A 72089-nucleotide genomic window follows, 5' to 3' on the forward strand; every position below is an offset into this window, starting at 1 on the left:
GTAGTGGCTCATTCCCAGCGCTGTAGTGACACTGATGTTGTTGGTGTGTGTTAGTGTGTGGTGTCGATTCGAGTGGATCAGACACAGCAGTGCTGCTGGAGTTTTTAAACACAGAGTTCACTCACTGTCCACTCTGTTAGACACAGTCAGAGTAAAGTCAGAGTCAGAGACAGTAGCTCATCTGTTGCTGCACCGTTTGGTTTGGTCATCCTCTAGTTCTACATCAATTGACACAGGACGATGTTGGCGGGATATTTTGATTTGGTTTACTATTCTCAGCCAAGCAGTGACACTGAGGACTTTAGAAACTCCAGCAGCACTGCTGTGTCTGAGCCACTCATACAAGCACAACACACACTATCACAGCACCACCACATAATTGTCACTGCAGCGCTGAGGATTATTCACCACCCAAATCATAGTTGCTCTTTGGAGGTCCTCTAGGGATCCTGGCCATTGAAGAGCAGGGTGATATGGCGATAGGAATATATGCAGAGCAACAGGTGGGCTACAGTGTGTAATTGTAGAACTACAACGTGCTCCTGTATGGTCAGTGGAGGTGGTAAAATGGTCAGTAAGTGTAGGTCCAAGGCAGGTGTTATCATTCAGTGTAGATGGATTTGCATGTTAGAAACTTAGGAGATATAGTGAATCTCTATTACTAACATTGCTATTTAAATATAGATATAAAATAGTCCCCTTTCCTAGTTCTAAACACTTTGTTGGTGCTCAGAAAACCTCAGTATCTACAACTTGTCAAATTTGGAGTTATCATTGAAGAGTTAACATACCCCACTGTGTCATTTAAAATAGGACTGGTTGCACAAGTAATTTTTGAAAAATCTTTATTCCCGTATAAAATATTCATTCCTTTGGAAAGAAGTTTTGGGGCCTGCGAGGGAGTGTGCACATTTATAAGAGCTCCTTTCTGGTTTGTAACGCTCCTTAGTGTCGCTATATTCAGTAGGCTTGCTGTTTTCTTGTGCTGTCACCAGTACCAAGTCTGTGGATCAGGATACATGCCTCGAGATGTTTACTTTTGTACTTGTAGCAGAGGTGGTCCTGAGCTGTGACATCACACTTTCGCGTGCAAATGCAAAGACTTCTGCTGTTCAGCTGTTACTATATTGTTACTGTTATTTATAGTGCTATTCTACTACCACTAGCATTACTACATCTTATATATTGTATCATATCATGATGAACACTATACTGTAAGTATTTTTACATAGATATGGATGCAGAGCTGGCAAGAAGGCTAAACGCATGGCAGAGGGGGAATATTCAACCAACTGAAGGAGATCTTTAACAGCACAATGCAACAATGCTGCCCCCCTTATTCCTCTTCTTGTACTGGTGGTGCATAGAGAGAAAGGATTATTTAGGGCTCTATGATTGCCCCCTGGTGGCCAATACATATTTACTATCATCAAACATTCTGCCATGGAAGGATGAAAAACAATCAGTGATCAATGCAAAACGTAGGGTATATTTATATATATTTTTTTCTAATATATGAAACAAACACATAATGGCAAGGGTAAATATCAAGAAAATGCAACCGAACAAAGATGGTGGGGTCCAAATATGTACCCTCAAAGTTATAACATTTTTACATTTATTTAAGAGAATATGTATATTTAGAATTATAATTATGTTAAATTATAATCATTATGATTAAATTATTAATTATTTAAAACTCATACCATAAAATAATGTGAATTGCTTTGTGGAATCAGTATAAATGGAACTGTCAAGTTCCAGTTCCCTGACTTATAATGCTGAAGACCACCCCAGTGCTGGGGACCACCCCAGTGGCAAGTGTAGTTTTTTCAGAGATTGCCAAAAATATGGACTACAATTTGCAGACTATGCCATATTTAATTGTGTTCCCTATAGGATGTGTTCAAGACACACTGCCTGGCCTGAAAAAAAAGAAAAGATCACACTAATGTTTTATGCAATGGAGTCCATCGGCATTGCTTCAACAACGTTATGCAGTGTCACAACCTTTGCATTAAACAGGAGTGTCCAAACATAATCTTAAGATTAAAGGTACTACAAAAGGTTCCTTGAGCTATGCATAGAAGAACACTTTATTAAGAAACATGTGAGTGTGACAAACTTTTAAAAGTTTCAAATCCATCATTTGATCTGTAAAAATGTATAAAAACCATATTTGCTAAATTGTTTTCTTTATGTACCCAAAGGTGGTGGTTCAATGACATTGCTCCTTGTAGAACTTTTTTCTTCTCCAGCACATCCCAAAGTCTTTCATTGGGGCCGAGGTTAGACTGTGTGTTGGTCACAATTCCTTGTGAACACAGAGCTCTACCATAATTTGAGGCTGGACGTTAGCCTTAGCACTGTCATCCTGGAATATGTAAGTGCCATGAATGAAAACATAATCCATTGGTGATATAACCTGGTCAATCAGACATTCTGCCCACTTCATTTTATTATCATTTATATAAGGTTTCTGAGCCTTGATCAGAAGCAACACCAGATTATAACACTGCCTCCACAGGCTTGCACGTTGTTTCTTACACCCTGATGTGCCCAACTCTCTGAAATTGGGCACCTCTGAATTTATCATACCACATGACCTTTTTTCATTGGTCCAGAGTTCGATATTTATGAGTCATAGAATACTGAAAGTTGACTTTGTTTGTTTGTTTGTGTGTTTTCCTCAATTATCCAAAAACAAATGGTTTAATTATAGCCACACACCTGTTAAGTTCCAATCCTGTGAGTTCTCATCTCATGAATATGGACATATTTTATCTTAATAAATAAGTAAATATAGCTATTAACATAGTGAGTCCTAATGTCAATTTTTTATGATTCACCAAGTATTTAAGTGATCTATACACATTAAAAATCCTGGCTTTTCAATGGTTCTTTAGTAAAGTAAATGGTTCTATATAGAACCCTAAACACTCAAAAAAACTTTTGCATGATTTGAATGTTTTTTGCATCATGAAGTGTTCTTCAGATTGATGGAGAATGTGCTACACGTGGTTCTGTATAGCACCTTGTAGAGAAGTGTTCTATATGGCACAAAAAGGGTTCTTCTATTGTTACGATGTCAAGCTTGTTACAATAGAAGGAGCAGTTTGTGCCATGCAGAACAATATTCTGAAAGGTGCTTTGTAGAACCATCTATAGCACATTGTACTTTGATCTGAAGAAAGCCTATATGATGTAAAAGGAAAAAAAAATTAATCATGCAAAAGGTTCAGGGTTCTATATATAAATATTTTATTTACTAAAGAACCCTTGAAGAACCATGTGTTAACTTTTGTGTTTCTTTACATAAGAATGAACATCAATAATATTTTAGCCAGTCACTCTGTGCTGTTCTTTGTTTTTTGCTGGTATCTTTATTCTGAATTTGTTGTGTCGAAAATAGTGATTTTATTTTATTTATGTTTTATTTATTGCCAAAATGTAAACTTTTTTTATATTCCAGTTACTTTTATTCCACACTTTTTTTCCTTGAAGCTGATGGTTTACCACTATCCTTCAAGGTTAATAATAAGGCATTGGACAGTTCTAAACCAATTCCAGTCGTTACTACAATCTATTGAGTTGTTATTTGCTTGATGCAGGCCAAAAAAAATGACCATTCTGTAATCCAGCAAGTCACATTATTTCCACAAACAAGAGCTATGTTTAAGAAATGAGAAGCTATTAAATTGCATCAGTTAGCATTAAAAAAAACATTATTAAGAGCTGAAACATATCGTTGCAATCATAATCAGACTCTCTAATATCTGCTTATTTAAATCCAAATGCGACTATAATGGTTTTTGGCCAGGCAGTGTATTTTCTCGGAAATTTCCCAAAACTTTAACCCAGGGTGTTCAAACTTTTGCACAAGAGCATATGTGAGATTTTCTAAATTTTCTTTATTGTACAGCCCTCTTAGAACAATCACATGTAATCAAGAACAATCCAAATAAGATGCACTTGTTTTAGCTCTTGCAGATAACTCTTGCAGTGCAGAGTGGAAACATTTCTAGGGATGAAGTGTATTTTCTTGTAGTTTGTAGTATAAATTACAGAGTGAAAAAAATTATGAAAAATAAATGATTATTAAAACAAGACCAGGACTGGCTCCTGCTGGAAAGTATATAACTACAAAAATAATGAAATTAATAATAGGATAGGTAGTAGTGTTATATATATATATATATATATTTGCAGAAAGTGAAATGGAGAGAGGGATTTGCATATTATTTTTAATTGAACTGATTTCCAGTGTTTTCCAGGTTGAACTTCTATAATATACACTTGTTTGTTTCTGTGCTCACTTTTATCCAAAATGTCTTCTCACACTAGAGGTAGAGTGCATAGCCTGTGCTTTCAGATTTGTTGGTGAATATACCAAATCATATTTGTTGTCTTAAACTCTTCCACTTTTCATCATTTTCTTTTATCTATCTCAGGCATTCCCTCTCTCTCTCTCTTTCTGTATCTGGCTCTTTAAATGTTCTTTAATTGTCTGCTTTTGCAACACTGCTCTTGTATGCTTACCTTATCTCAGGTGCCTATTATAATAATTATTATTTATTAAAATGTTATTATTTTGTTATTACTTTGCAATTACTTTGCTATTTATAATGTACCAGTTACATGGCCATGCATCAGAGACTGTTTATGCTCTAGGAATATAATCACAGGCGATGATTACAATATGAGTGGTTCCCGAAAGTGCTCAGAACCATGTCATTCTCTTCGGCATCTGAATAAAAAGACAAGGATAAATGTGTTGTTTGGCAGTTTTCATAAAGACAGTGAAATAGCAAAAGGGAAGGAGTGAGTGTGTGGGTTGGGGACTTCTACAGAGCAAGCCTGTGGTGGTCTTTGTTTCTGTTATGATGGCTGAGACAACCACTAATACCAGTGCAATGGTTTTAGAATAGTTTCTGAGTGAAACTTAATATCACTGATGATGACTTGAGCAGAATAAAGGTTTAGCCATCCAAGAAACTCACAGACAGGCATTGTACATATCACAGGACAGTACTCATCCAATCAGATTTGTGCATTTTAATGAGAGCTGGGACAGGACAGAATGACAGACTCCTGTTCTAGGGCCAATAAAAATAGCACAGGTCAAGATATAAGTTATTTTTGACACTTTCAGGACAACAGTGTTGTGTTGACTAGTTTAGTAATGTATGGTCTGTTTAGGGAATAAGTGCACTCTTCAGCAAAAAGAGCCAATCAGTTGGATGCTTATGCCACAAGCTAGTAATGAAAAGCGGTAAACTGCAGCTAAAAACAGGTCATAGGCACATCATGTTGTTTTATTTTTTAATTTTACTAGAAATGAGGGAAAAAACATTTTATTTTGAGTTTTTGATATTTATAATTCCGTCGGGAAACTGACAAAGCCTGTTGAAATATATTGAATTGTAACCATAATTGTAGATTCTTTTGACAATCAGTTCTTGTTAATAAGACATAAAATGTTGATTAAAACTAGTAGGCTACACCTGTATGCAGGATATGGAACTGATCATAATGCAAATAAGACATTGTTATGTTGCAGACTGGACCTTTGAATGACTTTTAATTATTTAACCCTGATTTAGGGAGTCTCCATGAAGCATTGGAAGAGTAATGCAGCTGTCTAACCTGGCTGTAAGGTATGTTTCCCCTAAAGAAATCACATGGCCTGGTTACATTTTTTCCCCATGAGATAAAAGCATATTTAATTTTAAGCCTAATTGATATTCATTGCATGGTGCATCTCTGCACCTGCTCTCTCTTTCCACCAACATTACCATCAGCCACTTGAGGACAGAATAGGTCAGTTATATTTTGTTTCGCATGTTGCCCCAATACTGGATATATATTATTATGATTATTATTATGAATGATGCTGGGGTGCCATGGTGGCACTGGAGGTAGTTTAAGTGTCACATAGCCCAGGGTCCAGGGCTCCTTGGAGTTATGGGTTCAAGCCCCACCTCAGGTAACTGTATGTGGAGTTTGGTGTGTTCTCCCTGAGTTTGTGTAGGTTTCCTCAAGGTGCTCCAGTTTCTTCCAATAGTCAAAAACTCATGTTGGTAGGAGGATGTAAAAAAAAACAGATATACACAGTAGAAAACGTATATATTTACAAGAAAAATGTGAAATTAACATCATTTTGCCATAAGATTAATATGTAAATAGTGTGACAAATGAGAGAATGGGGAAGGAGATATAGATCAGAATAAGCATCCTTTATTTATCCCTTAAAACACACACACACACGCACAAATACACCAAATAATTGCCCGAATGCAATCCAAAATCAAAAAAACAAACCTCTGAAAATCACAGAGAATATAGAGCTGCAAGGCATGCTGGGAGCTCTTCAATGAGCCTCAGCTCCTCCCAGTTCTTGGCCACTTGTACTGCCCATTTGTGTATTTAACAGTGACAAATGTATTTTTTACAATTGGAATATTTTTTTTCCAGTAAAAAGATAAAAAAAAAAATACTGTTTTGTCTGTGTTTTCACAGTTTTTCACAGTAAAATTTGCAGACATTTTTCACCGTGTAGAAAGTTGGAGATGGAAACCCACCATGTGACATGCAGCAGCTCAGAACCAGAACCTCTGACTTTGACATTGCTATTTGACTGTAGGGGAAAGTACAGTCCAACTGCCTCACCAGAAGTTTAGGGATGCACAGCTTGGTGTCAATTATACTCTCCACCTTAAGAGCTACTCTTCTCAGCACCTCCTCTGAGATGGACTGAGCATCTGTATTCTCTCCAGGTGGTGCTCCAGGAGAATAAATTTGAAGGCTGTGTTCTGCTTAGTGATTCACTGCTGAAGTGCAAAGGCATCCAAGATCTTCCTCTCCTTGTGCCGAAGATGCATCTGGACAACAATTCATCTGGTATTCCACAGTCCACCATGAACCTTCTAGTGCTCAGGAGAAAAAGGTGAAAGATGAACATTAACACTGTTTGTATGCATGCAATTTTGCTATTACTTAAATATTCCATTGCTTGAAAGGTTAATTTTTCCGATGCATTCTCAAAAGCATTGCAAACAAATACTGTGAAGAACATTTGCAATAATTTGAAATTGATTATTAATTCATAATCTGCAGGGTGGCACTGCTGCCACACAGCTATTTCACATTAAGAGAAGCCAGTTGAGGTGGTTTGGGCATCTGATAAGGATACCGCCTGGACACCTCCCACAGGAGGTATATTAGGCACGGCCAACTGGTAGGAGTTCCCAAGGTAGATCCTGGAGCTGCTGGAAAAATTATATCTTGGTCCCACAGATTAGGATATGCCAGGAGGAGCTGGGGAGAGCTTCTTTACTCACCCTGTTGCCAGCACAACTCTGACATGGAGTAAGTGGAATATAATAATGATGACTGAAAACAGATTTATAAAGCTTTTTATCTGAACTAGAAAAGCTCCCACCTGTTCTGTGCCTGAGAAATCATGTTTGTAAAACTGAACTCCAGGATAAATGGACTGTCAGTTAAAAAAAAAAAAACAATCATGGACTGAGAGCTACACTAAAAATAAAATCAAATACAAGCTTTCTTTTGACAGAGTTGATCAAAATATACCAGCCAGTAATTTGTGTGAATGAGGGATTTGAATTTTTGTGAAAAAGCTGTGAAGGCTATGTTGCCTTGTGAAAATCTTCAGTTGCTTGGACGGTATCTCACATTGTCTGTTGTCTCACAATGTGTCTCTTGCAAATCAGGCCATTAGTGATATTTGTACCATATTCTATTAAAACTGTAGATATTAAAATTGTGTTGATTTCATATGCCCCATTTCATCTGAAGGACTTTTATTGTTTTTTTTTTAATTGACACAGTTCTATAATGAAAACTTACAATTGTTCACCTCCTCTTCTGGAAAAAAAAATGTAATGTACCTTTAGGGAACACAACTGGACTTTTAAACAATTGTACAATTAAAGGTACATTTACACAGTTTATACCTTTAGTGCCAATAATGTACCTCTACCTTACATTTTTTAGATCTATTTATCTATCCACTATATAGTTTTATATAAAGGAGGAGGTTAACACAGAGAGATCAATTAACTACACACTCTTTGTTTACAGCATTAAATATTTTCATTCATTCATTATCTGTAACCGCTTATCCAGTTCAGGGTCACGGTGGGTCCAGGGCCTACCTGGAATCACTGGGCACAAGGCAGGAATACACTCTTTCACAGGGGAACACACACATTCACTCACACACTCACACCTACGGACACTTTTGAGTCGCCAATCCACTTACCAACGTGTGTTTTTGGACCGTGGGAGAAAACTGGAGCATCTGGAGGGAACCCATGCAGACACAGGGAGAACACACCAATTCCTCACAGACAGTCACCCAGAACGGGACTTGAACCCACAACCTCCAGGTCCCTGGAGCTGTGTGATTGCAACACTATCTGCTGCCCCACTGTGCTTCACCATTAAATATTTTTCAGCCTAAAATTCTAAAGACCCCCACCAGCCATCAAACCGGTAGAATTATGAAATTCCCTTGAAATCGCCTGTAGCAGTGTACTCTGGTTGGTACGAGAGTATTCTCTAACTCTGCTCCAATGGTACTGCATCTTAACCTGGAGCGGTACGTAGTAGTCTACTGAGCAAAATGCTGGCTTGTGAATATAGGTTTGCTATCTTCAGCAATGTGGGCTTCAATTTCTTACTTGCACTCACTAGAAGTGCTGTGTAGGCATTGTGTAGCCTCTTGTCCACTTGAGATCCAATGTGTTGTTGGATTGAGATGACCCAATCATCCATTATATATTTGGGTAAGTGGGTCTAAGACATGCACAGTATTATTCAGCTATGATGAACACAAAGAAATCATCAAACATCAGCGCCACATGTTATATATGGTTCTTTTACACTTCATGGAACCGATAGTGCTCAAATCCAATCCGGCTTTTTTTTTTCCTTTACTTTTCCATTAGGCACACTTGATACCTGGAACCAGGTTCCTTTTTATTGCTTGTTTACTCATGGTTTTAAGCCAGCAGAGTAGAGACTAAATTGTGATGTGTAAACCTTGCAGAGCGGTGATTGGCCAGAGAGTTGTTACTGTATGCCATGTAATGCAGAATTGTAGCACAAAATACGTGTTTGTATAAAGTCCAAGCTACAGTAATGATTTGTTTTTATTCAGCTCACAACAGCAGCTCATAAAATGATGCTGTGGTCTTTTGAAGGGGTACAAAGTCTAATTGGAGTGGTGGCCGATGAAAGAATCCAGTGAGGGCCAGATGGTGCAGCAAGGAACAAAAAACCTATACTAATCTGGGCTGATGCTACGTTCATTCCCAAAAGAGCCAACAAAACATGAATATATAATGAGTAAATGCCAACCCATTTTCTCTGTTTTTTCTGGTTAAAGCCTGGGGTTTCCATTAGAAACATTTTTCTGTAATGTCACCTGCTACATGTCAGGGGGAGTAGTTGTGGTAGTGAAAAATCTAGTGCCTGATACCAGTATGCAAGTCAAGTAATGTAGGTCCACCGCAGTGGAAAAGTGTCAACAGAGACTCAGGAGGCATAACTCTTCACATAACTCCACACTTTTAACCGTTTTTAGATCACAAAGAGACACACAGAGAGATCAATTAACTACACACACATTGATTATAGCATTAAATATTTTCATTCATTCATCCATCCATTATCTGTAACCGCTTATCCAGTTCAGGGTCACGGTGGGTCCAGAGCCTACGTGGAATCATTGGGCGCAAGGCAGGAATCATCCAATACACAGGTTATCATTCAATACCTAGTTTTAGCGGTTAATAAATATGATTTTAAATAATGTGTGCTGTTGATTTAACAAATTCATGCAATCAAGGAGAATCTGAACAAAACATTGTTATCTTATATTTATATCTTATGTTTATATTTGTTTTATATTATTATTTTTTGTATTTACTGTGATTATATATAGCTTACTGAGAAGGCATTAGTTTAAATATATATATATATAATGTTATTTATATTATACACTCATCAGATGTAAAAATGGCGCATAATAATAAAGGTACTGTGGCACATACAGAATTTAGATGGGCAGAACAATACCCCTCTGCTTGCAAATCAGTCGTGGGGCAAAATAGGATTGCAAAAAGATTGTTCTGCCATTGATGAGAAATTAACAAATGTGCATTAAAAGTTTCATTAATTCCATTCACTTTGTTTATGTGCAATTTCTTGAACAAATAAAAAAAATAATATTGTCTCGTTTGCACCATTTGCCAAAATTGCATTCACATTTCTTAATCTTATATACTCATGGGGTACACCTCCTCTGGTTGGTTATTTAATATTATATTGTCTAGAACTGAATTGTCTATAAAAAACTGTCTTTAAAATGAACAAGCTCATGAAAACTTATTTTGTCTAGTGCTATGTACCTACCATTACACTGAGTGAGTAGGGAATGTCAGACTGTTTGCTTTAAGGGTGTAATAGGTATTTATGTATTTAGTAGATTATACAGTAAAGTGGCTATAACCAAAACATATAGATAGAATCTAACATTGCCTTGATGCATGGCTAATTTGCTGTGACACTTGAGATTAAATTGAAATATACTGAAATGAAATAGAAATCCTGTGCAATTAAACAAAAAAAGAGACTTTAACCTCCATGATTTTAGTGGGGCACAGCAACAATTTACTGGGGCTTGTGCCTCAGTATATTGGGTCTAATGATGCCACTGCACCAAACAAGTATGAGATTTCAAACTATTTATTTCATATAATTATGATATTATATATAATATTATATACTGTTATTTCCTTTCAGTCCACTTTATTTGGGACTTGACTGCTTCTTTGCTGAAATTTAGAGCATGCATAATGGCTTTAATGGCAAGCGGTGCAAAAAAGAATACAATTCACCATCAATGGACAGTTTAGTCCTCCCAGAGACTGTCCATCCTTTTGTTTGTTTGTGTGTTTATCTTTTTTTTCCCAAATAGAGTTGTCACAAAGGTACCTGAAGTAACAAACATAAAGAGTTGCCTATGTTGCAATTGTTCCCTAATGGGGCTCTGATATGTTCAAGCCTGATTGGTTTATGGTGGGTAATAATATGGAATTGGCTCACACTAATGATGGTAGGGTTGATGATGGTTTACCTTTTTTTAGATTGCATCATTGCATCATTCGCAAAAGCATTTAATCAAAATGTCTGTCAATTCCTCTGCTTAGAAAACAGAATCTGTAACAGTTCTCATTGCCATGACTGTTGTATTCCTGTATTCAAACCCACATAAAAGCTGGGATATTCAGGGCAATTCTTTTACACACACTGTCCCACAGTGTTAAGCAATATAATGTGTAAACTGCCTCACAAGAAGACAGTAATTACAAAGCATAGTCTACAAGTTCTGATGCCCATGCCATATATGTGTGCTCTGGGTGTGACACAAAATTCCAATGGGCAGGGAACATGCTGTTATATAACAGATTATCCTTAGGGCTTGCTTTAGTGGCAGTTAAAACTCATACATGTAAAAAATTGACTTTTAAAGGACAGGAGAAAAAAATATAAAAAATTGCATAGAAAGGCATAGAAATAGATGTCACAAAGATTTTAAGGGTTATGATTTTGAAGAATAATATCCCTGAACTACACAAAGGAGTGTCAAGACATTTTTACCACAAAAAGTAGCAGACACAACTTCTGAAAATGCTTCATTAATGTTATATTATTTGCTCTAAAAGTGCTCATTACATCTAATTGCTTGTTATCCCTGAATGAAACACTTTAGGATCCATAGGATGGGTCTGCCACATAGTGATGGCCATGTTTAAAATAGGAACCAATGTGCTGATAGAGGCTAATGGCTGTATCATAATTTGAAAAAGAATCTTAAGTGAAAGTGACATAGCTAACCTTAAAAGTGTGAGTTTATCAGGCGAGTATAGTAAATATTAACACACTACACCATTTCAGGACATGATGAATTGTTGCTATGACAATGCCATACCAAGCTGAAGCTGCAACTGTGTCTGCCATATTTTATGAAAACTGAAACTCAAATACCTCCCTCCACATTGCGTAGTGCACAGTGTAGGTCATAAAATAACAGTCTCTGCACTAAAATAGTGCACTGTATATCAGATAATAAAACCATTTATATTTGATAAGCTTCATGCCCTAACATGTAGTAATATAGATGTAGTAATATAATGTAAAGTGTAGTAAAATTAGTTTTATAATCTATGAAGTACAACATGTAGGGATTAGGGCACTATTTGAACAGAACTCCTCTGTTTCCATTTCCCATTGAACTGTGAGAGTTGTGTCTCCATTAAAATACTCAAAAATCGATTGGTTCTAACCAATCTAACTTAGACACATGTAACTATACTTCATACTACTCACTCAAACGTAAGTTAGAATTACTATTAAGTGCACAATTCAGACACAGCTCCTATATTGCTCCTATAACTGTTACCAGTGATGTAAATTTGTAATAATGTAATGGCCAAACACCAGATAGCCAAAGGTTTGTTGACACCTCATCCAATATTTATTCTAAAATTAATGGTAAACTGATTGTCCCAATTTCACACATTAGTATCCACTACACTCCTGCAAAGTTTATATGTTAAAATGTTGTGATAATTTGATTGCGTTCAGCAAAGGGAACATTTTTAAGGTCAGGTACACATCCAAATATATTTGTTGGTGCTTCATCACTACAGAGAATGGCTTGGTTTTGGAAAATTGGAATATGATGGGAGGAACCCAATTGACGGATAATCTTGTACTAAACTACTGCATAATTTGGTTTGTCATTTCTGTCTGTGTTGTGTGATGTTTTGTGTGGCTTAGTGATAAGGATGTGAAAGCACAACTGTAATGGTTCACCTAAGTGGTGAAAAATAAAAAGAAATCAAAATGAAAGAGAAAATAGATGCTATATTACTGACCATATAATCATTGAAAACAATGGATGATGAGACAGGAAAATTATATTGATAGACAGAACATTCAGGAAAGAAAGGATGCAAAATCAATCTGCCAATGCACCCAAAGCACCAAAAGGACAGTGTATGGAATAAAGAAAAAGAGAGAAAAGGAGTATTACAGTGTTACCAGGACCAGGAAGAAATGTCTGATGAAGAGCTCAGAGACTGTTTCAGTGAACTTACAGCCAAGGCTGGTAAAAACTGGTAAAACAACTGAGAGCAGAGATGCCAGGAATTTACTTTTAAATTAAAAGCATGCTATTGTGGTAAAAATGTACAGTTAAATGAATAAATATTGTACATATATATATATATATATATATTAATTACAGTGTGATACATATTATGTGATACATATATATATATATATATATTGTAATGACAAACTCATTTATGATTGATACTGAGCAAAATGTACCTTGGCGTTTGACGTGAAGAAGTGACCAGCAGGTGCTCACATTCATCAGATTAAACTGACAGTTGCACCTTGCAACACGAACATCGCGTACTCACAACCAAGGCTACAGAACCAAGCTTACAAGGTTGCTGAAGCTGATAAGACAGGAGAACAAGGCTACAGAACATTGAGCAAGCTCTGTTTCACTGTCCTTACGTCATCGTCAGGAAAAGACAAAACTGTGTGTAACCTTCTCTCAGTGTGAGTGTGTCCGCTGGTTTCATCCAACAACGCACGCTCTCCCTTACTCTTAATAAAATCTTTTTTGTTACTTGACACAAGAACTGCCTGTCTGATGTTTTCAGGGTAAAACTTCCACCACAAACTTGGCGTCACGAACAGGATGACCACGTCGCCTCAGTGAGCGGAGGGAGAGGCTCTGAGGACGCTCTTCGCCTGGAGCAGGTGAACCACTACGGGACCTTGCAAAACCAAGGGAAGACCCTGTGGAGAGACCCGACCGCCGACCACTGAGCGCGTGCGTCATCTGAAGAACTAGAAGTGGTGAGTGACCCTACGCTGTTCTCACGGAGAAGTCACAAGACAGATTAGAGAATATCTAACAAAAGTGTATGCTCTGCTAAAGCCCCCTGTAGAAGGGGAAGGAAAATGGCAATCATACTGAGTTAGATCAGAGAATCTCGCTATTTTACGACGGTAGAATAGTTCATCCGCTCTAAGAGGGAGTGGAAAACAGTAAGCAGGTCCGGACCTCCTTGTGATTTTCTCTTGGTTGTGGGAGCCGTGGAAGGGACCAATAAACAGGCTAGTAGAACTGTGTCAAGAGAACAAAATGGGTGGCCACCAGAGTAAGTATATTTATAGGGAGGGGGACTGGACATCAGCTTTGTGCCACGATATGAGAAAACATTACGGCAATGATGTGACCAAGTATATGCCCTACTGGACGCAGGTTTTCGGGTTTCCCCCTCATGGTTCAATGAGTATTAAATTACTGAGTACGTTAAGAAGTAGAATAAAAACAGGCCCAACGGGAAACTTAAAGAGTGATAAGAAATACTGTGAGGAACATAGAGAGGGAATGCTAACCACACTAACTTTTTGGGAAGAGGAAGCAGAGAAGCGGGAGAAAGACCGCACTCGAAATGTACGTAATGATGTCCCTACTAATCAATTGCCTCAGTGTGTATCCAGGAAGGTGGACCCTGACCTCGACTCTGCGCCACCGCGACTTCCCGACCAGAACCCAGCACCAACACCAGCACCAACACCAGCACCGACACCAGCCCCAGCACCGACACCAGCGCCAGCACCGACACCAGTGCCAGCGCCAGCCCCAGCATCGACACCAGCGCCAGCACCAGCCCCGACACCCCCTGTCCAAGCACCTGACCGACCAGAGGGGTTGTATTCGGAAGCCAGAGCACTGATGGAGCGCACCACTGCTGACAACCAGACGAAGCAGCCGCCTCCCTACGCGTCCACGGATTCAAGCACGGATACAGGAATGTCAATTCCTCCCGCATCGCCTCGTGTGTCCAGAAGGACGACGAAACAGTGTCAGACTACGTTGCTCGGCTCACCATGGTCCACACTGAAAGCTGTGGATTAGATAAACCAGTGACATTGGCGATCGGAACCACGGACCGCTCCACATGGGAGTCTTACCTGGTCCAAAGCCTCCTGCTGGGTCTGAAGCCTCAGATTCTCGCAGGCGTAAAGACCACTTGCGTGGGTTACTCAAAGCAGCCCCTGACGATCATCGAGGAGCATGCCAGACACCACGAAACACTACTCCGCGAGCAAGAAAACAAGAGGAACAAGAAAAAGGCGGACGTCCAAGAACAAGCCATGTTAACCATGGTGCAGCAGTTCCAAGCCCAGACCACACGCAGAGGACATGGGAGAGGCAGAGGAAGAGATCAGAAAAAGAAAGAACGCGACGCGCCTGGAGGACCTGACATGGAGCGACACAATCGATGCTACAACTGCGATAAGCCAGGACATTTAGCGCGCGATTGCCCACAACCACCAAAGAATCCAAAATACCCAACCAGCTGGACACCAGCGGATGGCGAGGAGGAATGACGGGCGGAGGAGGGGAACGGGAACACCAGGGAACACACCGACGCATCAGACAGGGAAGTACAATCACCTTATTTACTTTATCAAACGCAATTGACTAAGAATGCTTTAGATTTGCCTATGGTAACCCTCATTGTAAAAAACAAAACGCAATTGACTAAGAATGCTTTAGATTTGCCTATGGTAACCCTCATTGTAAAAAACAAGCCATTGAAATTTTTAGTAGATAGTGGGGCAGCTCACTCAGTTATTAAAGGGAATGAAATAAATGTGCCACTCACAAACAAATCAATAACGACCATTGGAGCTGGAGGGAGAATGACCAAAGAGCCAGTCTCTGGCCCGCTCCAATGTAGATTGGGAGATAGAAATTTTCAGCACAGTTTCCTGATTTCCATGTGTTGCCCAGTAAACTTACTAGCCAGAGATCTCATGTGTAAACTAAAGTGTAAGCTGGAAAGTACCCCGACGGGATTGTTGGTGGACTTTGCAGAAGATTTTCAGGGCGTGAGGTACGGATTGGGAGAGCCTCTGTATGTATATGAATGGGAGTTGAAGAGCGGGCATGGAAATCTAGGAGCGATGCTATTAAACGAAGCTAAAGACTTAAATATGGAGACAGCAATGCAGTGGATGCAGCCTGATCAGCTGCATGTCACAGCCACAATAAGTGAAGGGCCAGATAAAGAATTCGAACTAAAGTTCTTTAAGGAAGTGCAGAACGAAATTATTAGGACTAACACAGTGTACGTGGGCGATACCCTCGCAGGCGCAACAGTCACCCTAAACAGGGACCAAATTGAGCTGTTTGAAGTGTACGACTCCATTCCTCATGTGTTGCTGGGAAAGGCTCCGCATGAGGAATGGAAGAACGTGGGTACATGGTTAAACACAGTAGTGTTGAAGGTTACAGACTGGCGTCCTGTGGAGGGACCACTGCCCATCATGCACAGCCGTTGCACAAATATATATAAAATAGTCACACCTTACCTGTTCCATGCGCACAGAGTGGTCACATTGGCAGCAAATGATACACTGTCCATGGTAACAGAGGTAGTTTTGCCAACAGACCTAGCAGATATCCCAGATACCCTCTGGGCAAAAGGTAAAAATGATGTGGGCCTCATTAGGAATTGTGAACCCGTTGTGATAACCCCAAAGAGCACATACAGACCCAAACAGAACCAGTACCCCTTACGGAAGGAGGCACTGGAAGGTATTAGGCCAGTACTCGAGGCACTAAAAGAGGCAGGAGTAATTATCCCATGCCCATCTTCCCCAGTCAGAACACCTATCTTCCCAGTTAAGAAACCAGGGGGAGATAACTGGCGTTTTGTTCAAGATTTGCAGGCTGTAAATGCTGCAGTTCACGCTAGAGCCCCAGAGGTACCCAACCCACACACCATCTTATCATCCATCCCGCCTGACACACAGTGGTACACAGTTGTGGACTTAGCAAACGCTTTTTTTAGCGTTCCAGTGCATCCTGATAGCCAATTCTGGTTTGCTTTCCAATTTGAGGGTAAACCCTACACCTTCACCAGGCTATGTCAGGGATATTGTGAATCCCCTACCATTTACAACGGAGCGTTGAAACAAAGCTTAGATGGTTTAGTTCTTCCAGAGGGCGTTTCCCTCCTACAGTACGTGGATGACCTGCTTATAGCTGCCCCCACGAGAGAACTTTGTGTTGTAGCATCTCATGACCTCCTGCTGCACTTGGCTAAGGAGGGGCACAAAGCGTCTCTTAAAAAACTGCAATATTGTAAACAAGAAGTGACTTTTCTGGGCCACATCCTGACAGGTACCACCCATACACTGTCAGCAGAACGAGCGGCAGCGATTGCAGCCATACCTAAACCGCAAACCAAAACACAAATGCTTTCATTTTTAGGAACTACATCTTACTGTAGAGCGTTTATACCATCTTATGCTCAGGCTGAGGGCCCCTTGCGAAACTTAATACCCACTAAGGGAACTAGCTCTTCCAGACTGGTCTGGACTGCAGAGGCAGAAAAGGCATTCACTAACCTTAAACAAACACTGCAAACTTTTCCAGTTCTAGGAGTCCCCGACCCAGACAAACCCTACCACCAGATGGTGGATGAAAAAGAGGGCTATATGACTTCTGTCCTGTGCCAACAGCACGGACCACACAAACGCCCGGTTGCCTATTTTTCTGCAAAATTGGATGCAGTTGCACAGGGACTGCCAGCTTGCCTCCGAGCAGTGGCAGCTGCGGAAAAAGCAGTCTTAGCATCACGGGACATTGTTGCTTACTCTCCACTTACACTCCTAGTACCACATGCAGTTCACAGAATATTGCAGGACCAGAAGGTCTCACACTTGTCGGCGCAGCGATGGCTGAGGTATCACACTACATTGCTTGACATGCCAAACATCACAGTAAAACGCTGCACCTCCCTAAATCCAGCAACCCTGCTCCCTACGGCCGAGGACGGGGAACCACATGACTGTGTGGCAGTACTGACTGAAACATGCACACCCAGACTAGACCTGAAAGACGAACCTCTCACTAACCCTGATCTTGTTTTGTTTGTAGATGGATCAGCTTCCAGAGACCGACACGGCGTGAATAAGGTTGGATGTGCGGTTGTGACTGCTTCAGAGGTCTTAGTGGCTAAACCCTTGCCATCCACATATTCGGCCCAAGCCGCCGAACTAGTAGCCCTAATCGAGGCATGTAAACTCGCAGAAGGTAAGTCAGCGACGGTTTTCACGGATTCCAGATATGCTTGGGGCGTGGCCTCAGATTTTGCTGCAATCTGGAAACACCGTAAATTCCTGACTAGCAATGGTACACACATTAAACATCACCAGTTAGTGGCCGAACTCCTGGAGTCTATCCTACTACCCAAAGAATTAGCTATAGTTAAGTGTGCGGCTCACCAAAAGGGAACTGATTACATCACCAAGGGTAATGCAAAGGCAGACCTTGCTGCGAAAGCAGCAGCACTCAAACCCCACATCCAAGCCTCCGCTATTCCTGTGACTAACCTTACCGTATCTCTTGCAGATATCCAGTCTTCAGCCACGGCAGCTGAAATAAGGAGGTGGAAACAAGACAAGTGTTCACTGACCCCACAAGGTTGGATGCATGCGCCAACAAACAAACCCTGCCTACCCAAAGCATACGCGAGAGGCCTGATTAAGATTGTACATGGGCGTAGCCACATGTCCAAAGGGGGGATAGTGGACACTTTGAGAAAACAGTGGTACGCTCCAGGCCTCACGAACTTAACCCAAAAATTTTGTTCTCAGTGTCTGATATGCGCACAACACTCTGCGAAAGCAGCACATGCGCAAACTTCCACAGCAGGCCACCCGCCCGCAACAGAACCATTCCAGCACTGGCAAATTGATTTTGTAGAACTGACTCAGGCAGAGGGAAAGAAATACATGTTGGTTTGCGTATGTATGTTCAGCAAGTGGACGGAAGCTTTTCCCACAGGTAAACAGGACGCACAAGCTGTTACGAAAATGTTGTTGAGAGAAATAATCCCCAGGTGGGGTCTTCCAACCCGCATCTCGAGCGATAACGGCACCCCATTCGTACAACGAGGTCTGATTGATCTGACCAAGCACCTAGGTATAGACATGAGAAAACATTGCAGCTACCACCCTGCCAGTGCAGGGGCGGTGGAACGAATGAATGGCACATTAAAGAATGGATTAGCCAAAATGCACCAGGATACAGGGTTATCCTGGGTCAAATGCTTACCATTAGTGTTGTGGCAGATGAGAACCAGACCTCAACCAAAAACAGGCCTCAGCGCTTTTGAGATAGTGTTTGGAAGACCTCCCAATATTGGGGTGGGACCACCCCTGCAGGACCAAGTCCTACTGTCCGACACTTTGGTAGCTTACTGCTCAAAACTCTAAACAATCTTGTCTGATATCTATCCACAGGTAAAAGCTGTCCTGCCGAGCCCAGCTGACCAGTTCGTGCACGACTTCAAACCAGGCGATTGGGTGCTGATTAAGGATCTAAGAAGACAACACTGGAAAGACGCCAGGTGGAGAGGACCGTACCAAGTGCTCCTGACTACACACACTGCAGTTAAAACAGAAGCAGAATCAGCTGACTTACATCGCAACATTGCCACTCCCGGACGAGGATGCCTTGGAGTTGGGAGACCTGTTAGATGGACCACCTGTTTCTGTTTAATAAAACACTCGCTTATGTTCACATGTGCATAGTGAATTTGTAGAAATACACTTACTCATATACAATGCAGTGCACGCGATTGCCTAGTAAAATTCAGCGACAAGCTGACTTAGGACGCTTACACCATATTATCATAGCCATATCTAGTGGGACTGTTTTAAGGTAAATTTTGATAGTATCATAGGGGGGATTGTAATGACAAACTCATTTATGATTGATACTGAGCAAAATGTACCTTGGCGTTTGACGTGAAGAAGTGACCAGCAGGTGCTCACATTCATCAGATTAAACTGACAGTTGCACCTTGCAACACGAACATCGCGTACTCACAACCAAGGCTACAGAACCAAGCTTACAAGGTTGCTGAAGCTGATAAGACAGGAGAACAAGGCTACAGAACATTGAGCAAGCTCTGTTTCACTGTCCTTACGTCATCGTCAGGAAAAGACAAAACTGTGTGTAACCTTCTCTCAGTGTGAGTGTGTCCGCTGGTTTCATCCAACAACGCACGCTCTCCCTTACTCTTAATAAAATCTTTTTTGTTACTTGACACAAGAACTGCCTGTCTGATGTTTTCAGGGTAAAACTTCCACCACAATATATATATATATATATATATATATATATATATATATTAATTACAGTGCTTCTTAATCTTACCAAAACAACCATTTGTCCTGCCACACTGAAGACAGTTAGCATATCATTTTCAAGTCACTTGAGCAATGCTCCAAAAACATCTTTCAAAACACTCAGTTTATTTAAAATAAAGTTTTGATTTCACTTGTGATACTTTTAAATATTTTTCACCCAAGAAAATATAATTTCAACAAATCATATCATATTAAACAATTTATAAAACCTTCAGTGACGTAGAAACAGTTGTTTCCACATCAAACCTACCATTGCACCTTAAATGACACAGAGGTTTGGAACATAAACAAACGAGAGAATAGCATTTCCCCAGAACCATCTATGTATGTATTGCTTAGAGAGAGAAAGAGAGAGAGAGCTACTTGCAACATGTCTATAAAGCATGATAAATGCTAGTTATATAGAATAGTCATATATTATATCATATATATATATATATATATATATATATATATATATATATATATATATATATATATTATATCTGTTGGCTAGCATTCTGCAGAGGCTTTCAAACCAAACCACACCAAAAAAATATATAAATAAATAAGTAATCAGTGGTGTTTTGTGAGCAAGGACATAAATTATTCAGGTCAAACACTGTAAACATAAAACATTTTCTCTAAAAAATGTAGCAGATAAATTTTGCAAAGTGCAGATCCGACCACTGAATTCAGCTTAATTAAGCTAGCTAATATTTTTAGCTTGCTATTTTTCAAAAACTCCGTCTCTCTGCAAACCAAATTTAATAAGCTTTTGAGCGCTAAAATAAAATAGTGTAATACTTTATGATAATGTTTGGTAGTTAATAGGTAACTATGCAGAAACTAATGATTAGTGCTGCATTAACACTTAAATCTATTAACTACCAAGGAGTACTGATTAATTAATTACTCAGTAGGTAGTAGTTCACTATTCAGAAAACAGTAATTACTGAGTCTTACATAACTCTTGGAGAACTACTTATTAATTATGTCTCCATCAGAGTAACTACTCATTAACCACTTGTCACATCAACATCTTACTTGCCACCTGGACAACTATAATCTAAATACCTACTCGCAAAAAAGTGCACCTATGAAGTCCTTTAAAGCGGTTACAGATAATGAATGAATGAATGAATGAATGAATGAATGAATGAAAAGATTATGAAGGAATACACACTGTAACTCATTAATAATGAACAGGGTGTTACTGTATTCTTCATTAGGGATTATTGATGATCAGGAACATTGATAATTATGATGATGATGATGATGGTGATGGAACCTGAGGAACAAGAAAGCTTTAAAAGGGTATGTGGTGGGCCTTGAGCCTCCTGTACCAAAATTAGTCTCTAGAACGGCAGACAGCATCTACATTTACCTTCAGCTGAATGGGAAATATTTTCAAACACTGCATTAAAAGTATAAAATAACTGCAAAACAACCACCCAGCCTTTAAATGCAAATTGTTCTACTAGAACTGTCAGTGGTGATAATGCTGAAGATCACAGTCAATGCTGAACAGAAAATAGAGGCACTAATAAACATTTACAAATAACAGACACAAATTACATAACCCATAAAGTGATCTTCTTGTTGGGGGTATGAAGGCTCAAGTAGAAAAACAAAATGGTACCTCCTGAAGATTCAAGTAAGCACTTCCAAGAGCACCTTTTAATTACATGAAATGGTGTCTTATGGACTGGAAAACTTTATGGATGTCCATAGCAGGGTGACATACAGCTTGGTGAACTTGCAAGACCAAGGAAAATAAACTCATAAGCCACACAGGGACGAGACACTGGGGAAGACTGTTGGTAGAACTTACCCTGAGCTCTTTGAATTTTTCATTGTGTCAGGGTCCCAAAGCAAACCTATCAAACAAGCAATATGTGTAGGCTGTCATTGTGGGAGCTGCCAACAAGGCGGCAAGGATATGACTCTTGATGAGGACAGGGTACTGGAAGCAAGAATGGGAGGCCTCACCTGTTTTGCAGGTGAAGACCAAGGACCACACTGGCATGCCAGATATCCTTGGTTATGCGGTAGGGCTGAGTGGATGATACTTTCCAACTGTTGCCATCTGCTGGAGCTGAGAGGTGTGCACAAACCATAGGTTAAATTTGTACATTTTTTTTAGGGGTCCAAGCACTGCAAGTGCTGGAGCCCTATTGTTTTTGGTCTGTTTCATCTTCTTCTTATTCTTCTTTTTCTCAGATGAAACGCGATGGGCAGCCCAAACCGTAGGTCCTACAGACTTGCCGTTTGGTCAACTGGTAGTAAACTCTCCTGCTACTCAGGCGCAAAGAATCAGCCTGATCAGCCTGATGGTGGCCCTATATCTCCTACCCCGTGTGGCATAGAGACGAAATTCTTTTTTTCCCTGATTCCTCCGGACAGACCCTACAAAAAAGCCTCAAAAACCCATAAGCTCCGCCCACTTAGATTTTGAGCTAATTTGCATAATATGCGAAATCGCACAAATTTTTGAGCGCAAACTAGTCTCTGGAAATGTACTCAATATGGACACGTGGTATCAGTAGAATCCTAAGAACCTGATGTTTAATAATTATCAAAAAAAACTTTGAATTTTATCACTGCTCGGCTTCCAGACTTCGCCCAAAAACAGAGCTGGAGCTCATGTTCCAAAAATCAGACAAATACAGCTATAACTCGCAAACGCATTCTTCGAATGTTACGATACTTCACATGATTGATCCCTATATGGGTTGGAAGCCATAAGTACTTGGTTGTGCAACTGCAAGCATAGCAGGCGCTATAACAACAAAGAATTTGTTACACTTCACAGTATTGTCCGATTGACATGCTGATTGGTATGCATGTAGTGGGTGATGTCCTGAATGAGATTCTATGAGGATGATGTCATATTCGAAAAAACATGGCCGCCATCAGCCAATCAAATTTCAGCAGCTGTTTCATGACCTTAACAAGGTCCTATCATCACGAGACTTGCATAGTATGTCCATGGCAGCACTTCCTAAGCCCATAAAAAGTATCATAACGATAGCCATTAGGGGGCGCAATTCAAATTTTCAACAGGAAAATATGTAATATCTCTGCGAAAATGAAACATATTTACAAGCTGTTTAATTTATTGCATACTGTGCATAGAGTCTTACAACTTTGCATTTACAACTATTGTCAAAAAATGCATAGTTTATGCACTATAGTCAGGTATGTGAAAATGGAACTCCTCCCAGGAAATTTGTCTTATCAGTAAACAACTGGTATTTTTGAAATCTGTATAGACTGTAGGTAAATAATTATCAAAAAAGCTTTGAACTTTTGACACGCTGTTGTGGCAGTTATTTAACAAATATGTCTGGGCGGGGCTCGATGCACTCTTTGAGCTATAACTACAACAAACTTCACCCAAATCAAACAAAACTTGATACACATATGTATGTTATTACTTTGAAGTAGTGTGCCAAATTTGACCACAATGCACAGAAAGGGGGCGCTACAATTAGACAGCTACTGGTTGCAAAGGTTATTAATTGATTACACCGCCATCTAGAGATGCAGTACCAGCAAGATGAGACAGATATATTCTGAACATCATGGGAAAGGCCCTTGTGCATTTTCATAACATATGCCTAAAGCATTTTTGAGTTACAGCTGTTTATTATGCGATGTTTCAACGGCAATCTGCACATTTCTATTTAAGCAGAGGCTGCAATCACACAGTAATGAAAGTTCCACATTTTTTTGATAATTACTAAAGTTCAGGTTCTTACGATTCTCATGATACCACATATGTCTATATTGGATTTTGATCCAAGGACTAGTTCTTGCTCAAATATATGTCCGTTACATTTTATATATACCTGCAGACTCATTATGCAGAATCCCCCCTCAACCCCTCCCTCTCCTCCTCATACACAGACTGTCACCTCTCCCCCTCCCCTCCCCACTGCCAGTCAGAGAGGGCCAGAGGACACAGACAATTGACTGCAGATCTAAACAAATCAACAATAACATTATGACCACATCTTTATTTTACTTTCAGTGTTTTCAGCTCCACTGTCCACAGGAGAACTTTGTAGATCTAAAATGAAAGAGAGGGGTCCACCTCTTGCTCTGCATACTTTCATTGCCCTTTTTCACATGTTCTTCAATGGTCAGGACACCTACACAGCAGCTATGCTGAAAATGTATGAGCTATTGCCTCTGCCTTCATTTCTATAATGTGGACTAACAGAGTATGTGTGTGAACAGTGAGTGGACAAAGGTTTTAAAGTCTCTAGCAGCACTGCTGTGTCTTATCCACTCATAAGAGTGCTACACACATTGACCTATCACCACAATGTCAGTGTCACTGCAGTGCTGAGAATTATCCACCACCTAAATCATATCTGCTTTGTGGGGGTCCTGAACATTGGGTCAGAATCCAGGGTGAAACTCCAGAGTCAGTTCTGTGCTCTGTGCTGTATTTGTACCCCAAGCCCCACATTCACCTGTCTGCAGACCAGAAACTCACCCACTCATTCACTACCACTAACTCCTAAAATCCTGCTCTGCTGAGACACCAGAACACCAAGGATCATATGTAAAATCTCTACAAAGTCTATACTAAAGTGTGGCTCCTGTATGATGACATGTCATATGCTAACCTCTTGCTCTGCAAAAGATTTCTCTCTTTCACACTGGTTTTCAATGGTTAGGACACCCATACCGCAGGTATGACTCAGGTGTTGGAGTTGTAAATCCCTCAGCATCACTGCTGGACTGAGAATAGTCCACAACCAAACACATACAGCAGACAGTGTCTTGTGTCCACTGATGACAGACTTGATTACAAGCAACTCCACATCATATCTGCTGTTTGGGGGTCCGGAACATTAGGGTGAGAAACCAGGGTGCAACTCCAGACTGCCTTCGGTGCTCTATGCTGTCTCTGTCATGAACTACTCTTCCATCTCATGCTACACCTCCAAAGAGATACCAGAACAGCATGGAACACCTTACAAACACTACTTAAACTTCCCCAAAAAGCCCCTACTATCTCAGGACAGCTTACAAGCTAGCGCATTGTTCTTCTACAAGCGAATACAAGCTTGGACCCCGGGAATTGTCGCTTGCGGCTATATTTTTTTTTTTTGTGTTTACTAACGTTTTGGTTAGTGTTTGTTTTTGTTTAGTTTCTGTGGGGTTAAAAGCTAAATATTAGCCTACATTTTGTTTTAATGAGTTATTAATTTCTTTTTTGGTTAATCTGTGGTTATCACAGTACATCAGGTGGGGACATAAAAGCCCCGGTGTTGGTGCATGCGTAATGTCAGCTTTTGGCAAATGTGAAGCTTAATTGTTTGGCGTGCTGCTGTGTGCTGTGGCTGCTGGAAGAAATAGGTTTGTAGAATTTTCTGGTGGGCTTCTTGACATTTAAACATCTGGCTTTATATGTAAATGGTGTATTTTGATTCATTTTTAACTTCAGGTGTTTGGGAGTGTTAAACAGAGTACAAACACATCTGAACCTAGAAGCAAGTTTCCAGCCTGGCTGTGGGTGAGCAGTATTTTAACTTATTCTGCTTAATGGTGCCAGCAGCATAAAGCCAATGTGTTAATGTCCAGTCATTTCATTATTTCAGTTACTTGGACTTCTCCAGAGTAATCAACCATATGGTCTAAGTTATGTGTGGAGTGTAGCCAAGTAGTATTGAACTACCTCAGTGTCATCAGCTCCGTTAGCTGAACGTGGGTCAGAATAAGTTGATTTTAATTAGGTAGGTGTCCTTTTCATTTGTTTTATTTATCTTATATTTTTTATGTTCACTCACAATAAAGGTTTTTTTAATATGGTTGGATCTGACTGTTAAAATATACTTAATTATTTTTAAGGAATTTTGCTACTGTGATGTCTTCTGTCGTTTAGAGGAACAAGGACTGGCTGTCTGCATTTTTTTTATTTTTTAATCTATATAATCTATAAATCTATATAATCGATAATCTATATTTTATTTTTTAATCTATATTTTTTAATCTATATATATATATATATATATATATATATATATATATATATATATATAATTTTGAGAGATATACTTGGGAATATCAGTATGGATCTGCCTTGTTTCAATAATATTTTTATATGTATTCTTTGTTACTTATTGCACTAGTGTATGGTTCAATTGTACTAGCATTCAAGTGGTTGGCTTGGGGCAACAATCTCTCTCTCAGATAGCAATAATAGAGGTTTTCTTTTCTTTTGTGTGGATTAAGTGATTGGGTGTACTTGTATTGCTGGGTTGTCTTTATTTATTTATATACTTATTTTTTATATATTTAGGTAAAATATTTTGAGGTGTATTTTTATATATTTTGTAGTGATTGTGTGATTGTTAGTGAGATACTATATTCCACCATGCTTGTAATTTTTTAGATAATGCTAACACTCCTGTTGCTATTGTCAAGCTGTTGTACAGCACTATTTTAAATGTTAATAAATTCTGAATAAAGTCTGGTCAGTGTGGAACAACATTGCTTAACTCATTCGAGTACTTCCAGCCTGAGATCCCCTACCCAGTAAATTGGAGTGGCATAGTCTGGGTGCCTGTAAGAAGGTTGTGCAGTATGAGGGTTGCTTGCCAGCACTGCCAACATGGTCACAGTTAGAAAATTCGACTTCTTTACCAAGTAACAAGAGAACAGTTGAAGTCATATTTCTCAGAACAGAAAAGAGGTTAGCTAAAGAAGCTGAATGGAAAAGTGCCTACACTGCACAAGATCATAATATGGCCGATAAAGGGACTGCACAACCCCTGTGAGACTTGTATAGAACAGGACCTAAAGGTTTTGAGTCGTCAGTTTGAACATACTATTAATGAAGGGCCTGGGTGTTCTAAACAAAATTTTTGCTATCCTTCTCAGATTTAGGGGTGGGGTATATGCTGCCCTGCATGTCATCATGAATATGTATAATTCAGCTTGGCTAAAAGACAGAGAAATGTGTTTGCAAATATTTCTCTGGTAATATTCAGATGAAGAGATGAAATCAACAAAGCTAACATTGGTGACAAACCAGCAGGATGCACTGTGCAGCTGACAGTGTGTGAAACTGCTAATCTTCCTTCTTTCACTTACCTAGAGGAGGCTCCATAACAATAGTTATGCTGATGAAATCCTCACATCCCACAACGACTTTGACCAGCTGAAAACCATTACAGCAAATGTGGAGCAGATCCTGAAGGCGAGAGGGTTTGAGCTTAAGCCTGGGGCTTTCTCTGGGCAAAGTGCGAGGAAGGAGTGCAGCAAAGAACAGAACATGGTTTTGCCAAATCAAATGCATGAGAGTGATAACAAGGCACTTGACCTGGGCTACATATTGAAAGAAAGCAAGCTACATGTCATGAATGCAATGAATTTCTCAAAGATAGAAGAAAGAAGCCCCACCATGTTTCACAGAAGAACCCTGAGCAATCACATTCACTGATGGAATAAGCATGCTAATGGAGCAGGGTTGTACCTTAGGTGGATCTCAACTCAAGCCCCGATCATTAGACTGGTAGCATCCAAAGCCAAATTTACTCCATTGGAACACAATGGTGATGCGATCAAAGCAGAAATGTGTGGAGCAGTATTTGCCTTGCGGCGTAAAAAGTACTTTGGGCTTACCAGCAGGACACAGGTCAGGGGTTGGTACCATTTTGTGGACAGCTGAACAGTCCTTGGTGTGATACAAGAACCAAGGCAGATCCAGAACCAGTTTCAAATGGAGAAAAAGAGAACACCTGTAGTGTCTGATGTCTAAAATCTTGTAAATATGAAGTGGTCCAGTGTTCTCACCAGACTTGTCAAAGTAGTTGCATAGATCTGGAGGGCACAAAATCCGCCCAAAGTGGGAGACAGTCTCTTGACTTGTCACCAGAAAGATCAGAGCTGCATGATTTGAGTTCACAACAGTAGACCTTTTTGGGCCCTACCAAGTAAAAGATGATATCAAGAATATAGTAAAACTCAAAATTTGGGGATTGATTTTTTTTTTTTTTGCTGCATGGCCAGCAGAGTCGTATTAAACTCACTTTCATCAGAATGTTTCATGATGGCCTATCTAAGATTCACTGCAATTAAAAGGCACCTAAATAAAAACTGGTAAGTTTTAAGCACCAATTTCACTGGAGCAAAATATTCCCTACAGGAACTACAAGTTCTTGGAAAGCCAGAACAAAGTAGCCCTAGAGGTGAATGCTGCAAGAAACAGAACAAGATGGATGTGAAAGTTTCACCCGGCCAACTCTCCACATAAGAATGGTGCTGCAGAATCCGCTGTGCGTGTTGTGAATAAAGCACTCCAGAAACTCAGAAAGGAGTCCAAGCTCAATTAAAGCGAGTTCCACACAGCCCTTCACACAGTAGACAACTTTGCAAATGAACACCTATTTGATGCCAGAGTGCAAAGCCAGTAATACTTTATTCAGTATGTTAAACCCAATACATTCCCACTTGGTTGAGCATCTCAAAGTGAAGATACAAAAACTTTTGACTTCGACAGCTACCCTTACAAAAGGCTCAGACTTATTCATTCAGAGGTGACTAAGTTCTGGAAGTCGAGGAGCCAATTTTCTGGTCCCAATTTATTTATAAGATCCAAGTGCAGAGGAATGTCACAACAGGGGACATTGTCTTGTTATGTGACCAAAATGCGTTAAGGGGACAATTCAAGCATGTCCGTGTTGTCAGTACCAACCCAGACAGCAAAGGCATCATGAGATTTCCAAGCTACTGCGTTCCATTGACAAGGGTTCCAAATGCAAAACAGGGTACTGAACTGATGAGGGAAAGAAAGGGGTAATCCAATTCACTGTCCGACACAGAGATGTCAGACAGGTCGTTGTCTTATTATCAGCTGAAGAACAAATACAGAGCGAAATCAGAACTACACCTTAGTTGGTCAAAGATTTGAAGCGGGAAAATTTGCCTTCAAACTCTCCCATATGTATCCAAAGAAAGATTGAGTGGAAGGTGTAGAGTCAAACTCAACTTTTCAAAAAGAAAGAAGAAAGGGAGTAAAAAATAGAATCAAAATGAAAGAGAAAATAAATGCTATATTATGTGACCACATTCACTGAAAGCAATGGATAACGAGACGGAAAAATTCCAAAAAAGAACCAATCTGGCAATGCACTCAAAGTTCCAAAAGGACTGTGTATGGAATAAAGAAAAAGGGAATAAGTGAACGTTGTGCTAACTCTCGTCACATAAAGAAAAACTCCAAACTTCAAATGTCTGCAATGCTTCAGTTCATGGAGAAACTGTGCAAGGCTGATACATCTGCTGAGTCTGGAGGCAGCCAGCAAATATTTTAACCACTGAAGGAACCTTTTTTCTAGTGGAACTTACTGCTGTGCTGTTGTGAACCATTTTAGCTCTATAGTGAGAGAGCTGTTGAGCTGTTTTATATGGGTGAATGTGTTGGTTCCTCAACTTACATTTGTACAAGATAGGGTGTTAAGTCTACAGGATTTACCAGTGCTTTAAATGAATGTGTTTACCTGTCTTTTTGTGTTAGAATGAAACAAAAAACAAAGAACAATGTGTGTTTCACTAAGTGCTAAAACAAACGTTCCAGCATAGTTAAAATTTAATACATCACATTTACAAGTGTACAAGTTTCAATTTGAAATGAGGAAATGCATTAAGGTTTAATATTTCTTATGATATTTACAAATTTAATTTTGCTTCTCTTCTGTGTATTGTCTGTTCAAGGTTTTTCACCTAGGCCTATTTATCTGAAAATACCAAAACATCTACAAATAATGGTGTATAACTGCAAAAATGACTAGAAGCTATCTACAAACATTCTTGTAATTTCTAAAATAAAACAAGAATAAATAAATCATTTTGGTTATTTAGTAGAATTTATTTGGAAACTCTGTGTAGGTGGATCAATCCTTTTCAAGTTGGGAAAGCTGCACAAATTGAAAAAGAACCTCCAACTTATAATAATGTACACTACAAAACTAGTTAAGTATTGGTTTCCCAAAACTGAGATGACCTAGAGGTCATTGTGACACAGCAGGCACAAATGCTGATGTAGAGTTTAAACAGTTAAATAAGAGAGTTTAGACAGTGTCTGTAAAACATGTATAATATTGAGTGACATCCCATTCTTAATCCATATGATTTTATATGATGTCTGAATAAGTTGCAGTCGTTCCTAATTGCTTCCACTTTGTTATAATACCTATGGCCATGAAAGTGATTAGAACACCTGAATTCAATGATTTTGATGGGCGAGTGAATACTTTTGGCAATATAGTGTATATCTCTGTCATTACATGATCTATGCCTAGGTTAAAATAAATGCTATGGTCATGTCTGGCCTTTAGACCAGTACATCATTGTCTCTTCTGTCCAGTGAATGTGAAAAATGGTTTCTGGGTGGTTTTCTGGATCACCATTGGATTATAAGATAATGTCACAATAGCCAGTTTTTATAGTTGACATATTTATTATTATTTAATAAAATAATATAATAAGGCAAGGAAGGGAGGAAACCGGAGCACCCGAAGGAAACCCACGTAGACACGTGCCACCATGCCCATTATTATTATTATTATTATTTAGACTATTCAGACACTGTATTTGGAATGTATAAAAAATAAAAATCCTAAATAAACAAAGCCTGAATATAATATTTATGGTGGTGTCATGTTCTTCTGCTTCCCTGTGTAATTTTTTATCTTATCCTTTTTTTTTAATTTATTTATTTATTTATTTTTTATTATTAATTTTTTTTAATCATTCATTCATTGTCTGTAAACAGACCGTTTTCTGGGAACACACCATGAAGGGGGCACCAGTCAATTGTATAGTCAATATTCAATATTTGATATTTAATTAAGTGTATAATATATAATATATATAATAATAAAGCGGTACCACTTTAAAATAAGACTACATTTATAAAGGCTTATAAATGGTTATTAATTAATTTGTAAACATCTTAAAAGTTATTAAAAATCCTTTGTAACACAGAGATAGGAAGTGCAACTGTGGACTATTTTATTATTAGAGTCAGAGAGCTGAATAATCTTTTCACATTTTAAGGTGCACCACATTACCACTATTGTATAAAAAGGCACTCTGTTGGTGTTTAATTCATTAAATGGTTAAAATTATTAACGAATACTTGTTGAAGCTGACAGGGTTAATGTTGACTGAGGTGGAAGACAAATTAAGGTTAATATTCGGCAAGATCTGACGTTTAACAGTTTAGATGGATGTGGGTTTACTATTTGGCAAAAATGGTCACTGTGGCTTTTCCTATCTGTGTGCTATAACTGATTTTAATGATATTAATGACTATTAATGTATTAAATATTAATGTATTAACATAATTAATAACTATTAATAATCAAATTGTTAACAATTTATAAACCTTTGTAAGTGTAGTTTTATTTTAAAGTGGAACAAAAAAAGGTTTGTCTACAAAACCAGTCCTTGGTGATTTGTTTGTGTGTGCACTGTTTTTGTACGGAATTCTTTCTAGTGAGATTCAATTTTGGGGCCAAGAATCCTTTGATGGATCAATCATAATAAAATAATTAATTATAACTAATTCTGCTAAAACTCTCTCTCTACTGGTAAAGGACTAGATTAAGAACAACACAAACTGCGCAGTAAGAGATGAGCTACTGTACCTGATTTTACATCTACAAGGTGGATCAACCAGGTAGGAATTTTTAAAGTGTGTACAGTGAGTGGACAGAGTGTTTAAAAACTCATGTTGCACTGCTGTGTCTGATCCACTCATCCACTCATCATGTTAGTAACACACACTAACACACCGCCACCACATTAGTGTCACTGCAGCACTGAGAATGATCCACCATCCAAATCATACCTGCTCTGTGGTGGTCCTGTGGGGGCCCTGATCATTGAAGGTGAAATGGGGATAAGAGTAATCAGAGCAACAGGTGGACAACACTCTGTAATTGTAGAACTACAAAGTGGTCCTGTACGGTGAGTGGAGCTGATAAAATGGACAGTGAGTGAAGATACAAGGTAGATGTTCCTTATCGAGTGATCGTTCAATGTAGACCTGACAGTACCAATATAAACCTTTTATTATAGTGTGTAAATTCCCATATTCATTAGTTGTTCATGTCTGATACTAAAGCTTCTTTCATAAAAATAAATAAATAAAATCATGTAGCATCTAGGCTTGTCACTGCGAACACGAAGCTTCTGCTTCTGTCTTTCTCATATGACCGTCATCATAAATGAGAGCTGAATACATGTCTCGGTACCTCTGTAGATGAGCTAGAACCTAAATTATGGTGGTCAAGGTTTTTGTGAAATTAGTAATTGTCTTTTGCTGAATCCCCCCCACCCCCTTCCCTTCAGTCACCAATATCAACTCCCCCACCCGACACTAGCATTCACACACACCATCCTGTTCTGTTCTCGACTTTAGAATGCACTGTTGCCATGGCGACAGGATGGCGCACACTCTCTCTGTCTCTCGTTCTCCTTTTCCTCTTTTTTTTGATATATCCCTCTCTTTTTCTGCGGATCTGTGGAGACATTACTGCTCCTCTGATTTGCTTCAGTTTGTAAAAGTGATGTGCAATTTCTAAGCTTTTATTTATTCTAATCAAATGCATCCACAAGGTGTGTTGCTGTAACCTCTGCTTCATTACCAAACCTCTCCCTACCCCCTTCTCTCTCTCTCTCTCTCTCTCTCTCTCTCTCTCTCTCTCTCTCTCTCTCTCTCTCTCTCTTAATATTATATTAACAGGTTTTCCTGACCCTTCTTTGTTTATTTAGACTTTCTTCAGGGGCAACCTTAGAATTGTCACCATGAAATTCTCCTTCTGAGAGAAGATAAGAAGCGAAACCTAGAAAATCTACTCCCACCCACGGACAAAAAAAAAAAAAAACGGGGGAGAGAGAGTGAGAAAGAGAGAGCAAGGGAGAGGGAGGGAGGGAGACAGTGTGTGTGATAGCAAGAGAGAGAGAGAGACAGAGAGAGAGGGAGAACAGTCGATGGATGCTGCTTGGACAGATTGGTTAGTACATTCTTCTCTGACAGAGACCGGAGAGCTGCTAGGATGGATGGAAAAGGCAGACACATTCCTCCAGGTAAGCACACACATACAACCTAATATCTCCCTGCTTCAGGTTTTGACCACTGAGCCCCAGGCAGATGCTAAATGGTTGTTAATGAAATGTTCTGAAGTAGGGGATATGTAAATATCTACATGCCCTGTCTACATGATCCTTCTCCAGTGGTTTCATTCCTCTGAGCATACTCATGAATTAGGATGAGTATACATGTACATGTTCTTCAAAGATAGGTGTCTATCAATCTATCCAGCATCTATCACAACCAAGCACTGTTGTCTGTTCCTTGGCCCATTGAGAAGCGGTCACTGGTGAGACATCTGGAATGCAAATGAACCCTTTGTACTGTACCTTGAATTTTGGGCCTAACATGTAGTGCTTACCTTAGTTACAGCATGTTCCTTTTTATATTGCTTGTTACAATAAAGCCAAAAATTCAGGTTTCATGCTTGTTGGAGCCATTAAAGGAACACTGGGTAAGATGTTTTTTTTTTTTTTTTTTGGCAAAGTGTGCAAGCACTGTCCTAAAATCAAGGGGGAGAGGGAAGGAGAAGGGTGGTTTTCTACCCCCTTCAAAAAGTTACATAGTGCATTTTCTGCAGTGCTGAGCCTGGAGTAGCAATGAGATAGGTTGTATTCTCCCTATTACAGGTCAGTGGAGGAAACTGTAATTTTAAGGTAAAAGTATGACAAAGTATTGCGTTAAGTATCACCAGCATAAAAGCAAGAAGGCTAATCACCCAGTTGTGCACAAAAGAAGACGCACTTTTTAATAATTATTATTTTTTATAGAACTGATTAAAAATATCATGAATGTGTCAAACCCAATCCATATTTTAATGTATATTTAGCATTTAATATTTGCATTTTGTCAAAACACACACAGATTTTTTCCTCATAATACGTATATCAGTCGTGCTTGATTTCTTCTATTACCTCTATCTCATTCTATCCATTCATCTGTTCTCTGGAACAGACTTTAACTGCTGTTTTTGGCATTATGTCTATTATATTAACTATTATGCTAATGGATTTCAAATCCAGCGGTATGGACTTCCTCAATGGAAACAGGATTCCTGACTGGAAATATATTTGGTAAATTGGTCTTGGCTGTTTATCCTTGCTGACGTCAATGGGAGCTGCTTTCAACATAGAGGTTTCATGCTGGAGGTACTTATAGGATCACTGCAGTACTCAGTATGACTTGTCAAGCTTGTGTCAGCAAAAGAAATGAAAAAAAAACAGAGATGGCAAATTTGCTCCACGTCATTATAAAAGATGTGTGTGCAGACAAATGTACTATAAGCTGCTGATCTATTGGCTTGGTTGCTTGTTTCCATTGAGGAATATCAACACTTCAGCATGCTTGGGTGTCAAATGTGTGCAAAGTAGAATCAGAGTGATGCCTAATGGTCCATATGGTGACTGTGAGAATGTAGCCTCTGCTTTGCTGATTTTTGAAGTGCCATCAGCGGAGGCAAAGTGGCATGCCACTAATCACACCTAATATGGACTCAGGTGTAAACTTTGTGTTGAAATTTGAAGTCGTGTCTGTGGTTGGCACTGCAGCTACAATATAAATAACATGTATAACATTAGCGCTAACAACATTAAGCTTTGGGAAGACAGAATTCCACTAGTTCCTAAAGACATACTTAACTCTTAAAAATTAATAATCTTTTAAATATTATGACACACTCTTTTATATCCAAATTATACATTTTGGTGCATACTAGAACTAGACAGAAGACAAGTGGATCAGACAAAGCAGTGCAGCTGAAATTTTTAAACACCAATCACTTTCCACTCTGTTAGCCTGAATTGTTGGTCCACCTTGTAGAGGTAAAGTCAGAGTCAACTGTTGCTGCACAGTTTATGTTGGATGTCCTCTAGTCCAGAGGCCAGAGGTTTGGACCGAGACACTGTTCAATCTGTATATAGGCCTATAACTGGTAAACTACTGAGAGCTATTTCATTTTTAATTTTCAACAGAGGGTTTATTTTTACTAGCTACTGAAGTTTTCTAGGTACAGTTTTGGGAAATTCACATCTGTTAACAAATAATGTCTTTATTAACAAATAATGTCCTTTAGCCAAATGAGCAAATGAGATTGCTTGTTACAGACAATGAAATACTCCTTCTCTAGTCCTTCAATAGTCCCTGCACACTTCCTTCATGATGCTATTGGCTGTATGTTTTTGGCTGGTGGGCTTTTTACTACAGGGGTGACATTGATTGTGACATTGAGGTGTTTAGCAGCACTGCTGTGTCTTATCCACTCATACCAGTGCAACACACACTGACACATTACCACCACATCAGTATCACTGAATCTACTATGCAGAGCAACAGATGGAGTACAGTCTGTAATTGTGGAGCTGTTTGGTCAGTGGAGCAGAGAGATTGGACAGTGTGTGCAGAAAGAAGGAGGTGGTCATAATATTACAGCTGATCAGCGTAAATGTGTTAAACATCTTATTTTAGGATTAGAATCTGATTTATACATTTTAATATTCTTGAAATCTTCCCATAACCAGGCTTACTATTCACAAATATTGGCACTGTATGAACACACTATGAGATGTACTGTCTATGCAGCCTCAGTCTGTGTAAATCATGTATCACGTGGTGTTCTGAAAACTGCAAATTTAATACTCCTTAATATTTTCACCACACATAGAACATGCATCTGAAATGCAAAATCCCCCTTAACAGACTATATGCAAGGACTGTGAATCTACTACAAATCTTGACTTAATTACTTCTCATGTAGCTGTAATGCCTTCTGTCAAACCAAACTCATGGAAATGCCTTGAGAAATGCCAGCTGTTAAGGAATTAAGCATTAATTCGAGGCCAAAAAATATCTGCCTGCTTTCCAGGAATTTCTCAGAGGAAGTGAGATCTCTTTAAAAGGTTGGAGCAGCTTTCACTTCACCCAATATGAGTGTGCATAATAACCAGAACATGAAACCACATCTTGGCATCTAATATTTATACCTCCTGTGATCGTATACACCACCATTCTATTTCTTTTAAAGTCACCTTTATATCCCACATATACTCAGAGTTGAGGATTCTTCTTTCATTCAAAATCTTGTCTTTCCTCTGTTGTGGCTTCCTCTTCATTTCTGCTCACCCTGCATTTTTGTTCACCTGCTTTTTTCATATATTTCCTCATATATTTGAAGGGATGCCATCTAAGGGAAAGTGGCACCACATTAACTGCAACTATTCTTCCTTTCCGGTGGAAGCAGGATTTAAAATATTTTGCATTATAGATGTAATGCATTGCATTGTGATGTCTGTTTCTTAAGATGGTGATAGTGATTTATATTTTGGAAAATAAAAATGAAAATAATTCTAATAATAAATAATGCATATGCTTATATGAAATGGATTGTGCTGAGAATGTAACACATGATGCATTCCGGCTGAGGATTTATTAATAGATCCTAAAGTCTCTTCCTTGTTTTATTCTGTTTATTATTTCTTTCATTAATTGTGCAAAAATAAATCTGAGATCTAAGATTTCATGGTGCACTGAATTGGGGATAGGCAGTATAATAATGATAATAATAATAACAATAATACATTTTATATAGTGTTTTCAGGGTATTCAAAGTTGCTTTACATGCATAAACATAATCAAAGGAAACAACAATGAAATAATTCAATAAATAAAGTCAATGAAATAAATTAATATAATAGAGTAAAATAAAACAACAACAACAGACAGCAGAACTGAACAGCTACATTAAAGACAGATCTGAAGAGGTGAGTTATGAGAAGTAATCAAATATGGCCAGGTCATTGCAGCCTTGGGTGTGTTTGGGGAGAGAGTCCAAAGGGAAGGATCTCTAACGGAATAGGCTCTGTCACCCCAGGTCCGGTGCTTAGTCCTAAGAAGCATGGACAGGACTTTGGAATCAGAGGATTGAAGATTTCTGGAAGGAGAGTGATGGTGAAGCAGGTCAATAAGACAGGAGGGGACCTAGTTTTGGAGTGCTGTGTAAGCTAAGAGAAATTTTTTAATTGAAACCGGTGTGAAACAGGAAGTCAGTGAAGTATCTGGAGCACGGTTTTATGGTGATATATGTAATATGGTGAGATGTTAACATCATGATACATAAAGAAATGTTGACAGTATACAACATGTATCACAGTATTAAGCTGGAAGTTGGTAGTTAGATGGAACAGGTGAAAAAAATAGTACTGCCATATTTAAAAGATAATATTTTTATATCATTAAACACCTTGTACTTAAATGTTTAATGTACTTAAATGCGAAATCCGGCAAGCAAAAAATAAGAATTTGTATTCATTATTATTTAAGGAATGTGACAGACACTCTTCTACAGAGTAATTTACAAATTGTAATCTTCTTACGTTTGGAAGCTAATGTAGCATTAGGCTCTTTTTGGATATAGTTTTGTTCTAAACTGGAAACTTAAGCATTGTGTCCTGTTTGGAACACAGGGATGTTTCAACCTCTCTTGGGTGTTCTTCAGCATGAACAGCTGTAGGTGTTTGCTCAATGAGTACTGATGATATTGATTATATATTCAGAGAACGATATTTTGAAATAAGGTGTTAAACAACACTTAACTGGCTACCTTTACACTGAACTGCTGAATCAAATCCAAACATTAAGATGACAGAAATTTGCACCGATATGGTTTATCACTGCATGGATAATATATTGTCAACAAATTTCTTATATGTAGGGAGTGGGAATTATGAATATATTTTATCATTGGCTTGACAAATTACACCACATTGTCTGTGCATATTGTGGCTATAACCAGGTATAGTAAAGCTTCCTGCTCAAGGTTTACTGCCACAAACCAAGAATTGAATTGAAGTTTTTTTTTTTTATAAATTTCTGCTGTTAGCAGTGTTTTGAGGCATCATTCTCATCTGCTTTCACAATTATATGAGATAAAACATGTGCACTGATAATTTATGTAATCAAATGTAATCACATTAATCACAAATAGGGCAACAACAGAAAAGCTGTTCAAAAGCAAATTCATTACTGTTGCTAATCAAGTATTTTAATGCAATGTAGGTTCAAGCATTTTTTTCCAACTTGATAGCTGCTTTGGAGAATAGCAGAAATGGTTACGTGGCATGGTGTAGACATATAATCTGACTTGTTTAGCGAGTGTTGAGAGCTAAGGGTGTGTACACACTGTCTCTGCATTTTCTAACAAAAACCTATACAAATCTGCCAATAAATTTCAGAAATTTCAGTCCATAGACACACACACATGCACACAAATTTATCAAGACTTTCCACAAGGGGTGTTATTCAGTGCTTCGCACCAGTGCCTTGTTTATTTTTGCATTACTGGTTCTCCTTCATCTGTTTTTAACCTTAAAAAGAACAAAATTTCATAATGAATGCTTTGCATCATGAAAATGTTTTCAGTTATTATAAGGTAGATCCTTAGGTATGAAAAATTATTTTATTAGATCTTTCAATCAATAAACAAATTTATCCATATAAAAAAATTGACAATTTGCTGTGATTCATCCCAACAGTATCATTAACTGTAAGTATTTATAAAGGAAATTTAAATGTAAAATAAAGAATCATTTAAAGATCCACACAGTGGTATAATATTTATTTTAGTAATTTAAACATGTAATCAGAATAATACATTTTAAAATGATTGTATTCCTTGTATTGTTTCATTTGTCTTTCGGGGCACAATGATTTTCATGATTTAAACTATTGTAGCTGACAGTGTATCATGAAAAATCTTGAGGTACTGTGATACTTTATTTTTGTCCTATCACCCACCTCTACTGTGATATTATATTTTTGCCATATCTCCCACCTACCTGGATACTTACTTAGTTTCTTAGTTCCGATCTATCTGCCTGCAGCCATGGTGTGGTGTGAGCGGGGGATCCAGGTGCTGCTCACCACAGTCGGGGCCTTTGCTGCTTTTGCCCTGATGACGGTGGCCATCGGCACAGACTACTGGTTGTATGCTCGGGCCTTCATCTGCAACAGCACTGCCAACTCCACTCAGGACGACCCCCACAACAAGGACAAGAAAGACCCTGGAGCCCTCACCCACTCTGGCCTCTGGAGGATCTGCTGCCTAGAAGGTATGTGTGTGTGTTTGTGTTTGTATGTGAGACTGGGAGGTTTGTGTGTATGTGTGTGTGTGTGTGTGTGTGTGGGGGGGGGGGGTATGTGTGCATTCGTGCATAAGCCTGCCTATGGCTGTGTGAGAATACACCATAGCAAAACGGGGAATAGTCTAACATTACAGTTGTTCTTGTCCACTTTATGTAGAAGGACAAAATGTATTGCAAATGCAGGCTAATATACAGCTTGCACTTTCTTACTTACAGAGTCATATTTAGACAGCCACTACAGAAAGAAGTTCATGATTGCAAGGCACTCTTTGGAAAAAAGCACTGATTGCTGTAGATTTGTGCACTGTCCATTTTAGAAAAGAGCGCAATATACTGTCGCTGCCTACAGGTACAGGCATACAATTATAGGAATACAGGAAGATTCCTTTCATGCAATACATATAAGAAAAATGCTTTGCAGCATTGTGTCAAATATCAGAATAGGTTACTTCAAGCAACACTAGGTAAAATTTGTACCTTAACTTTACAGATTAAAAATAATTTGTGATGCTTCACTGACTTGTAATAGGGAGAATGGGGCATCTGTTTTTGCTGTTCTGGGCTCAGCACTGCAGAAAATGCACTGTGTAGCTTTTTAGGGGAAGGGTAAGACTGGTGTTAAAGTGAATTAAACTATTCAACTATAGGGGGAGCCCAGAAGAAAAAAATACAAAATCTAGTATTAGTAACTAATATTCCTTTAAATTAATATATTATCATATTATTATAGGATTCCAAGTAAATTTAAAAACAAACCTGAGAAATGTTTACATCATCTTACATTGCCACAGTAAGGAATTTTGAGAAATTAAAAAAATATATAATAATTATATTAAAAAATGTAAATAAATACATTTAAAGTAACTTAAAAAATGTCATAATCTTTATTGTTTCACAGTAAGGGCAAAGATAAGTCCTTTTCATATTGCATTGAATATTACATAATAAGTGCTCACTTATAGGTGTCTTTTGTCCAAAACTCTGAACTGAAGTTCAAGCTGTGGAGTTTCAGGAGTGATTTTGTGTTGAAATTAATTTTGCTTGAAAATATATCATTTCATCAGTTGCAATTTCATGGATTAATGGACATTTTTAAGAGAAGCTTATATAAAAACACATGGGACTGAAAGTAAGTGAATTAAAAATAACATCCACTTATTCATCTTTCTGAACGGACCTCCCTTTACTGAATATTAATATATGATTATGGAAGAAAATAATGTTTCTGGTTGAGTTTTCCGGATGACTCAATTTTAATACCCGTTATATTCCAGTGTTCATTTTCACAGCTTTTGATTTTGTTTTAATCTTAGTTTTTGACTAAAATGTGCATTAATTTTAGTCTCATTTTATAAATGTTTGTTAGTTTAAGTCTAGTTGTAATCAATGAAAAACTAAAAAATGTAGACTAGTTTTTGTCCACTAAATTAAAAATGCCTATATTTTTCATATATTTTTACTTTTTATTTATTACTCATTTTCATAAACAATAGCTTAAATGTTGTGTTTCATTTAAGAATACGTTATCATCCAAAATTATGGTAGAACTATAGCCACTTTTTTGTTAAAATACATACAAATATGTATTTAACATTAACAACTTTAGTTTAAAGTGCATTGCACAAGACACTTGTAGATCAAGACTGATTTGATTTGGTCACTGATTGATTTGATCATTGGCCAGGAGTTGATATGAGCAACTTCCAGATCTTAAAGAAACGATTCTATGGGAGTTGACTCCACTAACTACTCTACCAACTCTAACCCACACTCTGGAATCGTATTACACATGGCACAAAGAACACACAGCAGTAGCTGCTGCTTAAATAAAGTAAACGTTGATAGTGATAAGGATAATTTCTTTACATTGTGATTTTTGTTTTCAAATCAGAAATCTGATAACAGGTTATTTATCATTCTTTCAACATTATTGTTTTGTTCTTAAGTGCTCGTCCTTCTATTGATTATATTTATTAAGTTCTGGACTAGCTTTCATTGTGAAAATTATTTTTCAGCATTCTTTCATTCATTGTCTGTAAGTGCTTATCAAGTTCAGAATCACGGTGGGTCTGGAGCCTACCCAGAATCACTGAGCGCAAGGCAGGAACACACCCTGGATGGAGCGCCAATACTTCACATATCCACTCACATCTATGGACACTTTTGAGAAGACAATCCACCTACCCAAAGTTTATTTTTGGATTGTGGGAGGAAACCAGAGCACCCGGAGGAAACCCACACAGACACAGGGAGACTGCAACATTACCTGTAAAGATATTAACTGTAACATACACATAAGGAAAACTAGATTCATAAAAGTATTTGATGTCTGGACACAGAGATGGAGGCGGCAGGGAGCATGCTGCGTTTAAACACACCACAGCTTGTACTCTGGTCATGTCTCAAGAGGCAGATTTCCAGCAAACAGTCTCTCTAGTTTTCCCCATTTGCATGAGAAACCAACAGAAGTGGATGTCAATGGCTGCTATTATGCGATGAGTCATCACAGGTCATAGGTGCCATGCAGTGATCTCGCTTTTTTCCGCATAATCAAACAAAACACAAACAGATCAGCTTGCCCCACTGCTCTGATCCCTCTCTTATGCAGCTGCTCAGTTTTGAAAGCAAGAAGAATCCAAACAATCACTTTTAAGGATTTATTTTAGTTAAAGTTGAACATCTCTATAGTATCATTATTTGGATGGGATTAATCAGCATGGCATGTTGTGTAAATCACACTAAACCCATGTTTCTGTAGATTATGTTTATGCAACAATACACTCAATATACATATTATAATGTGAGATATTGGCACTGGATGCTGTGGCTGAAGGTAAGCACACCAGAGCCAATATCTCACATCATAACACAAACCTTGAGTGTATTATTGTGATTATACCACAGTTCTGTTATCTCCGTTTATTGTTAGGTTTTAAGAAGAACAAGGTATGATTTATTTGTTTATCAAACTTCCGCAAGATAAAATAATTCCATTCCTTCTAGCTCTTTTCAACCAAACTCTCAAACGGATTCTATTCACTTTTTTTGAACATTGGTGCGTTCCAGCAAACCAAGCCACATTTGCAGCAGGTTTGATCGGAACACAGGCATTGTTCTCTGTTTTAACCAGAACAGCACCAGAGCCTCAGATAAATGGACAGTTAAGTATAGTCATGGTTAATCCACTGCTTACTGTTTGTTGTGATATAAGATACACATGTGTAAATGATAAGTTCAAAGTTTAGATTTAAAGTGAGTATTATGGAGTATTGCACCTCAATTTTTGCCAACCACAGCTCCTTAAAACAGACAGAGCGTTTTCTTGTTTTTATCCTTCAGATTTTCTTTTGGTTTCAAATCCGAAAGCGTAGAAAGGTCCACTGCTCTATAAGTCTTTACTTACTCTGCTCTTTCTTAAGCTTCTTTAGCTTGACATGCCCATAGATGTGACGGTTTGTGCTGAAGAACCTACCCATTGGTTCATTGGCAGCAGCTGGTAACTTACCTTTGGGTTCTGGAACTTATTTATGTTGATAGAAATGCACAAAACATTTTGAAATGTGTTGCATGAATGGGAACTGAACCAGTTCCATGTTGGTGGAAAAGGGCTAAGCACTGGTGTTGTTGCCTAGTTCCATGTATTTCGTGGAGTAAAACTTCAAGAGCTTCAGTCAGAGTGCCATTATTGTGCAATGATTGCACTCTTAGAATGTCTCTTAACCAATCATATTGTGGGGTAAAATTAATGTTTTTATTTTCTGTTCTTTTCCTGCCTTCTTGCTCTCTCTCAGGGTTAAAGAGAGGGGTGTGCTCACAGATTAACCATTTCCCAGAGGATGCTGATTATGATCAGGATGCTGCAGAGTACCTCTTACGTGAGTTCTGTGTGTGGGTTCTCAGCCTAAAGCTGCTTGTGTGGTTTTAAATTTAGACCCCTGCGGAAAAAGGACATGAACAGTGGTATCAGATTTCACAAGTCTGTTTCACATTTTGTTCTTTCTCTCCTGTCCTTTCTCTTTTTCTCTTCCATTGACCAGGTGTAGTCAGGGCCTCCAGTATATTCCCTATCCTAAGTGCCATTCTTTTGTTGTTGGGTGGAGTGTGTGTGGCCTCCAGTCGCTTCTATAAGAGCAAGAGACACATTATTCTGGGAGCAGGCATTCTGTTTGTGGTTGCAGGTAAACAGAACTGATTTATTTGCTTAATGTTCATAAAATACATTTTCCTTTTCCCAATAATTTAAGAGATAATTTAAGCCATATTTATTTACTCCTGAAGAAGAGTGCTTACATAAGTATGTGCCAAATATTATCCATTTGATTGTACTGCATTTGTAACCCCACACATATAAGTTTACATTGCTCTTTAATGCTAATACAATTGAATATGTTATTAAAGCAACCCTAATTTAGAGCAGTCTGCTAATTTGCAACAGTTTGTTTCTTGATAACTATTTAATAGCATGCTATTTCCTCAATGGATGAACAAAATTCTATATCATTTAAACATTGAAATGAAACTTTACACATGGTTACAGAGTTAGGTTATTTTATACTACACTTAAATTACTCAGTTTTCTAACTCACATATCCACAGAATGATTACTCAGTGATCCAACCCCTACCTTGTATCTACACTCATTGTTCATTGTATCAGCTCCACTCAAACTACAGGGTGTAGTTCATCAGTTGCTTTGCATACTTTCTTATCCCCATTTCACCCTGCTCTTCAGAACATGATTTGGGTGGTGGGTCATTCTCAGCGCTGCAGTGACACTGACATGGTGGTGGTGTGTTAGTGTGTGCTGTGCTGGTACAATTGGCTCAGAGACAGCAGTGTCACTGCTGGACTGAGGATAGTCCACCAAACAATAATATCCATCCAAAAGTGTCCTGTGTCCACAGAGGAAGGACTAGAAAGTGACCAACATATACTGTGTAGCAACAGATAAGCTACTGTCTCTGACTTTACATTTACATGGTGGACCAACGAGGTAGGTGTGTCTAACAGAGTGGACACGGTGTTTAAAAACTCCATCAGCACTTCTGTGCCAGCACAACACGCACTAACATCACTACCACGTAAGTGTCACGGCAGCGCTGAAAATGATCCACTGCCCAAATCATACCTACCATAACAGTGTCCATTTACAATTAATTGTAGGGCATTTAGCAGACACTCTTATCCAGATTGACTTACAAATTGCTTTGCTGCCTACTCCAAAAATATGTTCAGCTAGTTTGTGATGGCTAGAATCCAAAAGACACCTCAGGTTAAGATGCTGCCAATTACAAAATCAGTATGGATGCCTAGATTCACTGTTCCCACATACTTCACTTTGCCAAATAAATGTCAGATAAAGAAAGATATGAATATATACATATGCCTTTAATATACATTTTATTTTATCAGATTTCTGAGCTGCAAGAACAAGCCCAGATGCATGAAAGCACTGTTATATTAAAGTTGAAATGTCTAGGAGCAACAGTGCAGAGGCAGAAGCTCAGATTAAACGTTCACAGAAATGTCGTCATGTACCATGAACAAAACATTCAGTCCTTAGTTGCTTTAAAAGGCCTCTAGGAATGGGCTGAATACAATAAACAAATTGTTTCATGGAAACACATTTAAATCTTTCTTTTTCTTTTGCAAAAATTCCCGCTACCTTCAAGTGACTTATTTAGATATTTACAAATTAGACGCTATGTAACAAAAAACACAAATTGGAATATCATTAAAAGAAAGCCAACCAGTATTGAAACTCACTTTATTAACCCGTTTGAATACTCAGTATGAATATAAAATACAAAAATCTCATATTTACAAAACATGATTTTTTTTTTTTTTAATAGCTATGGAACGAATTAGTCTGGGATGTTAAAAGAAGGTATTTCGGGATCCCACTGGTGGCATCCTTTATTTTTTGTTTACTTTTAAATAATTACAAATAAATGCTGGATAAACTGCTTTGGTCAGTAATCATACTCAGTTTTTGGGGCTGTCAAAAAAATACAGACCTTCTCAAAAAAATTTAAAGAGGACCTGGAGAAAATTCCGGAATTTCACATTCCCCTAGAACCGCTATTGTTTTTGTTGGAATTGCTACTTGAGAACATGTCTACCTCTGAGCATATGCTGCATGTTTGGTTAATGATTGCAAGAAAAACAATTACTATTAATGTGATGAAGCCTAATCCCCCTACAAATGTTCAATGGTTACAGAAAGTCAAGCTGGATATGTATACTAAATGAAGCCCAATCTCAAGGTGATATGTGGTACACTATTTTAGTTGCCTGTCAATGTGTTTTAAATAGCAACAAAGTAAAAAAAAATCCCTCTAGTTCAACAATATAAGTTTGATTGTTTAGAAGAACCAGCATACAATCCTAAATTTACCATGTGCAGTACTAAATGTTTGCTTTAGTGATGTAAACGACACAAAAATATAATTTTGGCACAGTGGAAAGGTGTTTTCACCAGTTCTAAGGCATCTTTCAGTACTCTAAAGACTTTACATTCTAGAGGAGATTAATAGTTTTTTTTCTTTAGTTTTTTGTTGTTTTATGGTTTGAAATGGGCTCCATGGTGACAGTTTAGAAAACTTCGTGCCTTCAACTTTCCTTTTCCACCATGATCATGTGTCTGTACGCAACACAGGGACGAAAACAAAAGGGTTCACTGAGCCCTGACCTCAAACCCATCCAACAAATTAGGGATGAGTTTGAACACTGGCTGGACGCCAGGCCTTATCATCAATGCCCAAATCACTAATGCTTATGTGACTAAATGGAAGGGAATCCCTGCAGTGGAAAACTTCCCAGCAGAGCCCAGGATGTTAAAAGCATCAAAGCTATAACTCCATCTTAATGCCCATGGTTTTGGAATGAGATTTTCCGCAAGCACATATGAACGTGATGTTGAGTGTCACAACAGATCTATCCATGTAGTGTCAGTCTGCATTTTAAACTGCAGTCAGCTTTATCTATTCTCTCTCAATAATCAATAATTGAAATAATATTTCCATTAGTTTTTTTTTTAATTGAAATGACTCTAAAATATCCATTACATTGCAACAATTATGAAAGATTTTTTTGCACAACAAAAAATATAATTTCATAATAATAAACTGATAAGAAGCTAGAACCAGATCTGACAGTTCTCATCTTGGAATGAGTGGGCTAAAATACCCTGATATCTCTAGGGGCATATACTAATTTGCCAAGACTGGTGCTGCCAATATGGTGATTCAAACCATAAAACTAGGTAACTTGTACCTGAAATTTTCAGCTTAAAATCATGGTGATGCTCCACCTGTAAAAGATTCAGCACTACATAAATTGCACTATGTACATTTTGGAGGAACATAGAAAACCACATCCCACCCAACCCCCTCTCTTGATTTCAGGGCAGCGCTGTAAAAGTGAATTACACTGTAGGGGGAGCCCTGGAGCAAAATTAACAAGACTTACTTAGTGTTCCTTAAAAACTAACATAAAAAGTACATGTGATTTATTTTAGGGCGGTGGGGGGTTTGGGGGGGGGGGTGTTCCTACCCTTCTTGAGAAGTTACATAGTGTAGTTTCTGAGGTACTGGGCAACAGCACAGTCCCTGTTCTCCCTATTACAGGTCAGTGGAACATTACAATGACTTTAAAGCTGTTATATTAAGGCAAAAATAATACATTGTGTTTCTTTAAATTAAATATTGTTATGCCTGCATTTCAAAATGAATGTAGGATAAGCTGACAAAAATTATCTTTTGTTTATAAATTATCCTATGTATTACCATTGTCATACATTTATATATATATTTTTTTTTCTGTTAGGCCTGAGTAACATCATTGGTGTGATCGTGTACATCTCTGCAGCCCTCAGCGACATCTCGCCCAAGAAGGACGAGGACAAGAAGTGGCACTACTCCTATGGTTGGTCCTTCTACTTCGGCGGATTGTCCTTCATCCTAGCCGAGGTGGTGGGTGTCTTGGCTGTCAATATCTACATCGAGCGCAACAAGGAGCTGCGCTGCCGTTCCCGTACTGACCTCTTCCGCAGCACTACCTCGGCGGTGCTGAGACTGCCCAGCTACCGCTTCCGCCGCCGCTCCTCACGTTCCAGCTCCCGCTCCACTGCCGAGCCACCACGCTCCCGGGACCAGTCGCCCTCCGGCCTTGCTGCTAAGAACTTTGGCCCGCCTCTGGCTGCTGGGCCACCACCCTTCTCTGTGGCCACACTACCCAACCCCCACACGCATTCAGGAAGTGGCGGAGGGGGCGGAGGAGGGGGCGGAGTCGGGGACATCTCCATGTACACACTGGGCAGGGAGGGCAAGCCGCCCATGTACGGAACGGTAGACCGTGCCACACTCTACCAGCTGCACAACTACTTCCCAACAAAGGAGGGAGGTGGTGGGGCGCTCATGACCGGGACACTGCCTTCGCTGTCCAAGTCTAACCTGGCAGCGTCAGCTAACGCTCCACTCAATGCCTCATCTTCCTCGGGGCCCGGGGTCCAAGCCCCCACACTGTCAGCCGGTTCCACAGCCACCATGGAGAGAGATAGAGGGCTGGGGACTCTGGATAGGCTTGGGAAAGGAGATAGCTCCAACACTAACACGCTAAACAGGAGAACAACACCTGTGTGATATAGTAGGTGGTGGGCTAGGTGGGGGGTCGGGGGCCTTTATGAAAGAGAGAGGGAAATATGGAGGGCAAACAGGCAAATGAGAATAGTAAAAGGAGGCTTAAGGAGATGACCAGCAGCAGTTCCTACCCTTATCTAGTTCCTACACCATGCCTGTTCCTGATAATTAATGCCAGAGGCTTTAATTGGCTGGATCAGGTGGGACGTGTGGGCAGCCTACGCATTTGGGAGGAGATGGTGTTACGGACCTGTTCATTAGGGGTGTATAAATGCATCTGACGTTGGTGATTCAACTGCACTAACGTGTTAGAAAAACAGCTGTAATTCTAGAACTGATTATAATATAATAATATATAGTAAAAAAAAATAATATTTAAACATATTTAAAAATTATGTAAACATAACAATCCAGTTGTTTATTGTCTATATTCCACTATGGTGTAAATAGTTCCTACAGTAATGTATGTGTATTCATCTGTGTATTGTAAAAATATAATCCAATAGAATCATGGTGAAAAATGCAGTTGAATCATCTCCTGAAGAACTGTTAACTGAGCTGAATGAGTGTGAGTTGACAGGTTTACACCCCTAAATTTCCATGCAGGGAAATGACACAATGAGGGGCTGCCCCACACACTCCTACGCGCAGAGCCACTGTCCAACAAACAAGGGTAGGGTCGGGTAGGGTAGGGTGGGGGGGGTGTGGCTCATTCCTGGAGGAGATGCTGTACTCACTGTCCATATCAAACCTGGCACCATCAGCCGATATTTCTCTCTCTCTCTCAGCGTCTTCCTTAGACCTAGGTGTTCAAGCCACCCTATGCCGAGGATAAGAGGGAAGAAGAAGAACACACTGAACAAGACAACAACTCCCAAATGATCTGGGGTCTGCAAGGGGGAGCAAGTAAAGGCGAGGAGGAGAGGGGAGTTAGGGATGATCTGAACCGCGAATGGCAAACAGGGATGGAAAGAGGAAGCGTGGGAGGGAAAGAGAAAAGGGAGAGAAAGAGCGAGATGAGAAGCAGAGAAAGGAATGACTCACAGGACGCTGAGAGGAGAGCTAGAGAAGCCAATCATCCTCATTTTTCGCTCCATTTCTGTTTTTGAACATGGTGACTTTAGTCATAAATAGAGTTCCATCCGCACTTTTACTGATTCATGTTGAAATACTTGATGTGTGTGATGGTGGTCTTACTTTTGAGTTCTTCAAGCTCTTATGATTCCAGTGCTTTATCATCAGGGTATGCCTGTTACTTATTTAGCATTTCAGTAGTCTAAACAATAGTCATTGTTTTTATTATTGTAAATGTTACTGTTTTGGTTATATTAGTTTTTTTTTGTAATTAAATTATTTGTTAATTTAATAATTTATTTCTGTTTGAACTGATGAATTTAAACTGTGATTTTTCTCTTGCACATACTGACACTATTTTATGATGTCATTCAGTGTCAAGCATGTGCATATCTGTGAGATAGTGACATTATTATTATTATTAATAATATGATGTCTCCCCCTTTTTTAATTATTTTTTTTTTACAGAGATGGATACTATTTAGATGTGTGAAATTACTTTCATTGTAATTGTAAGTGTAAAAGTAGTTAGATTTCATATGAACATATTTGATTATTCAATTTATAACCTTAAAATTGTTACAATGAGACGAGAACTTTGAACTGTTTTACAGAAAGCCTAGTTCGGGGAAAAAGGAAGTAAGGAAAAAGCAGAATGTGAAAATTAAAAGACTTTCATGCCGGGGAGCAATACATATACCTATAAAACCTCACCAGAAAAGACAAAAAAATCTATTATAATATATATATATATATATATATATATATATATATATATATATATATGACATTATATGTGGAACTTTTTTGACAAATAAAACAAAATATATTCTATAAATGTACCCAACCGATATATGTATGCAGTGTTTTACATTTAAGTTAGAGTAGTTATTAGTGTGACTATTGTTTAAATGGTTATATTTGATTATATATAATTGAAAATTAATATTCAATGGAACCTTAGAAAACTAAAATGCACCTGTGCAATGATAACATTATAGCTGGAATAGGTGGATTTTAGCTGTGCAGCACAATTTGGACACATTATCACTTTGGTAAGCATTTGTCAAATGATAATACATTTAAATTTACTTGAGTATATTTATGTGTAAAGCCATTTTTTCAGCAATATTTACTTTAATTTATATATCATTCTGATTTAAAATCATTTTTTTACTTTATTTCTTTCTGTTGGTCATGCTTTAGTTTTCTTCATATATCTCTGTTTCGAGTATCATATTTGACCTCCAGTCTAAATGTTTTCTTCCTATTGTCACTTTTGAAACAAAAAACATATATCTCCATTTCTAAAATTATTATTTTTTTTAAATACTAGCTGCTATTTATGCTGTGTCAGAACTGCATGACTCTGGAGCATTTATATGAAACATATAACTGTTATTCAAAATCCAACATATTTTTTAAAGTCTTAAAAATTAAGTATCATTATTATGCTATTATGATACAAAATCACCCTCTTTAAACTGTCTAAACCAAAACTCACACACTTTTAGATACAATATTAACCCAGAGAACAGAACAAATAAAATAAAATAAATGTGATGAATAAATTCTCACTTGCTGATTTCAAACAAAATTTTAGGTTATTTTTTGTTAAATAAAATGACTATTCTCATGTTTATTACTACGCAACAGTTACCATAAAATGACAGAAGAGTGGGAGAATGTTTAAACCAAAGCTTTAAGCCTTATTATACATTATATTTTATTGAAAATTGGTGAAAGTTAAAGTTGATTTTCAGGAAATAAAATGTTTTATCTTGACAGCAACCCAATGCTGAAATATATTGGGTTTACTAAAGAGTTCCCCAGCACTTTTTTAAGGAACTCTGTACTTTTCGTTTTTCTTTTATCACTCAAGTGTGCTTTTAGGCTACTTCTAGAGTGCAAGAAAAACCTGCTTGTCAAGATGGAAGAATCTACCATCGGAATAGTGAACAAGAACGGTCTGTATTTTTTCCAATTATTTGCACGCTGTTGGTCCTGGCTTATATCTAGTGGATGTTTAATTACTCAGGTGTTTTGTTACACCTCTCTCTACCTTCTGGTGTTTTTTTTTTTTTGGTTTGGTAGGTATGATCAAAGACTGTACAAAGAGAATCCTTAATGATGAGGAAGCCAGGTATTAACATAATGCTGTACCTGCCAAATCCACTGAATAAGTTGGGGGTCAGCTCTGCAGTGTATTAAGGATATTAATGAATGGATCAGTGAGGGCAGAAAGTTGGCGAGGTCGACATCTCACATGCTTGCACACACAAACACATACGCACAAAGCTTGAGGGACTTAGACTATGCCTGTTTATACAGTCACATCCTCTTTGTTTCTCTCACTCTCTCTCTCTCCCTCTCACACACACACTATAATTACTGAGAGAATAATGTAATGCGTATGTCTAGCTCTGGGGAAGGATATGACCGAGTATCTTTTAGAGCTTTTCAGTGGGCTCCATCTCCTACAATAAAACAATAAAAAGCTACTGTGTGTGTTTGTGTGTATGTGTGTGTGTTTGTGTGTATGCGTGTGTGTGTGTGTATCTTGCCCCATTTCCAAACTGTGCACCACTGTATGACCTCTCACCTTTGCTGCCAGAGAGCTACTGCTGGCAGTGAGTTATGATGTGAGCAAGTGAGGTATTACATAGCTTCAAGGCCACTGGGGTCCCAACCAGATGCTTTCTCCAATTACCTCTGAGCTTTGCTGGCACACACACACACACACAACATGCTCCCCAGTAGCTGACAAATAAACACACACACACACAAACACACACACACACAGACACACGCACACACACACACACATTTTAACTAAACATTACACACTGCAGATTTTTGCAGTGAAAATAACTTGTACAGAGCACATATATTTCTTGGGTGGACTATTTATTTGTCAGGTTAAACACATTTTAACAGGGAAGAAAATGTAATAAAATAATTTTTCCAAAGGCAATATATATTTTTTCCTTTAGCAATTGTTTGCATTCAGCGAATAAGCCATGACTCCAGTAAACTGTTCACCTCTGTTGTCTACAGAGGAAGGATTATTTGTAAATCTGCATAACCCAGTGTTACTTTCCATGCACTGAACATTTGGAGTACTATTTTCTGAGACATGAAGTGAAAAAAATAAATATACTGCAGAAAATATAGTCACTGAATTAAGTTTTATTGTCCATGTGATTAACCGTAGTTGTTTTAATCGTATATGTAATGTGCCATTAATATAATTATGACTATATGTTTATGTCACTGTACAATTCTTCACACATTCTCAGTAATATATGTTGAAAAATGTTCTGAGAACCTGAAAATATTGAAATAACAGTGTCTAAATGTGTTTAATTTGACATTCAAAGTCTAAATATATCATTACATTTTTGCCAAGCTTAAACATTAAAGAATTTGGCTGATCATTATGTTATGTGAAAATGTACATGACTGAATTGTACCAAATTTAACACGTGCAGCACACAAAAAGCACTGAAGCAAAATTCTAATAAATGCAGGCATGCAGGCAAAATTTTGGGCACTTTTAGCAATTGTAAAAATAACAAATGTGTGCTAACATGAGCAGAATAATTCCATACACACACTTATTAACAGCAGAGAAAAAAATTAATTAAAAATCAGACTTCTACATATAACGAACATATCTCCACGGGTACACACTAAGATAAAAAGCTTCTAAAGCAGACAAAATCTTGAGCTCCCTGGCCTAAGAGCTGCCATCTTTCCCTACAGACTCAAACATACACACACACACACACACACACACACACACGCACACACACATGCACACACACACACACACACACACACACTCTCTAAAACAATTAAATTGCTATATAAACAGAGTGCAATGAATATCACATATCTAACCCTGACAGTGGGACAGATATATGTTTCCACTGTGTGGGTGTGTGTGTGTGTTGCAAGAATGGTAATGTGAGTGTAAAGTTAAAGCAGTAACATGTGCGGTTCATCCTGGATGGTTGCTATTGGTAAAGAAAAAAAAAGCAAAATCTATATATAATGTAAGAGCACGAAAACAATGTTTGTTAGTGCCAGTAATGTTGGGGTCAGTATAGAAAGACATGCAATTGCTTTGGGGGTGAGGAAATGGCACACATGACAAACGAGGTAGCACTGCTGCTCAGAAAAGGCTTGGGTGGTGGAACTGCACTTAAGCCCCAGGTTTGTGTTGCATACATCCACTGGAGCGCAATTGGCCACGCTCTAAATTTAGAGAGGGAGGGAGCAAAGGAGGGGAGGAGATGAGATGAGTGAGAAAAGTGCAGAGACAGGAATCTGAAAGGAGGTCAATATACAAAACTGCATGTATTTGTGTGCAAAAATAAGAGAAAAAAGTGAGGAGCATTCAGCAGATTTGGCATTGTCTTTTTAATTTTGCTTATCATACTGGGATTTGTGCATGCATACAGAAGGCACAGAAAGCTAAGTATTCAAAAATCTACTGTGGTTCTATGTTTTTTTCCCCTAAATGCTAAACATTCATATAAGAAATGCAAGAACACATACATAATATATATACACTTAAGTTCCATTTAGGCAGCATGGCTGTGAAAATACATGAGTCACTTTAAAAACACTGTAAGCAACTGATAAATTATAAGACCACCCACCCTGTGAAGTCACTCGGATTATGAAAAGCATGCTTTTTTAAAAACGTTTATGTACAATAAGACATTCATGTTGGAGACAACTCTGGTGGGAAAAAAAAGGATGTTCTAAGATGAGTGAAAAAAGACAATCTGTAATATATGGTAATGAGGAATGAATTTATGTTCCTCCTTAGCTTTTGATCCTTAAACTTACTGTATATATATATATATATATATATATATATATATATATATATATATATATATATATATATATATATATATATGTTTTTTTTCTTTCTTTTTTTAGACACAAACACAAAATATGGCTACAAGTCTTAGGACATCTACTCATCCAATATTTCTTCTAAAAAAAGAAGGGTATTAATAGACAGTTTCTTTTCTTTTCAGCTGTTAAAACTTCTGCTGTTCTGGGAAGGATTTACACTACATTGGCAACACTGGTCCATTGGAACATTGCTGTAAAAATCAGATCATCCATAAGCCACGAGAGAGTATTTGTAAGGTCATATATTGATTTGTCATATAGACTTGAATACAGTGTCAAAGTACCCTTGAATTAATCTAGCCTTTACCTTGCTAACGCTGTATGCTACAAAATATACATCACTTTTAAATTTGTTACATGAAGAATTTGAGTTCCATTATTTAAAAAAAAATGCAATAATACCCTTCTTATCCATTTGGGATTGGCTCCTTTGAAGATACCTAAATCTACAGATGCAACATACTTTAGGCGTTAGTATTTGAATATGACCTGTGCACATTTTCCTGTATGCTTTAGTCATCTGTAGATAATTCTAATACCCAATACAGTGTAAATAGTATGAAAATTATTAATGTTATTTTGCGTTGTTCAGGGAACGGTGACAAAAAAAAAGCCTGCAAATGATCTAAATGTGAGGAAAACAATGCGGGAGAGTCTATAGCAATAATGCCTATCCATCATTTATTTCTGGACAGTGTTCAACTTGTAGCATATTCAAGTTTCGCTGTTTTGGACATTTCTGGGAAATTTTTGATTGCATTTTTAATAATTTTATTATGATGATGATAATAATTATTATTCTTTATTTATGTGTTTACAATTAATACTATAAAAATTAATTTTAAAGATGTTTTAATGTCATATGGCTTATAACTGACAGACGGCTGAATGAAATTTCTCTGTTTATAATTCATTTAATCCCTGTGGTGCCGTCCAAGCCTACTTTTCCAAACTAATAGTGGTATTAGAAAAATATAGTGTCTTAAAAGTGAATTCTACAGTCTCAACATCACAAAATAATGTAGTGCACCATTCTTTCTTTAACAATACAGCACCTAAAACTTCACTGGATATTAGTATAAGGTTACTCCAATGAGAATAGTTACACTGGCATATTAAAATCTCCTTATCCATAAAGTGTGATCTACATTTTATTTCCAATAATACACACACACACACACACACACACACACACACACACACACACACATATATATATATATATATATATATATATATATATATATATATATATATATATATATAAATAACTTCTTTATGCTTAACCCATTGTTGAGACTTGTATATACTCAATTAAGAAAAGCATGACATAATGCTCCAAACCAGCTGTGCATTAGCCTAAAGTGTTCATGCACAATGTCAAGTGTTGGTTAAAGTAGTGTAAACCCCAACACATGCCTGTAGATAGAGGAGCAGTGGCACTGCTTTCTCTGGAGTAACATTAATAGAGCTTTGTCTTAAACATTGGAGATGACCTGGATTCGCCAGAACTAATCCTCCAAAATTAGGACCTGACCTCACTAATGTCCTCTTAGCTAAATGGCATGCAGTGTTTCAACACCCTGTGTAATGTCTACTCTATTAATATTAAAGGCCTCCCTATTAATACCCTTAAATTTGAAGAAATGTTGGGTGAGAACTTGTCCACAAACTCTTTGCTATATACTTTTAAGTATTACAGAGACTCAGGGCTGAAATCAGGCGTGTACCAGTGGAGCACTGTGACGGAAATTATCTGTGAATATCTATAAAATGTTAAGAGCGTATACAGTTTAACTGTAACAATGAGGTAATATTATTAAAACAAAAGGATACTGGCAGTTGGTGTCAGAACTATGGAACCTCTAAAATATCAAGGTAGGAAAAAAAGTATTTTAATAAATATGTTTCTCTCAGATTAACTAAAGGATCCCCAAATCATTCTCTCAATATAACAAAGTGTTCCTTTAAATTAGTATCTGAAGTGTTTACAAGAATACCAGATATACAACAACATGTTATCACCAAACCCTACTGTATTTCCAGATATTTGAAGCCAAGGTTTAAGTAAAACTAAGCAGTCCTGCAGTTTGTAGCATGATATTAAGATGACTAATTGGGAAAATGACTGTTAAAGTGAGGGAATGTTTTGTCTCCAGTATGTTTTTCTACTGTTTATACTTAGGGGCTCCATAGCTTTAGACTACTTTTGTACTATTTACCCCCTGTTGCGCTTTGTCTTTGTGCGATAAAACCCTATGTATAAAAACTCCAAAAGCTCTTTCACTTTTAGCAGATCCAAACTTGTGTTAACTATACAGGGACACAAATCTTTTGGGCTAAACCTTTGATGCAGTCAGCTTCTTTTTTGGTCTGCTTCTCCAAGCTGGTACTTGAGAAGTTGTGAGGATATTTTTAACAGCTGATTGGGGATTAGCAGGTCTCTGGTCAAGACACCCTGTAAACACCCTGTTTTTAACTTGTACTGGGTCACACAATAACAGAGGTATATGCTTTAAATCCACACAGTATTATAAACTTTTAATTACTCTCAAATAAGGCAAAACCTATGGAGCTATATTTTATAAACTTATAATAATACCTTTCTAATCTAATCTTATCTCACTTCACTGTTCCACTGCCAGAAGTGATGGTTTGGGACATAATACTTGTCAAATCAGTATCATGGCATACAGTTGTGTGCAAACGTTTTGACAAACTTGGGGACTGTTGTACTAAATATTTATTATTTAATTTTAATATTTTAAATTGAACATTTTAGCTAGTTTAGCTAGATAACATACGCTTTAAATCAAACCAATCCAATTGAAAAAGAAACTTGGGGCATGTCTACTATGGGCTTGAGCTATCTAAAAAACTCATGAAATATTGCATTGTAAAGTCCCCCCCTGGACAAATGACATGTTATTAGGACTGATAACTATGTACAGAGAACATACATCTGCACATTTAAATATATAGTCACTGTTTGGTTGTTAAATTATTCATAATGTGGAAAAAATAAAACCTCAAATGTGGCCTAAGATATGGCACATATTAAAATGTATATTTAATTTTTTCCAACATATAAACACAGCAATAACCAGAAACTGTTTTTACTAAATACTGCAGAAAAAAAATATCTGTGTCAGGCATTACTTGGTACAGTTAAACAATGTTCCCTCTCCAAAAGAGGACCCCATAATATTACTGCACTAAAAACTGAATTTGTCTGCTTCATCATTTACCATTATTATGCCATACAAAAAGAAGGTAAGCAAACAAACAAACAAGTTTACAAAAAAAGAGCTAATATTTTTCAAGATAACTAAATTTCGTTGTTCCTGGATGGAAGACACTTTTCCCAGGGACTGTAAGGAAGAGCAAGAAGAAGAAATAAAGCTCCTGCCACTACAAGCAATGCCCCTGCACACCCCAAACATGTCACTGACCACGACAGTTCATAGTGCAAAGGTATGGAGTGGTCACTGGCCAGAAATGAAAGAACTGACTGGTGGAAAAAGATGAGTGACAGGAAGACGAGGATACCTGATTTGAGATGAAATGAAATACAAGTCAATCTTTTGCTGTGTAGCATTAAGCAGGATATTCACATTCAAAGAAACTACAAAAAAAAAATCATTTTCAGGTTTGTCATTGTTTTACAGGTGTCAACATTATTATAAAATCCTATAGGATCACTAGTGATTTTATATAGCAAATTAAATGCCCTTGAGCAAGGCACAGAACACATAACTACTCCCCTGGTGCTGGAGAAGGCTGCTTATTATTGTAGGGTGACCAGGGATGGAGTGATGAGCTCTCGCCCCTCGCTGCTGTTGTATGCTTAGCTGAACCTATGTGTGCTTTTAGGTCCTTTACACCTTTATTTGCTACACAAAACATAGGAATTTCTTTTTTAATTAATCTGAGAACTTACATTTACGTTTTGGCATAGCTGCTCGAAATGAGGATAGGTACATGAGCTTTGCCTGACATAAACAAGGACTACTGACATGCAGACTGACCAATTAAATATTTACAGAGAAGGTTATCGACCAATAACGGTAGCTCTACAGTCAGACCGTGCAATCCAAAGATTTTAGGCTACTTCACCACTCCCCCGTCTCACTCAAGCGTACCAAACGGAATAGGGAAGGGCGGGACTAGTTTGTGAACAAAAGCTCTAGAAAAACAAAATCCCAGACATTTGTGAAATTCTGCCCGGACATTTTTTTAAGTCTAAAAAAGAGGACATGTCCAGGTAAAAGAGGATGTCTGGCTACCCTATATTATTGTCATCTGGCCCATGTCAAAGTGTCCCAGATTCTTAGGTTGCACATTTGTCTGCCTTTCCAACATATCAGATTCAAGAATGTTAGCTAACCTATTATCTGTTGTATTAAAGCTATCCCCATTTGTCTACAACACTGTTGAGTCTAATTCACTAGTACCAGGGCAACACACAAAAATACTATAATGAAGTAAGTGTCTCTGCATTCCTGAGAATTATCCACCACATAATGTCACTATCCAAAGAAAAAGCATTTCTATTGGTCCATTCATCATGAAAGTTTCTCACAATGTAAAGGCAGCTGCCAGCTGCTGTGTTCAAATGGTGTAGTAAACTAAAAATTTACACAAATGGAGAAACATGCATTTCATTGGACTGTGATAATATATAATGTTATAACACAGTGGAGGGGTATGTGCAAGATTTATTTAAAAAGAAATATATAAAAAATTTAAAAAACAGTTCACCTAGTACTTATTAATATTTATAAGTATTTTACCACTGGGGAAGATGTATATGTGTTCACCCATGAATGAGAAGAGTAAATTAAATGGTAATATTTGTTCTGCAGACATTAATACTGTTTCCCTATCATAACCACAGTAAAGAAATTCAAGTTTCTCAAACGTTAAACACCCTGCATACTTTCTACATCTTAGGTATAGGATCTGCAAATGTTCTGAAAAATGAGATGTATGTTTCAATAAGGAATAACATGAATATTCCAGAAGTTTCTAGAGACATTTCATTGTATGTGTTAAATATTATTGAGCATGGATAATCCAGGTTAAATAATGTAAACAAAGTAGTCATGATTAGAATGTGGTAACATATTTTCTGTACCTGATAATGTGAAACAGACTGAAGCTGGCTTTAGGAAGAACAGCACTCCTTTACTTATAGCCATGATGATGCAAATAGATCCCATCAACATTAGGAAAAGGCTGAAGATAGCGAACATTGCAGACGTTACAGTCAAATCTGCACAGAGATAAGAACACAGAGTCACAAGTAAAATATCTTGAGAAATATAAAAAATATTACGGCAGGTTTTCATTTTTTTTTAGTATTAATACATAAAGTCTAGAGAGAGACAGAGAGAGGGAGAGAGAGAGAGAGAGAGAGAGAGAGAGAGAGAGAGAGAGAGCAAGTACTGTAGCAGCAGAAATCTTACTCACTCTTGGCTGGTGTTTTCTGAAACAGAACAGTGTTCTCTCCTGTGGTGTAGAACTTGAAGTAGGTACAGTTTGATTCTAGAATTAGAGTTATGGTTAAATTAATATGCCTGGCTGATTTAGATGATTCATTCATTCGTTCATTATCTGTAACCGCTTATCCAGTTCAGGGTCGCGGTGGGTCCAGAGCCTACCTGGAATCATTGGACGCAAGGCGGGAATACAACCTGGAGGGGGCGCTAGTCCTTCACAGGGCAACACAGACACTCACACATAGACAATTTTGAGTTGCCAATCCACCTACCAATGTGTGTTTTTGTGGGAACTGTGGGAAGAAACCGGAGCACCCGGCGGACACAGGGAGAAAACAACAACTCCTCTCAGTCACCCGAAGCGGGAATCGAACCCACAACCTCCAGGCCCCTGGAGCTGTGTGACTGCGACACTACCTGCTGCGCCACCATGCCACCCTCATGGTGAGTCAGAAACATCAGTTTTCCTTCAGTACCCTCAACCTTATAAATCAGCTCTGTGCTGGGGAGTGGGGGGGGGGGGGTAAATTATATTATTGATTAATATTATTTTTCACAACAATGAGACCTAATCAAACCACTGGTGACATAATCAAAACAAGTAAGAAATTTTTGATGATTGGAATGTTAATGAAAGATTATAGGTAAATCTGAGTTTGTAAATGATATGACTTAATTTGATAAATCATGCTTGATATGAAGAAGACAAACTAACACAATGTATATATAAGTCTACTTTGATTTCAGATTGACATTAAGTACTGTGCCTTAGCACAAACTGACTGCCAAAAATGAATAAAAGCAACACTAGGTTATAGTTTCACTTTAAAATTACAGCTTCAGCCCCCTCCAGGGTGTATTCCTGCCTTGCGCCCAATGAATCCAGGTAGGCTCTGGACCCACCGTGACCCTGAATTGGATAAGCGGTTACAGATAATGAATGAATTACAGCTTCAAAATCCAAAAACTTTAGGAGGAAGGTAGGCAACCATCCACCCCCACACTCACCCATGATTTCTTGACATGTGGGAGCCCAGAAGCAAAAATACCTAATCTTACCTAGTGTCATTAATACACAAAATGCTAGGAAAAAACGTAACGTTTTCTCCCTCTAGTAAACATTGCTTTATTTAGAGTTGATATAAAAATCTTCAATATAATTTTAAGAATCTTCCCAGCAACAGACTGCTTGGGAAAATATTGTGTCAATGGTTATGTTTGCGTTACAGACTACTTGTGTTTGTGTATCTTTAGCAGGTACATGGCTATATTTACATTAAATAGTTGAAGTGGCAGAAATGAAAGCATAAGCCAAACAGGTACCAATCTGATATAACATCACACAAAAATAGCAGAACAGATCAGAATCCATGTTGCATTTTAATAAAATTCACTGTGCAAGTCTTCATCATGGAGAGAGCATGTGATATTAATGTTTTGGAAAATGTACACATGTAAGCCCTTTAAAGGAATTTGGTATTTTTTGCTCCTGGGTTCCCCCTTGAGTTACAATGTTTCGTTCACTTATGCAACACTGTCCTAAAATCAAGGAGTTTCTGCAGTCTAGAATAGAAACTACAGAGGCTCTTATCTCCCTATTACAGGCCAGTGAGGCATCACACTTATGAAGCTGTAATATTAAGGCAAATTACTTCCTATTTTTCCTTTATTTTTTGCAGATGTGTGTTCACACTAATGATCAGCTTTTGTGCAAAAATAAGAACCAGCAGGGCAAAAATAGTGGGTTTGAATAAACATTGGCATAGAGACTTGTAATGTGAATAAAGTCAAGGTATATCTTGATCTACATATGCCCCTTTTTATTCAATACCATCATCAGAAGCATACCTCCAGGCAGATCCAGAGGCCCACAACTTGCTCGCTCCGGATCAACATCAGTGACCCAGAGAGTCTTGCTACAGCTTTTCCACAGGCCATAGTGAGCTGCAAGGCAGGTCTCATTGTTGGTATTTGTTTTGGGTGGTGAAAGTTCCACCCAAAATTCTGTGCCCACTCCTAGTACAGTCAGTGTGATGCCTATTGTGGCCACAAAGAAGGCAAGCTTGATCTTCCCCTCCTGACTCTCACTCAGAGCAGGGGAGGATGCTCTAGTCCGCCGCTTCCCACCTCCACTTCGAACCCCCATCATCCCTGCCAGTGCTCCGGCACCTCCACCCGCTGTGGCCGTTGGCCTGTTCTCCTCATCCTGTACAATGAAGGTGGACCACATGGTGAAAGGAAGAGGATTGAAGAGAAAGGCAAAAAGAAAGCAGAAGTGTAAAGGCTCACTCAATCACAGACAGTGGCTGAAGGGTGGCTGTAAAGTATCTCCTAAGGGTTGAGTTAGTGGAATGGTGTAGTCTTAGAATACGACTTGGCAGAAGTCATTAATGATCGGGATGTAAAGACCACCACAGACAGCTGAATGACAATGAGGGATAAAAATGAAGCTTTGAATTCTGCCAAAGACATGAGAGCATTTTCACGTAAAAACCAATGGAGAGTGAAGAAGGTGATTCACAGGGTTGACATGGAGAACATTGGACAAAAGGATGAGGCCGGTGTTAACAAGTGTGGGATATCTAGAGTTCAAACAAAACAGAAAAAAAAGTTATAAATAAATAAAATATAAAACAAATGTTCAGCAATCTTTCATTAAAAAGCCCATTGTACAATGTCTAATTTCAAACAGTGAATACTGGTTACTGAACTTGCAGGTCTAGCTAGCTTAAATCACGAATTAAGGCTCCATTGCTTATTTATTAAGAACACAAAGGTTTTTTTATTTGTGTGTGTAATGTATTTAATTCAAAATTATTATTTTTTTGTTCTTTTTGTCCCATTATAGTAACTGTTGCATAGTATTAAAAATGACCATTTTTATTTCATTCAACATAAAAAAATAAGTAGTTTGAAAATGGTAGAGAGAGAAGAACTGTATTAATATTAATACTGTATAAACTATGATCTTTAATATCACTATGCCACAGTTAAAAAGACAAAACAGCAGGAGAATGTTTGAATTAAAAATACAAATAGACATAAACAAGCTTTAAAACATACTTGTACACCTAATATTTGCAAGGTTATAACTGAGAAGATTAAAGAAGAGGGGGAAATATACCATGCATATTTGACATTATCGATGCAACCAATTTAAACCCAAATACCCCTCAGTGGGAGATGAGTGTTTATGTTTAGTCTACAGCTCGCCTACACAGACAAAACAAACTTTTTGGACGTTTAGTGGTGACTGACAAGCGCTGATCAGGTAAGTGCTTCAATAACGAACCATAACAATGATACAAACAAGCTGCTAACCTGTTGGGCGTGAGAGGCTCAGTCGAAACGAGGGAGGAAATCTTTTCTCTGCGCCTGGGAGAAACAAAACAGAGGGACAGAAATGGGAAAGGGGAGGGTAAAAGAGGGAGGAGGCCAAATTGGCACGGTGGTGCCGTATGTGCGTTTGGAGGGAGAGGCTGTGTGTAACTACAGGGCCAGCCCCCTACATGCATAGCCATGGCAGGCCTACTGATGTTTTTTTAAGCTTGCATGCGTTGGGTTTCAGCCTCTGTCAATCAGCCGTTACCTCACGCTTGCTCGAATGTGTCTCAGTGTTGGCTCAGCGGTTGTGTGTGTGCGCGCGCGCGAGTGAGTTGGAGTGTGTGTTTCTCGTTTCTATTTTCGACAGCCACCTGTTAATAACTTTGAAAAAGGAGCAGCAGAAGAGATAGCACTGTCGAGTTCGGGTCAGCAGACGTGCGGCTGTGCCTCTCTGGGGAAAGTGGGAAGTGGATTCCTGGGAAGATGGTCAGCCTTCACATTTCGCTTTGGTAATTGGTAAACATTCCAACACATCAACAAAGAAGGCTAGGCTAACCAATTATATAGTTCACATAAGAGTGTCTGAATGAGTGATAGCAATTAACTCAAATGAGCATAAAACATTAGCAACTGGACGCAGTGATTTGATTAGAGGGAAGGAGAAAAAAATCCTCACTACATTTTCAGTTTAAAGTGCCCCCAAAGTCATCATTTACACAGTAATCTGTGATGGATATCTGCATGGGAGTTCTTATACTCACATTTATTCTACTTTAAAGGCAATTCTGTGGAACAGCAGTTCTCACAGCAAAACAACCTATGTGTTTGTGCCCATTCAGAATCTCCACATCTTTTAAAGTAGAACAGTATGCGAATAAAAGCCAACTGTAACATGCACGTGGCTGTGCATTTTCATTCACTGAATAAAACAGAAACTCATTTGTAACTCAAGTGTGTACTTTCATGCAGTTCCACATTATGTCATTTGTATTATCAAAAAAAAAAAGTCAGTATTATCCACTTGTGGAGCAGAAATAGAGCAACATTCTCGTCCCTTTTCATGCTTTTCAGAGCAAGTTCAGAGGTCTCTTTGCAATCCGAACACCTCTAAGTGCTGTTTCTTGGTCATGGCTCAGCCAGCGATGCACAGAGAAAAAGTCTGAGGAATTTTGGACTAAGGCCCTTTATTTCTTTTCCCCATTAACTCAGCCAGAGCTACGTAAAAACACTGGAGCATTTTCCAGCATGCAAACAGATTGTAGAGCTAGCAAACATTTCCTGAAATTCATAAAAAGTGTATTTGATTGAAATTGCAAACCTCATCTTTCAGTATGCAGCATTCTGGATGTTTATTCCACATTAAATTTTAGAAGTCTGATTAAGGTGTTTGTTTGTTTTTAGAAGCAAAGTTGGATTTATATTTGAATTTTTCATTCCATGTTAAACAAAATACATCACAAGGCTGAAGCTAGTTTCTAACACTCCAGCTTTTTTTTCTAACATTTTGTAAATTGTAAAAATCCAGTACCTTCTATCATTAATGTAAAATGGGAAAGCTTTAACTTCATGATAGATGCTGTTTTATGCAACCTAGAACATTTAGGCTACAAGCTTATGCTGTAGCTTTTATGGTAGAATAAAAAATGTGATGCATATAGATGGATGCATATTTGATCAGTCTGTAACCTTAATACAGTCTAAGATGAGTGTACCATTTACAAAATCACACAGAGGAGACTATGGCCCAAGGTCCTGAAGACAACTCATAATTAATGATCACTATTTAAAGATACCATATAAAGATTCTAAATTCAAGTAATGTGCATTTGGAGAGAGGTGTCAGCCTCTCTTCATTTTATGGCCATAAAATAGATTTTGACAATTTAGAGAATGACATTTACAAAAAACCTTTAAAGAGGAATTGCATTCATTCATGGTCTGTAACCACTTCATCACTGGGGGCAAGGCGGGAACACACCCCGGAAGGGGCGCCAGTCCTTCGTAGGGTGACACACACTTACAGGTTCACTAACACACTCACACCTATGGATACTTTTTTGCACTGTGGGAGGAAACTGGAGCACCCAGAGGAAACTCATGTGAACACAGGGAGAACACAGCAAACTCCTCACAGAGACAGTAACCCGGTGTGGGTCTAGAACCCACAACCTCCAGGTCCCTGGAGCTGTGTGACAAATAATTTAATTGATAATGTAAGATGTACATGGTCAATTACAAATATTTACTGTTTTAAATAGACTTGAGATAAATGTATATACATACAGTACTTTGCAAAGGTTTTAGGCACCAGAGATTATGAGATTTAAAAAGCTATTTATCTGAGCAGTGAGTGTTTATTTGCTAAAAAAACAAACAAACCACAAAACTCCCAACACTAGATTAAACCAAATAACATTATTCCAGTAAGTATGATATTCTGTGTGTGAATGTGTTGGTTTAACTTTTTCCAAGTCTCTCCTTGTGGAGTCGTAATATTTGAGGTTATCATGCAATACTTAATAAATAATGATTTTAAATAATGTGCTGTTGATTTAACAAATTCATGCGATCAAGGAGAATCTGAATAAAACATTGTTCTTCAAACTCACTCACACCTACTACATTAAAAAAAAGGTCCTTCCTGCTGCTGTTAGATTTTACAACCAGCACTGCTTCCAGTAAACCACTCATATCTATCTACACTGACACTTTACTTACACTGAAATACAGCATGTACATTTATTTGGATGATAAATACAATGTGTATTTTGTAATAATTGTAAATACTTAATACAATACTGTGATATTCTAAAATATAATGTGCAATATTTCTATCTATCTACTAATGTGCAATATCTCTTCCAATATTTCCATGTTCATTAGTTGTAAATATTCTTCAGAGCTTTTGATATATCTATTTTCATTTATATTTCATTATTTATATTTATAGTAATTACTAACTTTTTCTATGTTACGTCTATTTTATTACTCTACTGTCCCTATGCTGCTGTAACACTGTGAATTTCCCCACAGTGTGACTAATAAAGGATTATCTTATTTTATATTTAATATAAAAATCTGCTAGCCACGTCCTTTGTCTGATGGTGTGCCTTTATGGGCTCGTTCTGTGTGAATGAAGAAGAATTAGCATTCAGACCATTATTAAGGAACGGCTTCTGTATTACATTTTTATATGAGAGAGAGAGAGAGAGAGAGAGAGAGAGAGAGAGAGAGAGAGAGAGAGAGAGAGAGAGAGAGAGAGAGAGAGAGAGAGTACTGCAGTCTTATGTGCTCGGCATGGCGATGGGCATTGACTCCCTTCCACACAGCTTTTGCTCATACACTGGCCATCAGATGGCGCCACTGGGCAGCCAGCGACATATCTCCATTGAACACACGTTAATCAGGGAAGAGCAAATCTTAAACCTGGCTTTCATTCCAAGAAAATCCATAACAAATAAATTAGTCCTGGATCATAAATATTTACTAAAGAATTTTCCTGATCATTCAAACATTGCAATAGCCACAGTATAACTGCTGCAAGTTCATATGCCTCCACCATTTTGTGGTGCACTGAGCAACTTTCACTGATGTATTTCAGAAGCTATCAATTAATAATACAGTCTGTGTATGCTGTCAGTAAGCATTAAATTTGTAAAAACTCACTAACAAATAAATATAAATGAACAATAAACTGGGATTTGATGTTTGATTGTGTAAACTATATAAATACATAATTACAATTTGAATTAATGTATTCAATGTTAGATTCAATCATTTAAATTTGAAAAAGAAGCTTAAATATGTCAATGTAACTTATTTTATTGGTACTTAAACATATTAACATATTATTCATTATTCATTATGAACTTTATAGAAGTAATTAATTAATTAAAGCTGTCAACATCAGAATCAGTGGGCAAGCTCAACTCCAATCTCTACTGTTTGATTTATCCATTCATTATCTGTAAACTCCCTGGAGGGGATGCCAGTCCTTCACAGGGCGAAACACACTCACAGACTATAGACATTTTTGAGGAAACTGAAGCACCCGGAGTAAACCCACACAGACATGGGTAGAACGCAATGTAGAGCTTCTCTGATGTCATTTTTTAAACACTGAGAGAAAACAGTCAACACTGTCAGCAAGGTGAATATACTTTAAATAGGTTTAGAGCTGTTGCCTAAAGGCAATAGATATTCCAGCCTAAGTTTAATTTCTGTTTTTATATTAGCAAATTAGGAAGCTGTAGTTTAAACAAGGATCCCTGTTTCCATCTAGTGAGTACTAACAACTGTTGTTATTTTCAGTGACCTTGGGTACCAGAAAGACACTATATACACCTAATGTTTTGGTCCCCTAATTTGGAACACATTTACACACATGTATCTTATATCAGTATGATTTGACCCTGCTGTAAACAGTGGATTAACCATTACTCTATCTATATTGTTCTGTGGTCAGATGAGTCACAATTTGTAGTTCTTTATGGAACACTGGGACGCCATGTCATCCGGACCAGAGAGGACAAGGCAGCTTGCATGTCTGGAAAGGCACCATTAATGCAGAGAACTATGTTCAGGTTCTAGAACAACATATGCTCCCATCTAGACGTCATCTCTTTCAGGGAAGACCCTGCATTTTTCAACAAGATAATGCCAGACCACATTCTGCAGCAATCACAACATCATGGCTACATAGGAGAAGGATCCGGGTACTGAAATGGCCAGCCTGCAGTCCAGATCTTTCACCTATAGAGAACATTTGGTGCATCATAAAGAGGAAGGTGGGACAAAGAAGGCCCAAGACGATTGAACAGTTAGAGGCCTGTATTAGACATGAATGGGGGAGCATTCCTATTTCTAAACTTGAGAAACTGGTCTCCTCTGTCCCCAGACGTCTGAGTGTTGTAAGAAGAAGGGGGGATGCCACACAGTGGTAAAAAATAGCCTTGTCCCAACCTTTTTGGGATTTGTTGACGCCATGAAATTTTGAAACAACATATTTTTCCCTTAAAATGATACATTCTCTCAGTTTAAACTTTTGATCTGTGATTTGTGTTCTATTCTGAATAAAATATTAGATGTTGGCACCTCCACATCATTGCATTCAGTTTTTATTCACAATTTGTTTAGTGTCCCAACTTTTTTGGAATCTGGTTTGTAAAAAAATAAGCCTGCTATATTAATAAAAAATTGCATGAACATTTTCTGTTGAGGTTTTGGAAAATAATTTGGTACACATTTGAAACAAGCATATTATATTCTCATAATTACACATTGCATTTTTATCCAATTATTTAAAAACTACTAAAACTACTATTTTTAACTCACCTCTGTAGCTGTCTGAGTGTTCTCCTAAGGTGCCTACACTTCTTCAAGAATTTTTTTGTACATATCAATGTTGTACACCTTCCATCTCACCACTCTCCATCTCAGTTTGGAACATTTAGTGTGTTTGCAGTTTGCCATCTGCTGCTAAATAGCGATCCTTGTATCTTGGGTTTACAATTGTGGCAACACAGTACAGGGACTCTAACAAAGCACTCTTACTCAACAGTCACTTTAAAACATTGACTGAAGGAATCAGCTAAGGTTTCAGACTGGCACATCTCTCTGGTTAGCTGTTCGCATTTAGAAAGGAATATGATTATGTTGTCGATTAAATTGCATTGTGAAGCAGTGAGAGTATCAGGTAAATTGAAATCAGCAACATAAGCACCAATTCCTCTCTTCTGCTCTATCATGGTTTGCAACATGAAGTAGACTCTGTGCAATCTAGTAGAACATCCTGTTGAAGCACTCTGTTAACTCTGTGAGTGTTTGAAATGGCCAACTATCCTTCTGCTAATTGCAGTGACATCCAAGATACTGGATGGAAAAAAGTATTGACGTGTAATGTGGCTCAAGATGCTCAAGCAGCCATCGGAACCCAACATTCTTCAAAACCAAGAACCGCCGATAGCTGTAGCTTTTGGGCTGTATTTGTCAAATTACTGTAAGAGCTGGTCATCCGGCTGAATAGCGTCAGGTTTTTCCCTGGTTGCATGTGTAAGTCTTTTCTTTCAATTTAATGTAATCTTTATATATGTCATGGTGGTGTGCTTCAAATGTGCAATTAAATTTGTGGTGTTGAAATTACTTACTTTGCGCCATTCACGTAAGACCTTAGTTGAGCAAGTGTCGAAACCTGCCTACCTTATGTTTTGCTCACTCACCTTAAAAACTTCCATACTGCCAACATTTCTGCTGTATCACAAACAGCGAAGCCCCATCTTCTTCCAGTTTTCCGTCGAGTTGTGCCACCCTGTTGAAATGTGCTGCCATAATGTACATTTATACAGTTGATTAAATAAAAGAGTAGGTAAGATACTCTGATAAGCAAAGTGTAGTATATCAGAAAATGCTGTCTACAGAAGTATAAGAAGTAGAAATTATAAGACAATTACCAAGAAAATAAATGGTTTTATAGTTTTATTGTGTAATGCACTAGAGAAAAACAGATTTATCACAAACATTTTGGGTCTGAGCAAATCCGAGCATATAAATAGGTAGCACAACTTGTCAGAACACAGGCATAAAATAAGTGCATCAGCATGTATCGGTTTGAAATATTGGCTAGATATATTAGAAATATTGGCTAGAGTGATTAGCATCTAAGAGTGTGTGTGTGAGTGTGTGTTAGAGAGAGAGAGACCTTCAGTTTACACTGAGTGAAGGAGGGAAAAAGACAGATTACTAGCAGCCTTATCTTCCTCCCATGCTTACCCTTTTTCACATTAACATACACAGTAAATTCACCAGTGTTAAATCATCTAAATTAACACTATTAGTTTAATAATCTAACACTTACAGTGTTAAATAAAAATTAATAGCGTTGATTTAACACTGGAGAAATTGCTGTGTATCCTTATTTCTTAATTCTACCCATACAATTTGGCATCTCACATTTTCATGCAGAAGTTTACATGTTCACCATAAGAAGAAGCTCGGAACAGCCATGTGTAAATATCCCAGGATGGCTATAACAAAGTTGCAAATCTAGCATCCTTCTTCACAATATATAATTACTCATGGACATACTTAAACCTGTTTTAGCAAATGTTCTTAAATGCCCCCTGTTGGCTATTGGTCTGTATTGCTTTCTTGACAGAATTTACAAAATACATGGACAGATTCTGCTTTGCCATTGTTCAAAAAGGCTACTGACAGTCCTGATGGCAGTTGGCTTTATAAATGTCTGACAACAAAAACGTTTTATCTGATTGACTATAGTCGAAAAGCATTTACAAGTGCATACCGGTCCCCCAACCCGTGTTCCTTTTTTTATTTCAGAAAGTTGGCAACCCTATGCACAAGGTGAATGCAGGGAGAAGGTATAGTGAGTTTCCTGATTGTGAGTGTCAAGACAAAAATAAAGTAAATACATTAATTGAATGCCTGTTACAATCTTTAATTAACCAAATTAAAAAGCCATGGATGCACTAGTTGAAATAGCATTATTCAGCAGAGGAAACCTGATTATTGATGAAATAATAATCGACGAAGTAATGAAGTAAGCCTGCTGAAAAAGTCTGTTAAAATGTTCATAGAGTAAACACTGCAGTAATTAGGGCAGACTGAATTCATGTTAATGTTCTTTCCTTATGTTATGACTGTATATATTACTGATACCGGTATATAATGAGTTATTAGTTGTTCACAACTCTGTAGATGGATATTAGAAAATTGTTTTGTAAAGGCAGCAGCTCCTTGTGACTTTGCTTAATCTGTACCTCGTCAAAGAAATTTGCTGCTATGAGCCAATTACCCCAGACCCCACTGGTTAGCCCCCTAATCATTAATCTCTATTGACGGCCCTGCATTTACTGACAGACCAGAATCTCTGCATGCCCAAGAGATGTGTCTGATCCCTAGGAGAATGGCTTTACAGTGAGTCATGAGGGTGGTGATTAAGGATCAATTACAACCTAAGTGGATGATTACGTAACCTCTGCAACTGCAAGCTTTGAGCCTCTAAATCACAACAGAAAAAAAAGGAGCTTGTCGATCAAAGATTAGGCTCAGGTTTATGTGGATATTAGTCAAATGTATTTTCATTCCTTCATTCATTCAATTTTTTTAACTGCTTATCCATCAAATTAAACTTGCCAAACAAAATTTTATACTATTGCTTAGCTGTTTCTAAGAGACAAAGTCAACTCCCCATGCATTACTAGGAAGAAACATTATTATCAATCTTCTGAATGGACTCAACTGATCTCAAGCACACATTCAAATGTATGCATTTCAGTGTTTTAAAATGAATTGTATAAATTTTCATTGTAATGAACTGCACTGAAATGACATTTGTTTAATTATACATAATATAACTACCAAGAAACAGCATCTGGAGGTATTTGGATTGGCGGAGAGACATCTGAATATTAAAACTCATGAAAAGAGATGGGGATGTTGCTGTATTAGGTGCATAGATGATTAATATTGACATATTTGTGCTGTTTGCATTGCTTAAGGTGGAAGTGACTCTGACTGCTAACTTTCCATGAAAATAAACACATACTGAAAGAACTACAAAAACTAAGCTGTCTGCAGTTACAAATATTTTATGTGGTAATTCAAAAATAAAAACTTGCAGACAAGATAAACTTTAACCACCAACAAGCTACAGTTGGCTTCATACTCAAACATACCCTTCCACCTGAATGTAAAAATAATAATAATAATAAAAAACTGGAGGGGGATTTTGTTTTGCTGCAAGAACTGCAGTTCTCCAGGATCACCTATGTTGCCTTTAAGGCAAGACCTAACCCATGTCTGCCTCGACTGCCTCTAATAATCTTTTGTGCCTGATATCATTTGAGTCATTTCATACTTCTATTTGATCCCACATCACAGTCATTTTGATAAAAAAAAACATTGTCATTGTCACAGTGCAAACTATAGGGAAATTAAATGCTCCACTACATTATGAAAATCTGCCGTTCTTTTGGTTTATGCATGAATAAAACCGCAGCCTGTCTGTACAAAT

The 72089-nt window shown here is 38.0% G+C and overlaps 2 protein-coding genes and 1 long non-coding RNA gene across 5 annotated transcripts; 2 read left to right on the top strand and 1 right to left on the bottom strand.

Annotated features, from left to right (window-relative positions):
* The first annotated feature begins 554 nt into the window (after positions 1-554).
* On the top strand, positions 555-9622 carry LOC136699070 (uncharacterized). Its single transcript, XR_010803598.1, has 3 exons — positions 555-2383; positions 5604-5657; positions 6520-9622. It is a non-coding gene; the product is annotated as an uncharacterized lncRNA (long non-coding RNA).
* Positions 9623-33316: 23694 nt separating this feature from the next.
* Positions 33317-50016, top strand: cacng8a (calcium channel, voltage-dependent, gamma subunit 8a). Of its 2 annotated transcripts, XM_066674615.1 has the most exons (5): positions 33317-33447; positions 39325-39552; positions 43377-43460; positions 43623-43763; positions 47413-50016. In XM_066674615.1, the coding sequence occupies exons 1-5, from the start codon at positions 33417-33419 to the stop codon at positions 48225-48227; spliced, it is 1299 nt and encodes a 432-aa protein (XP_066530712.1). In that variant the 5' UTR covers positions 33317-33416; the 3' UTR covers positions 48228-50016. The 2 variants fall into 2 exon arrangements, with proteins under 2 accessions (XP_066530712.1, XP_066530713.1); XM_066674616.1 differs by lacking the exon at positions 39325-39552 and having other exon boundaries at positions 33395-33447.
* A 3386-nt stretch (positions 50017-53402) lies between these two features.
* cacng6a (calcium channel, voltage-dependent, gamma subunit 6a) lies at positions 53403-63455 on the bottom strand. Of its 2 annotated transcripts, XM_066675749.1 has the most exons (6): positions 63430-63455; positions 63056-63109; positions 61583-62316; positions 59706-59780; positions 59371-59508; positions 57385-57782 (listed from the first exon to the last, which is right to left on the bottom strand). In XM_066675749.1, the coding sequence occupies exons 3-6, from the start codon at positions 61962-61964 to the stop codon at positions 57562-57564; spliced, it is 816 nt and encodes a 271-aa protein (XP_066531846.1). In that variant the 5' UTR covers positions 61965-62316; positions 63056-63109; positions 63430-63455; the 3' UTR covers positions 57385-57561. The 2 variants fall into 2 exon arrangements, with proteins under 2 accessions (XP_066531847.1, XP_066531846.1); XM_066675750.1 differs by lacking the exons at positions 57385-57782; positions 63430-63455 and adding an exon at positions 53403-53558 and having other exon boundaries at positions 63056-63144.
* Between the last annotated feature and the right edge of the window lie 8634 nt (positions 63456-72089).

Source organism: Hoplias malabaricus, chromosome 6 (genome assembly GCF_029633855.1).
Source record: "Hoplias malabaricus isolate fHopMal1 chromosome 6, fHopMal1.hap1, whole genome shotgun sequence".
In the NCBI taxonomy this organism is placed as follows: Eukaryota; Metazoa; Chordata; class Actinopteri; order Characiformes; family Erythrinidae; genus Hoplias; species Hoplias malabaricus.

What these genes read in the sequence shown, in the direction of transcription:
- cacng8a (XM_066674615.1), top strand. Translation starts at nt 33,417, where the DNA reads ATGGATGGAAAAGGCAGACACATTCCTCCAG. An exon ending in AGGCAGACACATTCCTCCAG is followed by an intron (nt 33,448 to 39,324) that starts GTAAGCACACAC and finishes ATCTGCCTGCAG; the next exon opens with CCATGGTGTGGTGTGAGCGG. An exon ending in CATTCTGTTTGTGGTTGCAG is followed by an intron (nt 43,764 to 47,412) that starts GTAAACAGAACT and finishes TTTTTCTGTTAG; the next exon opens with GCCTGAGTAACATCATTGGT.
- cacng6a (XM_066675749.1), bottom strand. Translation starts at nt 61,964, where the DNA reads ATGTGGTCCACCTTCATTGTACAGGATGAGGAGAACAGGCCAACGGCC. An exon ending in GCCTCTGGATCTGCCTGGAG is followed by an intron (nt 59,781 to 61,582) that starts GTATGCTTCTGA and finishes CTCTAATTCTAG; the next exon opens with AATCAAACTGTACCTACTTC. An exon ending in AGTCTGTTTCACATTATCAG is followed by an intron (nt 57,783 to 59,370) that starts GTACAGAAAATA and finishes ATCTCAAATCAG; the next exon opens with GTATCCTCGTCTTCCTGTCA.